At 45.2% G+C, this 71,383-nt stretch overlaps 1 protein-coding gene across 4 annotated transcripts; it reads left to right on the top strand.

Annotated features, from left to right (window-relative positions):
• The first annotated feature begins 17,324 nt into the window (after positions 1-17,324).
• Positions 17,325-58,755, top strand: SP2 (Sp2 transcription factor). Of its 4 annotated transcripts, XM_060203632.1 has the most exons (9): positions 17,354-17,430; positions 33,865-33,969; positions 35,826-35,919; positions 36,011-36,087; positions 37,480-38,454; positions 52,259-52,571; positions 55,394-55,568; positions 55,826-56,019; positions 57,581-58,755. In XM_060203632.1, the coding sequence occupies exons 4-9, from the start codon at positions 36,025-36,027 to the stop codon at positions 57,679-57,681; spliced, it is 1,821 nt and encodes a 606-aa protein (XP_060059615.1). In that variant the 5' UTR covers positions 17,354-17,430; positions 33,865-33,969; positions 35,826-35,919; positions 36,011-36,024; the 3' UTR covers positions 57,682-58,755. The 4 variants fall into 4 exon arrangements, with proteins under 4 accessions (XP_007530066.1, XP_060059615.1, XP_060059614.1 ...); XM_060203631.1 differs by lacking the exon at positions 35,826-35,919; XM_060203633.1 differs by lacking the exon at positions 33,865-33,969 and having other exon boundaries at positions 17,370-17,430.
• Positions 58,756-71,383: the final 12,628 nt, after the last annotated feature.

Here is a 71,383-nt window from a genome sequence, read left to right on the forward strand (position 1 = left end):
TTTCCCTAGTGGGGTAGGGGACCAGTGGATTTATATTGTAGGCACTGAGCCCCAGTGATAAACCTGGTGGTAATGAAAAGGAGAGAAAAGAAAAGAATAGGAGAGAAAAGAAAAGAAGAAAAAGTAAGGAAGGGAAGGACAATGTGAGCCTCCCAATGTCCCATCTTCTAGCACCACAAGTTCCTGCAAGTCAGGGAGTGCAGTGAGATCCTGTGTGGGGTGGGGTGTGGAGGTGTTCTCTTCCCTCAGGAAGCATGGACTCCACTGGTGCCCACCTTTTGACACTTCCCCAGTCACACATTGCCAGGCCCAGTCCATGCCTCCTCTGTATATCCCAGCCCCAATACAACCTGCTGCCTGAGCCCCAGAATTTTCCTGTTTCCCTAGGGTGTGTGCCCTTCCTCTACCATCATACTGGGAAAGGAAAGAATGCATTTCGCTACCAAATCCACCATCCACCAGACCACACAAGTCATCTGCAACCCTCTCCAGGTCTCAGCAACTAGCACCCCCTTCTTTCCTTCTCACACTCCCCATCATGATCCAGGAAAAGCGGTATAGTCACTGGGCTGCCTGCCACCTCAGACTGCACCCGGGGGCTTGGCAGACAGACAGCCACCTGTCTCAAAAGAGACTCAGGTGGATATGAGCAGGCAGCGAGCCTCCCCCCCCCCCCCAGCCCTCTACAAAGAACCCCCAAGTCCCTTCCAGCTCTGGAAGCTGCCACAACGGACCATTCAGTCCCAGAGGCCCAACCCAGCCAGATGGTGACTGGTGCTAGAGGAGCAAGAGAACTAGGAGACCTGAGAGAGAGTCCTCCACCCAATGCTGCCCTTCTCAGAAATCCTTTTGCCTCCTTTCCTTGCCTGTTCGCTGTCAGCTGTTGGCCCTTGGGGGGTGACATGGCTATGAATGGGGGTGGTGGAGTGGGAGGAAAGCTGCTTGGCCCCTAGGAGGGGCAGTGAAGATTTATGAGACTGGATTTTTATAAGCTGGGGAGAAGCCCCAGGCAGGAGCTGTGGAGCCAGAGGAGCAAATGCATAAAACCTCCCTACATGAAAGTGGGAGCATCTGCCCCCCCCAGGTCTGTAGGTGGTGAGAGATTTACAACTATTGCACAAGGCCTGGAGGGGACCTGGGGGAGCTGCAAGGACACTTCAGAGCCAGAATAATTCCCCACCGAGGCCTTCACCTCTCTCCTCTAGGAAAAAAAAAAATTACTCACCAATAGAACAGGTTGGAGCTGCCAGAAAGATGGTTATCATGGTGGGGTCCCCACCCCATCTGGAAACTAGGTGACTCCCAACTTCCTCCCCCACCCTGGACTCTCCTCTCTGCCCCCAGGTCAAGGATTGGTGCCTGGGGCAACATGGGAGATTGGGGGAGGGGGAAGGAAGGAGCAGTTTCTGCAGGGGGGTCTCTCTGCAGATAGTAGGGCACATGCTCCCATGGTCCATTTTCCCAGGCAAGAAAAGGTGATAGTTTGGGAGTCAGGGCAGGAGGCTTGAATGGGTGCCAGCCAATTCTAGAAGAGTCCCAGTATTTAGGGAACACATTCAGAGTATGCATGTTGGGCAAGGAGCTTTGCTGAAGGGAGACAAGGAGGCCAGGACAAAGACATGAAACACACAGGGTTCTCTGTGGCCATCTCTCATTTCAGGGAACTATTGCAGTCATTGCACAAAGAGCTTCCATTCAAGGGTCCCAAGTTTGGTGCCTTGTACCACCAATAACCAGAACTAAGTGGTGCTCTGGTAAGAAAGGAAGGAAGAGGGAGTTGGGTGGTAGTGCCCCCGGTTAGCGCAGGTGGCCAAAGCACAAGGACCGGTGTAAGGATCCCAGTTCGAGCCCCCAGCTTCCCACCTGCAGGGGAGTCGCTTCACAGGCGGTGAAGCAGGTCTGCAGGTGTCTGTCTTTCTCTCCCCCTCTCTGTCTTCCCCTCCTCTCTCCATTTCTCTCTGTCCTATCCAACAGCAACAACATCAATAATAACTATGACAAAAAGGGAATAAATAAATATTAAAAAAAAGAAAGAACGAGAGGGTGGTAGTGGTGGAAGATAACATAATGGCTATGCAAAAAGACTTATACCTGAAACTCTGAGGTCCCAGGTTCAGTCCTCAGCACCACCAGAGCTGAACAATGCATTAGATGCATTAATTAAAAAAAAAAAAAAGCAAGAAGGGAGGGAGGGAGGGAAGAAGGAAGGAAAGGACAGGGCCACTGAAATAGTTCATGGCTTTGCCATGTGTGTGACCCAGGCTCAATTCTGGCCCCTCCAAATTGGAGGAATCTTTTCTTTGGAGAAAGCTTTGGTGCTGTGGTCTCTTTCACTGTTTTTCTGCCTCTCTGTCTCTATCTTAAAAGGAGGATGAAGGAGCTGGGGTAGATAGCATAATGGCTATGCAAAGAGACTCTAATGCCCGAGGTTCCAAAGTCCCAGGTTCAATCCCCCATAAGCTGGAGCTGAGCAGCTGAGCTCTGGTAAAATAAATGAATGTACTTTTTTTTTTTTAATGAGGAGGGAGGGAAAAAGAGTGGGGAAAGAGGTGTCACAGTGGCTAGAGCACTGGACATATAAGCATGAGCTCCCAGGTTCTACCCCCAGCATCTCATGGGCCAAAGTGATGCTCTGGTCCACCCCCTTCTCACAAATACGCACACACACACATACATACACACACACACACACACACACACACACACACATATATATATATATACATGCATCTTTAAAAAATTGATTCCTTTTCAAAAGGTTGAGCTGAGAGAAGGTGCCCTGGCCCCACACCCTCAGTTCCTGCCTAGCAAAGTCAGCAGCAGGTTTTCCCTTGGGCTGCCCCACCTGTAGAAGGATGACTTGGTGGCCAGTGGCCTGCATTTGGGACTTGACATCACTGGGAGCAGCTCAGCTGATACAGACCTCCTCTCAAACTCTGGGTTCAGCACTCCTGGCCCCCCACATTCCCTGCACCTGCATGAAGAAGGCCTGAATCTCAGCTAGCTAGGGGAGGGGTACACTGCTAACCACTTAAAAGGGGCAGGTAAGCACCCTGGGACAGGTGAGGAGCCTTTGAACTGGGCGGGGAGCAGGCTGCTGCTGGAAGATGGAAATCCTGGGCCAGAGTTGGCAACTCCACAGGGAGAGGGATGTCAAGGAAGCGCCATAAAAGGCTGACCCACCCTCTCTGTAGCCTGGCCTTCCCCTCCCCACCCTTTAGTCCAGCCTCTTAAGACCAGAGCTGGCATGAGACAGCCAACTGAGTAATGTCTCGGGTGCCTAGCTGGGTGGGCACAGACTTGCCCGTCACTAGTCCCCACCCTCAGTGGTCCGTTGGCACTCCCCAGAAACAGGTCTGGAAGGGGACTGCTCTAATTCAGCCCAGCTGACAAGATTGGGACAAGAAGCCTGGCCTGGAATTGGGGGAGCAGATATACAGACCTTTCTCTCTCTGACTATCAAGGGGAGGAAGACTAACTAGAGGTCCGTGATCCAACAGGAAGGGGAAAAAGGATGGCTTCAGCTTCACTGCTTTAGTTTCCACCCCCTCACCCCCCCACCAGCAGCTTTAGACTCCAGGCTCAAGGAGGAGTGGGCCGGGCTGGTCAGGACCTGCCTTCAGCCTGCCTTCCTCCCCAGCAGGTCGGGGGAAAATTACTCTCCTGGTACTGCTTTTTATTTTTTGAAGCCAGATCAAAGGTGGGACCCAGCTGGGAGCCCTAGTAAAATCTCAACAATGTGGAGCCTTGGAGTTTCAGCAGGAGAAACCAGGAGGGAGGGGGAACCATCCCAGGACCAGGTAGCGGAGAGAGGGACAGTGGAGAACAGATAAGAGTGGAGCTGGTAGGGGGTGGCTTGTCAGGAAGGATCAGTGATTTGAAGAATCCAGACAAGCCTGTGGTCACCTGGTTTCCATTGCTGTTCTTTCAAAGCAGGGAGCCATCCATGTATAAGTTCCCCAAGCCCAGCATCCAAGTCAACTGGAACCCAGGACTGAATTAACCAATGGCACCCACAATTCCTCTTCTATCACCTGTTCCAGGGCATCACTTTGTACAACCTGGAAACCTTTAGATTAGATAAACCTGTTATAAATGGAAACACATTCCTCACCTTCCACATTCAGAATAGAGAAAAACACTGCCTTGTTTTATTTATTTATTTTTGCCTTGTTTTATTTAAAAAGAAGATTTATTTCTGGGTGGAGGGGCATGGTATAATGGTTACACAAAAGAGTTTAATGACTGAGGCTTCAAAGTCTCAGGTTCAATCCCCAGAACCACCGTAAGCCAGAGCTGAGCAGTTCTGTAACACACACACAAATAAATATACATATGAAAGGAGAGGAGATATGTACTGTTGAATGTAAAATATTAATCCCATCCCCCAATAAAGAAATTAAAAAGAAAGAAAGAAACGAAGGAAGGAAGGAAGGAAGGAAGGAAGGAAGGAAAGAGAGGAGAGGAGAGGAGAGAAGAGAGGAAACCAGAGCACTACTCTGGTACATGTGATGCCAAGGATGAAACTTGGGACCTCTAGCTTGGGACTTTGATGCCTCATCTACTGTACCACCTCCTGAACCACTTCTCCCACTTTTTTTTTCCTTTAAGGTTATTGTTGGGGCTCAGTGCTGGCACTGCAAATCTGCTTCTGGTGGCCAGTTTTTCCTTTTTTTTTTTTTTTCTTTTCTTTCTCCATTTCATTTGATAGGACAGAGAGAAATTGAGAGGGGACTAGCAAGGGAGAGAGAAAGACAGATACCTGCAGACATGCTTCACCTGCTCATGAAGCAACCCCGCTACAGGTGGGGAGCAGGGGCTCAAACTCTGGATCCTTGTGTGGGGTGTGGGTCCTTTCACACTTAACTTTTTAAAAGCTTTTTAAGCTTTCCTACAGAAGACTGGAAGTTGAGGTCCAGTCACTTGCCCCAGCACCATCTCTCTCCTCCTGCTTTTTCTGTCTTGGTGTCTACTCATGTCCACCAAATAATTGCCCTTCTTGTTCTGGGTGGTCTTCTTCTTCCTCTGTAGGGCTCCCACATCTCTTCTCCTGCTGAAAATCATGTTGTCATCTCAAAGACTGTGGCTGAGTGGAATTAATGGGCTTCTTTGCTTACTCTGGCTTTTAGGATGCATGTGTACTTGGCACGATCAGGGGGTGACATGTTGTGTGGGAACCCCAGAAACTCCACATTTCCCTATCCTCCGAGTCTGAAGTCTGGAGAGACTTGGTCCTGATTGGTACTATGCCAGACAGAAGTTGTGTCCAACAGAACAGAGACAGAGTTCCCTAGAACCCTGGCTGGCCTTGGGAAGAAGCCCTCAGTTATAACTGGGGTGTTCCTTCGTGTTACTCCAAGCAACCATTCTTTCCTGTCAAAGATAGGGAGATGCCTGGGAAAGCAGAGTTGGGACAGTGAACATGAGAGTGTATGTAGGTATCTGGCTACAGAGTCCAGAAAGGAGAGAATGCTGCTCTACATGCTGCTGTCACTCACTAATGCACTGTGTGATCTCAGCCAGCTCCATCACCTTCTCAGAACCTTGGTTTCCTTTGGCCATAAAATATGGAGTTAATTGTCCCTCCTAGGGAAGCGAGGAGGGTTCATTGGGCAATGGCTCTGAAGTGTCTAGGAAGAGAAGGCGATCTATAAATGTGAGGGATCATTAGAAGGTATTTCACAGCTGTTTTGTGGGTCCCAATGTTGTTATTAATATTATTATTGTTATTGTTATCGCCACTATCGCCCACTTCCCGAGTCTCTGCCAGCTGGGTCAGTGCTGCCAGCTGAAGACATTAGGCTTCTGAGCTTAGCACCAATAGCCTCATTGAACCTGCAGCTTGGGCACTGAGGGTATCAGGGAACCCTCGGGAGACTAGTGAGGGTAATCAGGATGGGGCTTTGGCAGAAAAGAGCGAGATGTCCAAAAGAGGGTGTTGTATGCTTTACATTGGGTTGTTCAACAAGAGGGTGCTGGTGGAGGTGGGGAAGAGCGGCCTCCCTGGGGAAGTCTGTGTGGGTTCATGGAGCTGTGTGGCATCCAGGGTTAGGAGGCTGGAGAGGGCCTGCTTCTGGGCAGCAGGAAACAAATGCTTGAGGAGGCAAAGGGCTCTTTTCAAGGAGTCCCTTTGTAAAGAGACAAAATGTGCTCTCTGATCCAGGGGATCAGGACACAGGCCTGGCAAATAGCAGGCACTCAATAGTATGCATTTGTTGAGCTGAAATTTCCTTGCTTGTCTGTCGGTGTAAAGTTATAAACTGAAGTCTACTTTTGGAAATGCCTTGGGTGCCCCCTGCTGGTGATGTACAAGTACGCAGTGGGGGGGCACCCGACCCTTCCACTTGCCTCCATCTGCCTGTGCCCTTCTGTCATTTGGCTCCAGAGACCTCATCCCAAAGGAACTGAGGACAGGAAGGACCAGGGGAAAGAACCCAGCAAGGAAGGATGGGTGGAATGTTCTAGCTGGAAGGTTCCATGGCAGTTGGTGAGCAGCCATTGGTCTGGGCAGGCGCGCCAGCAGGCAGAGACAGTTGCTGAGCCAGAGGATACGTGGGTCAGGAGCGGCACTCCTGGATTGTATGCATATTGCAGGCTGTGGAGTGTTGTGAATGCTGGGCTATACTAAGAAGCTCAGTCTTTTTTTTTCTTCTTAGATTTCTTTTTTTAATTATTATTTTTAGGTAGAGAAATTAAGAGGGGAGGGGGAGACAGAGAAGGAAAGAGACACCTGCACCCCCACTTCACCACTCATGATGCTTCCACCCTGCAGGTGGGGACCAGGGGCTGGAACCTGGGTCCTTGCACACTGGAATGTGAGCATTTAACCAGGTGTGCCACCGCCTGGCCCCAGGAGCGCAGTCTTACAGTCTTTGACAATTTTCTCTTGTCCACAGAAGACTGGGAAAACGTGGATAACTGACATCATAGATGGATCTGGAGAAAAGTATCACCACAAATCATTTAAACTATGTGCTGTCAATTTTTCCTCTGGGCATGTAAGAGCATCAGGAATGGTTTTGGGGGAAAAAAACAACTTTGCTGTCTTCATAGGTGGGAAGAGAAAAGATGAGGATCTAAAAAAGCAGAGGGATGGGGGTAGGGGAAGAGGAGAGAATCAGAGGCTACTGGAAAATCCTCAAGGCAGAAGAACAAACAGCCTTTAGAAGGCTGTGTTAGCTGAGACTCTTCAAAAATAAGCTACAACAATAAAGCAGGTGCCGTGACAATGACATTTTTCTCATCTCTGGGCAGTCAGCACCAACTGCACCAGACAGGACCTTTCGTAGGAGGCTAACGAAGAATCCTGGAACTTCCAAAGCACAGAGACTGCGTTTCTATATACTACTATGCCCCCCCATCTCTCCCTCTGATGCCTTTAGGCATTCTCAGAGATAGATTTTTTAAAATATTTATTTTATTGATTTATTTTCCCTTTTGTTTCCCTTGTTTTTTTATTGTTGTTGTTATTGATGTCATTGTAGTTAGATAGGACAGAGAGAAATGGAGAGAGGAGGGGAAGACAGAGAGGGGGAGAGAAAGGTGGACATTCCCCTGCAGGTGGGGAGCCTGGGGGTTTGAACCGGGATCCTTACGCTGGCCCTTGCGCTTCGGGCCACATGCACTTAACCCACTGCGCTGCCACCCAACCCCTTTTTTTTTTTTTTTTTAACCAAAGCCCTGATCAGCTCTGGTTTACGGTGGTGCAGGGGATTGAACCTGGGACTTCGAAGCCTCAGGCATGACAGTCTGTTTGCATAACCATTATGCTATCTATCCCTGCCTGCCCCATTCTCAGGGATAGATACCCACTCTTTGGTACTAATGAGTCAGTCATGTAGGGAAGGTCAAGTAGAGGGGGGAAAAGGGAAAAGGATGTGTCAAGAGGCAAGGAATACATGGGAGAGTGAAGCAGAAAAGGGGTTGAGAAGCAGACAGAAAAGGAGTGAAATGGAGGTGGAGGAGGAAGCTGGGTTTGAAAGTGAAGGAACTAAGTCCATGAAAGTGTTAAAAAGATGCAACTGGTTAACATCTATGGTGTACCCAGTATACTTCAAGCACTGTAGTAGACAAGACAAATATGGGGCTCTGGAGGGTGGAAAGTGGACAGCTTTGTACCTTAGGAATGGAGAGAAAGTGGCAACAACTCAGAGTTGGAAGAGGCACTTGAAAAGAAAAGAAAGATCACCAGGAAAGAAGCTGCTTCCAGAAGCACAGGGAAAGAGATGCCTGTGGAAGCACTTGTAGGCCCTGACTCTGCAGACTGAAGCAGGTAAGATGGGCTGGGGAGAAATTCAGAGAGAGGAGGGTATGAGTGGTTAGGTTGAGGGGATACAGATCATTCCTAGTTTTTGATTCCTGCACCCCCAACTGGGAGATATCTTTGGGCTAAGGAGTGGCCCTCAACATTTGGCTGTTTGTTGGAATCACTGGAGGAAATTCTTTTATTTCTTAATGGGGAGGGGAGAGAGAATTAGAGCACCATTCTAGCATATGCGATGCCAGAGATTTAACTTTGGACTTCCTGCTTGCTAGTCTAGTGCTCTAGCCACTATATTACTTCCCAGGCTGCAACTGAAAATATCCTTTCTTCCTACTTCTTTCCTCCCTCTCTTCCTCCCTTCCTTCTTTCCATCCCCCCCCCACATCTCACCATTAGATTTTGATGCCTGCCTGCACTACAAATCCACTGATCCTAACCATATCATCCTTTTTTTAAAAAAAAAAATTCCTTTTTTTTGCCCTTGTTGTTTTTATTGTTGTTGTAGTTATTGTTATTGATGTCGTCATTGTTGGATAGGACAAAGAGAAATGGAGAGAGGAGGGGAAGACAGAGAGGGGGAGAGAAAGATAGACAGGGGGACCGGGTGGTGGTGCACCTGGTTGAGCGTACATATTACAGTGCTCAAGGACCCAGGTTTGAGCCCCCAGTCCCCACCTACAAGGGGAAAGCTTCACAAGGGGTGAAGCAGGTCTGCAGATGTCTCTCTTCCTCTCTCCCTCTCTATCTCCTCTACCTTCTCGATTTCTGGCTATCTCTATCCAATAAATAAAGATAATAAAAAAAATTTAAAAAAAGATAGACACCTGCAGACCTGCTTCACCACCTGTGAAGCGACTCCCCTGCAGGTGGGGAACCAGGGGCTCGAACCGGGATCCTCATGCTAGTCCTTACACTTTGTGCCACATGTGCTTAACCCACTGCACTACCGCCCGACCCTCCCTTTTTTTTTTACTTGATAGGACAGGGAGAAATTGACAAGGGAGCTAGAGAAGGAGAAAGAGAGATACCTGCAGCACTGCCTCATCCTCTTGAAACATTATCCCTGCAGATGGGGACCTGGGGCTTGAACTCAGGTCCTTGCTCATGGTAACATGTGCATTTAACTAGGTATGCCACTAGCCCCCACTTGAGGAATTTTTTTTTTCGCCTCCAGAGTTATTGCTGGGGCTTGGTGCCTGCACTATGAATCCACTGCTCCATCTCCTTTTCCATTGTTGTTGTTAGATAGGACAGACAGAAATTGAAATTGAGAGGGGGGAGAGAAAGATAGATGCTTGCAGACCTGTTTCACTGTGAAGTGACCCCCCCCTGCAATGTGGGGGGGGGCTGGAAGAGGGATCCTTAAGGAATCCTTGCACTTTGTTCTATGTGCGCTCAACTAGATGTGCCTGATGCTTGCAGACCTGTTTCACTGTGAAGTGACCCCCCCCTGCAATGTGGGGGGGGGGCTGGAAGAGGGACCCTTAAGGAATCCTTGCACTTTGTTCTATGTGCGCTCAACTAGATGTGCCTGATGCTTGCAGACCTGTTTCACTGTGAAGTGACCCCCCCTGCAATGTGGGGGGGGCTGGAAGAGGGACCCTTAAGGAATCCTTGCACTTTGTTCTATGTGCGCTCAACTAGATGTGCCTGATGCTTGCAGACCTGTTTCACTGTGAAGTGACCCCCCCTGCAATGTGGGGGGGGCTGGAAGAGGGACCCTTAAGGAATCCTTGCACTTTGTTCTATGTGCGCTCAACTAGATGTGCCTGGCTCCCTTGAGGACATTTTTAGAAAATGTTTTTTATTGTGGGGATTAAGGTTTACAGTAAATACAGTTGTTGGGACATGTGTAAAATTTCTGAGTGTTCTGTAAAACTCTCTCAGCCCTAGTCTAGGTTCTTCTCCATCATCATGCACTAGGACCTGAACATCCCCCCCGCCCCAGTCCTTTATTTGGTGCTATATACCAAGAAGAAATTCTTTTTATTTTTTTATCATCTTTATTTATTGGATAGAGATAGCCAGAAACAAGAGGGAAGGGGTGATAGGGACAGAGACAGAATGACACTTACAACACTGCTTCACCACTTGCAAAGCTTTCCCCCTGAAGGTAGGAACTGGGGCTAGAACTCAGATCCTTATACACTGTAACATGTGTGATCAACCAGATGTGCCACCACCTGGCCCCCCAAGAGGAAATTCTTAATACTACTGCCCAGCCCAATCCCCACAGATTCTGATATCCTTAGCCTAATAATGGATGCAGACTGTGGGATTGATTGAAAGCTCTCCAGCTGTTGGTGTATTGCACCAAAGTAAAAGACTCTGGGGTGGGTGGGGGGGAGAGTACAGGTCCAAAAAGGACCTAGTGGGGTTGTATTGTTATGTGGAAAACTAAGAAATATTATGCATGTACAAACTATTGTATTTACTGTTGAATGTAAAACATTAATCCCCAATAAAGAAATTTAAAAAGAGAGAGAAAGAAAGGAAGAAAGAGAGAAAGAAAGAAAGAGAAAGAAAGAAAGAAAGAAAGAAAGAAAGAGAAAGAAAGAAAGAAAGAAAGAAAGAAAGAAAGAAAGAAAGAAAGGAAGCTCTCCAGTGAGTCTAGTGAGCAACCCGGGAGAAAGTGGGCACTTGGAGGCTGGTTGCCTGTCCTCTCTCTCCTCAGCTGAGGACAGGAGGCATCTGGGAAGAAGTGAGGGAAATTGTGAGGTATGTTCATTTAGGGGGGGGGGTGGTTGTAAATGAGGTTCAAGGGCAGAGGATAGACAACATAGTGGTTATGCAAACAGACTCTCATGCCTGAAGCTCCAAAGTCCCAGGTTTAATACCCTGCACAACCATAGCCAGAGCTTAAGAGTGCTCTGGTTAAAAAAAAAAAAAAAAAAAAAATGCTATTCAAAATGACAAGAAAGTAAGGGCGTCCACTTCTTTCTCTCTTTTTATTTATTTATTTATTTATTTATTTTTTATTTCTCTTTTCCTTTTTTTAAAAATTTCTTTATTGGGGAATTAAGGTTTTACATTCGACAGTAAATGCAATAGTTTGTACATGCATAACATTTCTCAGCTTTCCATATAACAATACAACCCTCACTAGGTCCTCTGTCATCCTTCTTGGACCTGTATTCTCCCCCCACTACACACCCCAGAGTCTTTTACTTTGGTGCGATACGCCAAGTTTCTCTCTTTTTAGATAGAGGCAGAGAAGGCAAAGAAAGAGACTACAGCACCAGAGCTTCCTTCAGTCTGATGGGTGCCAGGCTAGAACCTGGGTTGTACATAAAACAAAGCAGCTTACTATCCAAGTGAGTTATTTCATTGACCCTCTCTCTTTCCTTTGGCATTGCTGGAGCCTTGTATTGTACATATGGCATTTCACTGTACCAGAATAGTTTATTTCAGATAGAGATAATAGGGAGTGAGAGACATCACAGCATTGGGGCTCTCCCAACGCCATTGTAGCAGTCCCCACCCATGTGGTACTGGGGCTTGAACTTGGACCGTCTACATAGCAAAGCACACACCTTACCCAGTGAACTATGCCTCTGGTCAAAGGGGTTCCTTTTCTTAGAAAGAGCCCGCTTCCCTGCGCACAACCCCCAATGCACTCAAGGAAGCTTTGGTACTGTGGTCTCTCTCACCTTTAAAGATTTTATTTATTTATTAATGAGAAAGATAGGAAGAGAAAGAGAAAGAATCAGACATCACTCCGGTACATGTGCTGCTGGGGACTGAACTTGGGACCTTAATCTTGAGAGTCAATGCTTTTTAAAAAATTTCCTTATTGGAAGACTAATGTTTTACAGTCAACAGTAAATACAATAGTTTGCACATGCATAACATTTCCCAGTTTTCCACATAACAATACAACCCCCACTAGGTCCTCAACCATCCTGTTCCAGGACTATGAACTCTCCCCTCCACCCACCCCAGAGTCTTTTACTTTGGTGCAATACACCAAGAGAGTCAGTGCTTTATCCACTGTGCCACTTCCTGAGCACTCTTTCACACACTCTCTCTGCCTCTTTGTTTCAAAAGGAATGCGGGGGTGAGGGTGGGGGGGGTGATGGACCTGCTTTCTCAGCTGTGCCTCTGAGAACAGAGGAGCACAACAGTCTAGAAACATGGAAATAGAAGAGCCATCCAATCAATTCCAAAATGCCGCCAAACTCTTCTAAGTTTCATGTCCTGCCCCCTTAGCCACACATACTTGGTTTGCACTTCCAGTGTTTTCATGAGGGAGCTTCTGGATGGGAGAAGCACAGTTGTCCCCAGATTTCATCCAACTAGAGGCTTGGCAGTGACCCAGCAGGATAGTCAACCCCACCTCCCCCCCAAATCCCTGCACTCTAACATAATTGAGCCACTGAACCTGGGTGGAGTCTGGGTTGAGAGTGAAGCAATCTTAAATTAAAAAAAAAATGTCCTGGGAACAAAATGTATGATTTATATAAACAAGTGTATTTGTTTAATTTTCCCTTTTGTTGCCCTTGTTTTTATTGTTGTTGTAGTTATTATTGTTGTTGTCGTTGCTGGATAGGACAGACAGAAATGGAGAGAGGAGGGGAAGACAGAGGGGGAGAGAAAGATAGATACCTGCAGACCTGCTTCACCTCCTGTAAAGTGACTTCTCTGCACGTGGGGAGCCCTGGGCTCGAACCAGGATCCTTACACTGGTCCCTTCGCTTTGCGCCATACGCGCTTAAACCACTACGCTACTGCCCGACTCCCCCCATAAACAAGTGTATTTGTATGCAGATATTCCTTACCTCAGCATATGCTTCCTGCCAATCACCTGTGTGTAGGTCTCCATCCTTCCACCACCAGTCCCAGTTAGCAGGAGTTAGAAATGAGAACAAAAGTTTGTAGTAAATAAAAGTTCGTATAAAGAGAAAGCAACTTTTTATTTTTGTTTATTTTTAAATTTTTATTTATTTATATTTTTAATGATCTTTATTTATTGGATAGAGACAGCCAGAAATCAAGAAGGAAGGGGGTGATAGAGACAGAGACACACCTGCAGCACTGCTACACCACTCACAAAGCTTTCCCCCTGCAGGTGTGGACTGGAGGCTCGAACCCAGGTCCTTGCGTCCAACTCCCTTTAATTCCTCTTAATATATATTTATTTTATGAGAGGAGGAGGAGAAAGAACCAGAGCATTACTCTGGCACATGTGATACTGGAGGTCCAACTAGGGTCCTCCTGTTTGAATGTCCAATATCCTGTTGTTTTTAAAAAATTTTTTTTATTCCCTTTTGTTGCCCTTGCTGTTTTATTGCTATAGTTATTACTGTTGTTGTTATTGATGTCGTCATTGTTGGATAGGACAGAGAGAAATGGAGAGAGGAGGGGAGGACAGAGAGGAGGAGAGAAAGATAGACACACCTGTAGACCTGCTTCACCACCTGTGAAGCGACTCCCCTGCAGGTGGGGAGCCGGGGCCTGGAACCGGGCGGGTCCTTGCACTTGTGCCACCTGCGCTTAACCCGCTGCGCTACCAATACCCTGTTTTTTTAAAAAAATATATTTTCAGGAGTCTTGAGGTAGCGCAGCGGGTTAAGCGCAGGTGGCGCAAAGCATAAGGACTGGTGTAAGGATACCGGTTCGAGCCCCCGACTCCCCACTTGCAGGGGAGTCGCTTCACAGGCAGTGAAGCAGGTCTGCAGGTGTCTATCTTTCTCTCCCACTCTCTGTCTTCCCCTCCTCTCTCCATTTCTCTCTGTCCTATCCAACAAAGACAACATCAGTAACAACAATAAAACAGTAAATAAAAAAAAATAACTACAACAATAAAATAACAAGTGCAACAAAAGGGAATAAATAAATATAAAATTAAAAAAATTATTATCATTACTTATTGGATAGAAACAGCCATAAATTGAGAGGGAAGGGGGGAGAGAAGGGGAGAGAAACAGAGAGACATATACAACCCTGCTTTACCACTTGTGAAGCCTTCCCCTGAAGGTGGGGACCGGGGGCTTGAACCCAGGTCCTTGCACACTGTAATACGTGCACTTAACTAGGTGCACCACCACCTGCCTCCCTCCCCGTTTTCAATAGTGAAAAAGTTGTGTAGAATTAGCCAGCTGGACTCAGTTTAGATGATCCCAATTTTGTTGGCCACATCAAAGTCACAGAGCTTCTTTATAGTCTGTTTTATCTGGTGTTTATGACTTTAACACCCACAGTGAACACAAGCATGATGCTGTCTATTTTATTTTTTGTTTTTTAAAATATTTTATTTTATTATTTTTAATATTGTATTTATTTATTAATGAGAAAGTTAGGAGAGAAAGAACCAGACATCACTCTGGACATGTGCTGCTGGGGATTGAACTCAGGACCTCATATTTGAGAGTCCAGTGCTTTATCTACTTCGGCATCTCCCGGACCACTTTATTTTATTTCAATGGGAGGGAGAAGTACAGAGGGAAAGAGAGACCAGAACACTGCTTAGCTCTGGCCTATGGTGGTGCTTGGCATTGAACCTGGGAGCTTGGAGCCTCAGTCATAAGTCTGTTTGCAGAACCATTATGTTGTCTCCCCAGCCCTATCTTCTATTTTCATTACTGATTTGGTGGTTATGGGAAATTTGGTGATGGCTTAAAGGTCGAGTCTGTTTCTCCTGGGGGCCCTCTTCCAAGAATATTTGTACTTGCAGTGCCTTGGTCTGATGGAAAGTAGGTGACATGTGGGCCTTTTTTTTTTTTTCTTTAAAGAAACTTTGATACTGTGAGAGAGTATCAAAGTTTCTGTACAAGAGTACAGAAGACCCTGACTTAAACTGAACAACTTTATGATGCTAGTGTGAAAGCAACACAGAAAAACTGTATTTCAAATGTTGATCTTTTCCCCAGGCTAGACTGAGTACTCTCATTCTAGCAGCAGCAGCAGCAGCAGCAACAGCAGCATTGAGTCACAATCACTCAAAAAAATCACTCAGTCACCTGCCACTAGGGTCAACAACTGATACTCTGGCAGGGTGTTGCGTTGCCAGTGGCTTTGGGAAGCTTGCCTTTTCACAGACCATTTGCAACTCCAGGTTCTGGTGAGACCACTGTTGAGATGAAACTCAAGATAGTTATCCAATATGTAGGCTCATGTAAGGGTTCTGAACATGTTTAAGACAGGCTAGACTAATGCTACGTTGAGCAGGTTAGGTATATTAAATGCACTTTCAACTTACAGGTTTACCAGAGTTGTAATCCTCCTCATAAATCAAGGAGCTTCTGTACTGGGGCAGGATGCAAATGTGTTTCTGTGGGTTATGGCTTAGTTTTAAAAGCCGTCAAACCTCTAAGGTGCAGGTGTGACTAGACTTATTTTACTGACAAGGACATAAGGCACAGGAAGGTTCAGCACCCTGTCTTTCTGTGAGATGCTTTCGTTTGATTTGAGGGGGTGATGGTGTTACACAGTATGGATAGTTTGAACTCACGCAGGTCTGATGCCAGAGTGGATTTCTACTCACTAACGTCAGACAGCTCTCCCGTTACATGTCCACAGAAAGACCTGGGCAAGCTACATCTACTTGGGGAGAGCCTGCCAAATGTTTTCCCTCTCCTCTTCAAAGAGGTAAGCAGGACAAAGACAAATTCTGTCTGCCGGAGACGCCAATTCGAAAACATATTTCAGACATAGAACAGGTTTACTGAAGTGTACTGGCCCTAGGAATCTACTTATTTTATTACCAGAGCACCGCTCAGCTCCTGTTTATGGTGGTACGGGGTGGGGGTGGTTGGGTGGTGGGGTCAGTGGAGGGGGGGGTCTGAACCTTTTAGAGCCTCAGGCATGAGAAGTCTCTTTGCATAACCATTATGGTATATCCCCTGGGTCCAGGAATCTACTTTTTTTTTTTTTTCCTCCTCCAGAGTTATTGCTGGGCTCGGTGCCTGCACCATGAATCCACCGCTCCTGGAGGCCATTTTTTTTTCCCCCTTTTGTTGCCCTTGTTGTAGCTTCGTTGTGGTTATTATTATTGCCCTTGTTGATGCAATTCGTTGTTGGATAGGACAGAGAGAAATGGAGAGGAGGGGAAGACAGAGAAGGGGAGAGAAAGATAGACACCTGCAGACCTGCTTCACCGCCCGTGAAGCGACTCCCCTGCAGGTGGGGAGCCGGGGGCTCGAACCGGGATCCTTACGCCGGTCCCTGCGCTTTGCGCCACATGCGCTTAACCCACTGCGCCACCGCCCGACCCCCAGGAATCTACTTTTAAGGGAGTTTCAGTTGATTCTGATGCCCATGTTTTGGGACCACCACTTAAAGATAATTAGTTGGATGGGGGTATAGCTTAATGGTTATGCAAAGAAACTTTCATGCCTGAGGCTCTCAAGTCTCAGGTTCAATCCCCCACACTTCCATGAGCCAGAGCGAGCAGTGCTCTGGTAAAAAAAAAAAAAAAAAAAATTAGTTGAGGACTAACAGGGACTGGAACTGAGTGTAAACAAACCCCCAATTCTCAGCAGTGTCCTGAAGCAGTCCCTATTTCCTGCGGCACACGTCGCCTGGAAGCTCACCTCACGCTCCCAAACGGTGGAGGAAAGAAGGACTAGATAAAAAGATTGGTGGTTTTCCCAACTCACCAGGAATGCTGAAAGTCCAAGAGCAGGAGAAACCTGCCAGGACAAGGCGACACTAGTTGGATAAGCAAAGCTTATGCTATTTATAGGGCATTTCTGGGCCTCACCCTCAAGACTTCTGATTGGATCTGGGAAAGATCTATCACTCATCCTTTGGGTTAGAGGTGGGTGGAAGGTCACCCACGACCAATACAAAACTAATCTTCAGTTAGGGCCCACCCCATTTAGCTTCCTGTTGCTGTCCATCAACCATGCAGCGGGCGGGACTTTGTTTCCCGTCGGTTGGTTGGCAAGCATGTCCTTCATTCTTCTGTAGGTTTCCGGTTGGCGCCTTCCTCTGTCCATCAGTGACATTTCATAGGCCTATTGGCCAAATCAACGTCGCTCTAGATGACTCTGCTTGGTTGGTTACGGGTGCTGTCGGTCCTCAGTGCGCCGAAGTGTTATTGGTGAACACTGCCGTCGCTCGGGCGGTGGCGGGCTCCGGGATTGGCGGGTACTAGGCGGGCGGTGTCAGGCTCTCGGTGGCGGCGGAGGCGGCGGAGGCCCGGGAGGAAGATGTCGTAATGAGCGGTGGGTCCCGGCCGCTGCCGGCTGGGTCTTTCCAGCCCTCAAGGGTCGGGAAGATGGGCAGAGGCCGCAGAGAGGGGGAGTCGGGAACGGGGGTCGCCCCCTGGGGCCGGGCCTGGCGTCGGGGCCCGGCTCCGGGAGGGGCGGGGGAGGGAGCATTCCCGCCCGGAGGAGGAGCGGGGCTGGCCAGCCGGGTGGAGGCACCCGGAAGGGGGCGTTCGACTCCCCGCCCCCTCGGAGCCCTCTGGGCGGGAGGGCGGCGCTTCCGGGGGCCGGGGAAGACGCGGGTGCCCGGGGTGGGCCTGGCAGCCCCTTCGGGCAGGTAGCGGACCCAGCTCATTGCTACCGGGCCGAGGGGCTTCGCCCGGGTCTGTTCTGAGGTGGCGGCGGACGCCCCTCGTGCTCGCCCTTGCACTTGGGGGACCCTGCTGCCCTCTAACTCTAGAGGTCCACTGCGGCCCAGCAGAGGGGCCGGGGGATGCTTGAAGTCAGTTGGCGCCAACCATGTGGGCGCTTCGGGCGCCTTCATCCAGATGATGTCGGCACGAGGGCACTTCCTAGGCACATGACTTCTTGCCTTCCACTGCAGAGAGGGAGAGAGGAAATAACCTTTAAATATTTCCACTGAATCCTCCAGCCTTCTGCGAAATGCTAGCAAATTCTTGACTGAATGATGGGCTAGATCTTTGAGCAGACCTCCTGGCCTGTTAACCCAACGGACGTCCTTTGGGATGGACTGGAATCCCAAAGGCTAGGTGCAGATAATCCTAAGGCATGACAGAGGAAACAAAACAGTGGATACCTACTTTCTCCCTCCCCCTCATCTCTATCCCTATTGCTGACTTGATTCACAGCCTCCTATCCTTGCTTCTTAGCTTTCTTTCCTGTGGCATTTGTAATTTCATTTCAAAAGGAATTGTTGCCTTTTCCTCTGGGCAACTGAGGAACTAGTCCTCACTACATTCCTTGGTTTTGATTCCAATATACTGTCATGTTATTATTTTTATTATTATTTTGCCTCTAGGGTTACTGCTGGAGCTCAGTGCCAGCACTATGAATCCACTGCTCCTGGAGGCCATTTTTCCCATTTGGTTGCCCTTGTTATTGTTGCCCTTGTTGTTACTGTTGTTAGGACAGAGAAAATGGAGAGAGGAGGGGAAGACAGAGTCAGGGAGAGAAAGACACCTGCAGACCTACCGCTTGTGAAGCGACTGCCCTGCAGGTGGGGAGCCGGGCCCTCAAACTGGGATCCTTAATGCTGGTCCTTCTCCTTCGTGCCATGTGTGCTTAACCCGCTGCGCTACAGCCCGGCCTCCCAGTTTAATTATTCTTACTTAACTACATCCAGGGAGACTGACTTTTTTCTCAGTGCACATACTTGTGAAGTTTGTTTCTCCTTGAGGTTACTACTTGGTCAGTTCTTGTTTCCTAGAAGCAGAGAGGAAGGAGCCCATAGATTAAGTAAAAAAAAAAAAAAAAAAAAAGATTTACTTTAAGTAATGAATTGGCATAGGTCCCCCTCTATACTGATGACTGCTTCAGTGTACACTGATATGCACTGTCTTAAATGTGTGTGCTGGATCCAAAAGGACCACAGTCGAGGGCTAGGTGCTGAGTTGGTATTTTGGATGGTGAGCTCTTTCAGGACTAGAAGATTTAGGGTGTTGGTTAGCTCACAAGACTGTGTGGGGAATGATGGTAGATTCTACCCTATAGCACTAATTTTGATGCAGAACACAGAGAAACTTGTTTGAAACGAATATAATGGTAGTGCTTTGTTTTACATTCTTGTGTGCAATGAAGGGAGCAGATCCGACGTCCTATCAATTGGGCTGATGTCAGTGTTTCTAACAGGCATTAGTACCTGTTGGAAATGGATTCTCATTAGTTGGAGCAATTAGTAGTTTTTCAAATTCTATTTCTTTCACAGGGTGGTACAAAGGTTTAATTTTTTATGTAAAAGCAGCAACAAGGAAAAGAAGTTGATGGTATATATTTAAGGACGCCTTGCCCCCTTGGGCAGGACTGCTAAAGGCACAAATTTTTTTGTCAAGAAGACCCATTATTGGATTAAATTTTTTTGTAATTATCTTTATTTATTTATTGGATAGAGACAGCCAGAAATTGAGAGGGTAGGGGAAATAGAGAGGGAGAGATACCTGCAGCTACTTCTTCACCACTTGCAAAGCTTTCCTCCTGCAGGTGGGAACTGGGGGCTTGAACCTGGGTCCTTGTACATTGTAACATGCGCTCAACCAGGTGTGCTTCCACACAGTAAAAACCCCCTCCCCCCCATTATTTTATTTTCATCAGACTGCTGGTAGGAAGAACTAGCTCCAGAATAAAGAGTTTGGCATCACTGTTGATAGCACTTAGACTGGTCAGCTTTTTTTCATTCAGATTATATTCAAGTTTTAGTCTCTGGAGGCTGGTGAGAGGAGAAAGGAAGCTGTAAGAGTCGGGCACATGGCATAACAGTAGTTAGGTACTTTATTATGTCATCTTGATCTTGAACTTCTTAGTTCTTCTAGTGAGTAATAGCTCCTTCTGGAGAAGTTACATGATCCCTTGTCACCAGAACAGTCCTTGGGCATAGGTATATATAGTTCCCAAAGTTGATTTAAGTCAGGACCTTTATGAAGATATACTGAGCTTGTCACAGCCAATTAATATGACCTAGTATTGGCATGGGTTCAGCAAGCTTCTAGACCTTGCCCATTTTGCTGATGGAAATGTAGCGTGTTTTTCTTCTAAGATTTCATCTTTTCTATTCTCTGTGTATAGGCAAATTGGAAGCTATGCTTCCAATGATTAAAAAGTTTAGAAATTATTTTTGGAATGGATGAGCAGTGACCACAGAATGAAGGGGGGTTTAAAGGGTGTGTAGAGTATTAGAATGCTTACAGATAAAGTGGTAGAAACACTTCTGAGTTTAAAGAACTAACACAGGCCAATCTGAAACTTAGTGTCCTGAAGATTTGGAGTAAAATCTATTTGGAGATGCTTTGGTACTTTCTGCAAGTTTATTGGGTGATTGATGCATTTAGAGCCTTTGTAAGGCTTACTGGATTTGTGAACTTCTTCCCAGCAAGTCCTAAAACAGAAACATTGGCCTACATGCTGGACCAAGCCAGTACAAGCTGGATTGAGAAATGGACATCACTTGGAATGCATTTATTGGTATTTTTGCTTGTTTGTTTTTGCTTTGCTTTTGTTTTGGATACCTATGTGACTTTTAGGCCTGCTCCTGTAAGAGAAAGAAAACAAGCTTCTTTTTATTTCTGCCTTCATAGAGCCAGCACTTTGATCTTTATATTTCTGAAATATAGTGGAAAATCCCTCTCTTGATTATCAGGGACACACACCCCCCCCAGCAGCATTCTTTTGGGAGACTTTAGGGGTGGGGGAGGTCTCACTTTTCTTTTGGAGCTGGGTGGAAAGATTAATGGAGGTGTTAACCTACTAGGGCCATTATTAATTCAAGGGCATTGTCAGCCTAAGTAGGAGAGGGATTAGAGGTTGCCCTCAAGGAGGTGTTTCCAGGTGGTACTGGGAGATTTGTCTCAGTTGACAGGATTCGGAAATGGAAAACTGCTTTCTCTACTGTCTCACGAGTTACTAAAACAAGAGCCTAAGCTATGCTCAGAATCAATACTAGCAGCTTGGGGAAGCCACCGCTTCTAGTACATGCCAAGGAAGAGCTCTTTCTGGATGCTCTAAGGCTGCCACTGGCATCAAGATTACCATAGTTCTCATAGTTCTTTTTTTGTGTGTATTGTTTACCAGTGCACTGCTCAGCTCTGGTTTATGGTGGTACAAGGGATTGAACCTGGGACTATGGAGCCTTAGGCTGAGAGTCTGTTTGCATAACCATTATGCTATCTACCTCTGCCCCTAAATGCCAGGTTCAATCCCTCCTCTACCACCATAAACCCCATAAACCAGAGCTGAGCAGTGCTCTGGGAAAGAAAAAAAGAAAAAAGAACAAAGGGTTTTTTTTTTGCCTCCAGGGTTATTGCTGGGGCTTGATGCCTGCACTACAAATCCACTGCTCCTGGAGGCCATTTTTTCCATTTTTGTTGTTGTTATTGGATAGGACAGAAAGAGGGAGAGAAAGATCAACATCTGCAGTCCTGCTTCACTGCTGGTAAAGGGATCCCTCTGCAGGTGGGGAGCCAGGCGTCTGAACCAGGATCCTTGAGGCGGTCCTTGCACTTTGCACTACATGCGGTTTAACCTGGTGCATTACTGCCAGGCCCGCAAGAAAAAGTCTTCTCAGTCCACTTCAGCATGTAGCTCCCAGCAGTGCTGTCACAGAAAGAGCATTCCTGCAAACTAAGCTACTTGAATCCTTCTTTTGAATATTTCATTCCCTTAGCTATAGTTTGTTTCTACCTCAAGATTGCATGCCGTACCTTGCCAGAAGCCCTAGCATAATGTAATGCAGATGTTTGGTTTAGGTGACAATCTGATGCTAATTGTTCTGATGTCTTGGAGGCTTGTTTTTATCTCAGCCACTGAGTGAAAATGGCTTAGGAACCAGCAGGCACTGCTCTGCATGTTTCCAGATGTCCTCTATCTAGAGTTATTCTTATAAGTGTTTGTTACCCTCTCCTCTGGGACTTGATGAAATCACAAAGCAGTCTCTCAGAAAATGTGAATAGGGAATAAGAGACTGCAGGCAGGGCCTGTGATAGAAAGTGGAATATTTCTGTCTTCAGTCAGTGTCTAATTGGAAGTCTCAGATAAAAACAGATTTAAAAAAATCTTCCCAGCCTTCAAAAAAGTATGTAGTAAACCAGCACTTTCTCAGGGGAAATGAAGTCACCACTCATTTCAGAAGCTATTCAATAAATGTGTCAAAGCAGAGAAAGTGTGTATTTGCTTATAATACTCTTTAGGAGGAAAAATTATTGTGTGTGGTTTCCTTTTTTGTTCTCCAGGACAGATTTTCTGAGGCCCAGTATATATATATTTTTAACAAACTTCTATTCCCTGAATTCTTTTTTTTTTTTTTTTTTTGCTTCCACTTCCAGGGTTATTGCTGGGGCTCGGTGCCTCCACTACAAATCCATTGCTCTCAGAGGCTATTTTTTTTTCCCTTTTTGTTGCCCTTGTTGTTTTTATCGTTGTTGTTATTATTGTTGTTGCTGGATAGGATGGAGAAAGACAGACACCTGCAAACCTGCTTCACTACTTGTGAAGTGATTCCCCTGCAGGTGGGGAGCCAGGGGCTCAACCTGGGATCCTAAGACCGATCCTTGCGCTTTGCTCCATGTTTGCTTAACCCACTGCGCTACTGCCCAGCCCCCTATTTCTCATTTACTTATTTATTACAGGATAGAGACAGAAAAATTGAGAGGGGAGTGGGAGTAGAGAGGGAAAGAGACAGAGACACCTGTAGCCATGCTTCACCACTTGTGAAACTTTCCTCCTGCAGGTGGGGACCAGGGGCTTGAACTCTAGTCTTTGTGCACCATAATACATGCACTCAACCAGGTTTGCCACCACCCAGCCCCAGGCTTAATGTTCTTTGCACCATTTTCAGGGAGTGGTTCTGTGAGAGAAGTTCTCACTACTCCCTCCTTCCCTCTGTCCCCACTCACTTTTCTTATTTTATTTTATTTTATTTATTTATTTTTTGCCTCCAGGGTTATTGTTGGGGCTTGGTGCCTGCACTACGGAATCCACTACTCCTGAAGGCCACTTTTCCCATTTTTATTGCCCTTGTTATGGTTATCTTTATAGCTGTTATTGTTGTTGGATAGGACCGAGAGAAATTGAGAGAGGAAGGGAAAACAGAGAGGAGGAGAGAAAAATAGACACCTGCAGATCTACTTGTGAAGCAACCCCCACCCTGCAGGTGGGGAGCCGGGGTCTCGAACCGGGATCCCGAATCGGGATCCTTATGCTGGTCCTTGCACTTTGCGCCATATGCACTTAACCTGCTGCGCTACCAGCCCCCTCACTTTTCTTTCTTTTTAACCAGAGCACTATTCAGCTTTGGCTTATGGTGGTGTGGGAGATCACTCTTCTTTTTAAAAGATTTATTTACTTATTTTATTTTTATTTTTTTGCTTCCAGGGTTATTGCTGGGACTCGGTGCCTGCACCAGGAAGCCACTGCTCCTGGAGGCTATTTTTTTCCCTTTTGTTGCCCTTGTTTTTTTTAATCATTGTTGTGGTTATTATTATTGTTATTGATGTCTTTGTTGTTGGATGGAACAGAAATTGAGAGAGATGGGGAAAGATAAGACGCCTGCAGACCTATTTAACCCCTTATGAAGGGACCTCCCTGCAAGTGGAGGGGCAGGGCCTCGAACCAGGATCCTCATGCTGGTCCTTGCACTTTGCGCCATGTGTGCTTAACCTTCTGTGCTACTGCTGACTCCCCTATTTATTTATTATTTATTTATTTTATTTTATTTTTACCAGAGCACTGATCAGCTCTGGTTTATGGTGGTGTAGGGGTTTGAACCTGGGACTTCAAAGCCTCAGGCATGAAAGTCTGTTTGCATAACCATTATGCTATCTACCTCTGCCCTATTTATTATTATTATTATTTTTAAAGATTTTAATTATTTGTTAATGAGAAACATAGAGAGAGAGAGAGAGAGCCAGACATCACTCTGGTACAAGTGCTGCCGGGGGATTGAACTCAGAACCTCATGCTTGAGAGTCCCGTGCTTTATCCACTGTGCCACCTCCCGGACCACTACTTATTATTATTTTTTATAAGGTGTTATTTAGACTTGGGAACTAGTTCATCTGATAGAGCCAGGACTTGTATGCCTGAGGCTTTCAACTTGAGCTGGTGTTTGGCTTTTCTCTCTTGTTCTATAATGTGACACTGTATCTCATATCAGTAAGATTTATTTATCAAAGAGAGAGAACCATCACATCACTCAGGCACATGTGACACCAGGGATGGAACTCAGAACTTCATGCTTGAGAGTTCTGTGCTTCTAGTGTGCCATCTCCTGCCTGGCAGCCAAAATCCCTTTCAATACGGTGTGGTATGGTATGACCCAGTCAGGATGCAAACTAGAAAAAAAAAAGTTGTGTTTTGGAAAAGGAGTTTAGACACAGAGAAGAGTATTGATAGAGCAGATACCCTCATCTTAAATCACTCAGAAAAGAACTTTCCCGCACTACCTGTGAGTTGAAGGCAGCACCGAAGTCTAGAGCCTGGTGTGTGGTGATAGGTGTGTTCTGTCTGGGACCAGATTGGCTGAGCTGACCTGGTGAGTGGATTCCAGCCTAATACTAGGATATACAAATCTCCAGGCTTTCCCCTTTGGTTATTAAACTTAATATAACTGTCTTAAACTGTTTCCTACTTTATTACCTCTGTGAGTTATTTTTTCATTTATTCAACAAGTATCTAACAAGCACCTAAGTTCTAGGGGTGGATACATCATAGGTAAGGCAGATAGAAGACCTTACTTCTTAGTGAAGACTACAAATAAGTAGTAAACATTAGTGAGACATGTTAAGGAGAAAAAAAACAAAGGACAGGAAGAATGTGAATGGGGTGCAGTTTATAAAAGGGTGGTTCTCAATGAGAAGATAACGTTTTGGGTTAAACCTTGAGGGAGGTTGTGAGTGGAGAGCTAGAACTCAAGCAGAGAATAGCAAGTACACGGGCCTTGAGGAGGGGCCACACTCGGCATGTTCAGAGAGAGCAGGGAGGTCACAGTAGCTGAAGGAGGGTGAGTGATAGGGAAGAAGTAGGTCAGAGAAGTCATGGGAGCCTGGTCATGTAGGGCTTTCTGTGTGTCATGGTGAGAGGACTTTAGTACTTTGAGTGGAAGGTGAGACTCTGAGCAGAGGAGTGACAATTTCATTTTAGCTTGACGGGTCTTACTCTGGATGCATGTTGAGAAGAGATCAGGAAACCAACTAGCAGGCTTTCACAGTTACTTAGGCAGGGGATACTGGGAACCTGAACCTGAGTGGTGGGTAACAAGATGGTGGTGAAAGCCAGCTGATTCTGAGTATATTTTGAAGATAGAACCTGAAGTGTTCCTTTCATATGTAGTCATATGGAAAAAAAAAAAGGTGAAAGATGACTCCCAAAATTTAGGACAGAGGTGCAAGGGTGGAGTTCCACTTCATGCAATGAAAAGTTTGAGGAAAGCACAGAACTAGGGAGATAATAAGTGCTCTGTTGGGGGCTAGTAAGATTTGAGATGCCTATAAATACATCCAAGTGGAGATATCTGTAGGGAGTTTGATATACTAGTCAGGAGATACAAATTTAGGAGTCACATAGAGTCTATGTTTTACTGATTTATAAACCGCAAGAATGATTAGATGAAACACCCTGAAATAGGTGCAAACAGGAACAGTAGGTCCTGAAATTGAGCCCTGGGGCAGCTCAGCCATTTTAGATTTGAGGGGAAAGGGTTCTTAGATTAGAGGGGACTGGGCGGTAGCGCAGCGGGTTAAGTGCACATGGTGCAAAGTACAAGGATCCTGGTTCAAGCCCCTGGCTCCCCACTTACAGGGGAGTGACTTCACAGACGGTGAAGCAGGTCTGCTGCAGGTGTCTATCTTTCTCTCCTCCTGTCTTCCTGTCTTTCAATTTCTCTCTGTCCTATCCAATGACAGCAATAACAACAAGGGCAACAAAAGGGAAAAAATAGCCTCCAGGAGCAGTAGATTGGTAGAGCCCCAGCAATAACCCTGGAGGCAAAAAAAAAAAAAAAAAAAAACGTAGTTAGAGTGGCCTGGGAAGGGAGGTGGCTCAGCAGATAAAGTGTTAGTATTCTTAAATGTGAGATCCTGAGTTCAGTCCCTGGCATTGCATGTGTCAGAGTTATGCTTTGGTTTTATTTTATTTTATTTTTTTAAATTTCTTTATTGGGGAATTAATGTTTTACGTTCAATAGTAAATACAGTAGTTTGTATGCTTTGGTTTTATGTGTCTCTCACTAGTAAACAAATAATAAAACGCAAGTGCGCACACACACACACACACACACACACACACACACACACGCCTGGCCAGTGTGTTTTGGAAACCAAGTGAAGAAACTGTTTACACACACAAACACACGTCTGGCCAGTGTATCTTGGAAACCAAGCAAAGAAACTGTTTAAAGAGGAATAGAGGTCCATTGCCTGATCCACACAGATGATGTTTAAGAATTTTTTTTTCTAAAAAAAACTTTTTTGAAGACTATTTAAGAGAAGAGGATTCAACTCAGGACCTTATGCTTGAGAGTCTAATGCTTTATCCATGGTGCCACCTCCTAGACCACCAGGCCTAAGAATTAACTATTAGAGGCCAGGTGGTGGCAGCACACTCAGTAGAGTGTGTGTGCTATTGTGTGCAAGGACCCTGGCTCAAAAGTCCCAGGTCTCCATGAGCAGTGGAGCAGTGCTACAGGTGTCTCTCCTCTATCCCCTACCTCTCTTCCTCTCTGTTCGTCTTTTCTCTATCAGAAAAAGAAAGAAAAAAAAAGGGGGGGGGTGGCTAGGGTAAAAAGTGGCCTCTGGGAGTAGTGGAATCATACAGACACCAGTGATAATCCTGGTGACGAAAAAAAAAAACCAGTGAAGTTGGTTTTAGTATTATTGAGCTATCTTGAATGATTTTGAAAATGGTTTTGCTTCTCAGAAATGTTCAGTGCAGGGGTGGGGGGTAGATAGCATAATGCAATAAAGACTTTCATGCCTGAGGCCTCAAAGTCCCAGGTTCAATCTACCATAAACCAGAGCTGAGTAGTGCTCTGGTAAAAAAAAAAAAAAAAAGTTCAGTGCAATTTGTAGTCTTTCACAACATTGTGCTGCCACTTCCTCTGTGACTCAAGTCTATTTGTTAATTCGTTTTGAGGCCCAACTTTATTCTCTAAAACTTAAGACTCATGAATTGCTTTTCACTTACAGTGCTAAATTTTTCCTTGCTAGGCAACTGGGAAAGACTGGACTTTAGAAACTGGTTTGTTGGCTTCAGGCCCAGCTCAGCTGACCAAAATAACCAGCATAGTGACTGTTTGCACAGTGACATTACTCCAGGGGAAATACCATAGCAGTTGGCCAAGAAAGCCATAGCCAGGATGGCAAGAACCCATAAGCGACCCCCTTCCCCCCTCCCCCACCAGCTGTGAAGCTCTAGCCAAGCTCTCTCCCACAGGGAAGAGAGCACCCTAAAGCCTATTGTGGTGTTTCTTTGGGCCACTTCTCTTATTAGTTGGGTCTTAAGAATAGTTTTCTCAAATAAAATACTAGTACAGCCATCCCTAGTCTGAGGGTTAGGATTATAATTGTAGTCTTGGAGGCTTGCTTCTTCATGTTACATTGTCCTCCTCAGCATACCAAAAGACCCCTGGGACAGAGATGTACCCCCAGTCCTGTGTTGGGGGAAAGTGCCCTGATGGGGTATTGTAGAGCAGTTGTAGGGATCAGTTGCCTTAGATTGGGTGGGCAGGGAGACTGCATTTATTTTTATGAGAGAGAGAAGAGAAAAGAGATATCAGAGCACTGACTGCTCAGTTCTGCTATATGTTGATATTGGGGATTGAACCTGGGCCCTCAGGCATGCAAGTTGTATGTTTCAATGTGCTGTAGTGTCACCCTAGCCCTGGGATTTGCATTTTTAAAATCTCTTTATCTGATCTTCAAACTGTGAAGCCTTCCCCCCCCCCCCAGAGATTTGTTTTTCCCTACTAAAACCATATGAGAGCAAGGTGCAATTTCACATGAGAGAAAGAGAAGCGAGAAGAGCACGCAGGCAGTCCAGCCTGTGCTCCACCAGCTGAGCTATCTTCCTCTTGAGCACTGTGAAGCCTTCTGAAACTTTAGGCTGAACCGAAGGTACTGAATCACAATGGAAGAGTATGACAATGGGAATAGAAAGCTGTGAGTAGACTACAGAGAGGTTTATATTTAGTAGGTAGAGTCTTGAGGATTGATAGGTAAAGAGGATGGTCAGATTTCTTTGTGTTTAGAAACACCAGGAGACGTGTTCTGGGAGGTGGCACAGTGGATAAAGCATTGGACTCTCAAGCATGAGGTCCTGAGTTCAATCCCCGGCAGCACATGTATAGAGTGATGCCTGGTTCTTTCTCTCCTCCTTTCTCATTAATAAATGAAATATTAAAAAAAGAAACACCAGGAGAGGCTAGAGTAACCAAGAGATTCATGATTCCTTTAGCCCTCAGGCACTGAAAACTTATATGCTGTGTGTACTGACTGGGCTTCAGTAGTGAACATAGACTGACCCACCCTGGGGAGGTCCCCCTTGAGTAAGGGAAAGAACCATTCGACTTATGACTAGTTAGTAGGTGGTGAGTAGCCAGAGGAGTTAATCTCAACTCAGGAAGGCCACTGTGAGGAAATGATGCTTACTAGTCATAGTGACTGCCAATAAAATTTGCTGGTTACAGACTAGGCTGAGACCTGAAGTGTGACTAAGTGTAAACTTAGAATAAAGAGAAGAGATTGCTGTAAGCAAGGGAAGGGCAACAGACCAGATGAAGGCACTGCAGATATCTGGAAGAAGTTCTGTGGTGCCTGGGGATGAGAAAGTTGGGGGAGGATGGCAGTTCAGTATAGGAAGCTCTGTGGTCAGCCCAAGTGGAAGGCCTTATTGGTTGGTCCCTGAGAACAGACCTGGGCTACAGATGCACCTGGGGGTCTTCTGTCTGTGGGAGGTACCTGAAGCCATGTGAGTGGGCTCATGGACTGGTTATTGGGTGAGAAAAACAGGTGTGAGGAATTTAAAGTATTTAAAGCTAGCAAAAGGGAAAACAGTTGTCTGGGGGAAAGGTGATCTGACACAAAACCCATGGTGATTTTGAGAGGGGAATAGCTGTCGGCTCACAAACTGCTGAGGAGACTCGCAATCTAGCAACAAGGAGGTTCTTTTAGACCTGGGCGAGAGCAGTGTTAGCAGAACTGGGACAGAACTTTTTTTTTTTTTTGCCTCCAGGTTATCACTGCACTATGAATCCACTGCTCCTGGAGGCTGCTATTTTTTTCCCATTTTGTTGCCCTTATTGTTGTGCTTGTTGTAGTTGCTATTGTTGTCATAGCTGTTGTTGTTGTTGGATAGGACAGAGAGAAATGGAGAGAGGAGGGGAAGACAGGAGAGAAAGATAGACAAAAGAAAAGATAGAAAGATAGACACCTGCAGACCTGTGTCACCACTTGTGACCTCCTACAGGTGGGGAGCCAGGGTGAGGGGGACAGAACTTCTAATGCCAGTGCAAAAGTGCTGGCAGCTTTTCCACTAGGTTTGGTCAAGGAGAGAGGAAGAGAAAGCTACAGTTGGGGTAGGGTAGAGACAGATGGCATGTACATCAAGAGCCAAGAAGACTCGTAACTTTTTTTAAGAATTTATTTTTTATTCATGAGAGAGAGGGAAAGAACTAGATATCACTGGTACATGTGCTGCCAGGGATTGAACTTGGGACCTCACGGTTGAAATTCCAGTGCTTTATCCACTGTGCCACCTCCTGGACAACAGGACGTTTTTTTCTTGATCTTGTAATTACACTAACTTCAAAGATGGGGTGAAGGAAATCAGGTGTGGTCCCATGAAGCACTGAAGCCTACCCCCAACTATCTGGAAGTCTGTTGTATATTCTTTTCTTTTTTTCCTTTCTTTCTTTTTTTACCAGAACACTGCTCAGATTTGGCTTATGGTGGTGTGGGAGATTGAACCGGGGAGTTTGGAGCCTCGAGCAAGAGAGTCTCGTTGCATAACCATTATGCTATCTACCCCCACCCTATTGTATATTCTTAGAAGTTTTTGTTCAAGCATACAAGTTACTGTTGATTGTGTCACTATAAAAACCACCACTTCACCAGCTGCTAGTAGACTGTTGGGAAAATGTTAGCCAACCCAAATTAATAAAAGGTCTGAGTAATAGAACTCTGAGAGAAATGCAATCTTTTCTATCAAGACTACCCAGTAACCCCACTTACCAGTGTTAAATGTAGGTTTCAGTGACTGGATGTAAATTGCTGTTAAAAGCAAATAGTATGATTAAAATGGTGGAAGTGGTATAAAACAATTACATAACTATGCCTAAGAGTCCCTCTTGTATAGTATGAAGAAAATTAAGCACAAATTATGTCCAAATTACATGTTTTAAATACAAGGTTCCAAATTAATAAGGTTCTAAAGTACCTTTGATCATAGTCTTACAGTTAGGTATCTACGCTACTTCTGAGGCACTTTTCATTTCCAAACACCAAGTGGAAGTGCTCCTCTTTTCCCTTTCATGGTTAATCCCAGGATATAATTCTGCAGTGTTAGGAAAATCAGTCTCTGTTTTGGTTGCCCAGGTTTGTAGCCCAGGGGCCACAACACTGAGTGACACTCCAAGGAGAGATACTTCACAGACACTGGTTTGAGAGCCAGATGAGGAGGAAAACGAAACCAAACTAAAATGGTGCAAAGTTGAGCTGCAGCGCTCTTGCAGCTTGCTTCAATAGGTTCTACTTTAACTTCTTTGTTTGCTTTCCCTTCTCTAACTTCAACTTCCTTTATGAAGAATCACTTAGAGAGCCCAGCTGGGTCACCCAACAAAGTTTTGAGTCCAAGGTAATAATGGCTGTGGAGGGAACTGGGAAAGAGAGATGATTAAGAAGCAGTAGTCCAGCTTTCATTTTGTTTGCTCTTGGCCCTGTTCTCATGTCCTGTTTCATAACACATGATGTCTTAAAGGGAGAGTCATTTACCAATTTTAGCAGAGAACCTGAGCCCAGGGAGCCTCCAGGGAAAGTTCCCTGCATTCCCTCCCTAACTCTGCCAGCAACTAACTCATCTTGTGTTTTTTATCAGCAACATGGTCTGAGAACTAGAAAAACCTTAAAGGTCATTTAGTCCAATTTATCATCTCATCTAGACATTCCATCTCCTACAGAGATAATAAACATCGTGCCTCTGGCTAAATGAGTCCAGAGAAGGAGGAGCATTTTTTCCAAGAAGCAACCAATTCCATTTTTGCAGGTGTCTATCTTTCTCCTTCTGTCTTCCCCCTCTCTTGTTTCTCTGTCCTATCCAACAACAACGAAAGCAATAATAAGGGCAACAAAAATGGCCTCCAGAGTAGGGGATTCATAGTACAGGCACAGAGAGCCCTAGCAATAACCCTGGAGGCAAAAGTAAAAAGCAAGAAATGCAATCCAAGATTGCAGTAACTGTTTTGCAACCTATCTATGATCTGTTGCCTCTCATTAAGCTTTGAGTCAAAACCACTGGTACTTTTTTTTTTTTTTTTTTAATGAGAAACACTATTCACCCCTGTCTTCCTCTCTTACATGCATGGGTTTGTTTTTTCCCAGCCCAGGATTTACTCAGCCTCAAAATAGGTAACTATTTGATTACCTACTCAGTACTAGCTGCTTATCTTATAAGTTTTTTTTTTTTTAAACCAGAGCACTGCTCAACTCTTGTTTATGATGGTGTAGGGGATTGAACCTGAGACTTCCGAGCCTCAGGCATGAGAGTCTCTTTGCATAACTGTTATGCTATCTGCCTCTACCCATCTTATGAATTATCACCTCCCAGGATCACATGAGGACCACAGGACCTCTGTTTTACAGATGTGTAGTAAAACTGCATGAGATAAGCCTAGCCACCCCCTGATGACTGTTACAATCAAAATTCACACTTAGGACTGAAGCCCCTTGCTCTAAAGTACCTGACATACCAGTTCTTCTAAAGATGTCTTTGAGCTTCAGACGTGAGTGTGTTTGTAGTCCTTGGTTTTGTAGCCTCCACACGTTTAACACGTTTAGTTTGCAAACTCAGACGGTGTATAGACTACTCTAATGTCATGTTTTCTAGCCTCTAGGGCACAAAAGCAATTTAGTGAGTCACAACCAGTATTGTAAGAAATGAAATTGGGTAGAAAATGTCAGCATCTACCATGTACAGTAAGTGCTTATTTTGTTTCAGGAAACTTGCATGAACACAGAATGGCAGTGGGTGTGTGGGTGTGCAGGCACTAGGTAATGATGGGAATTGTTTTCATATTTATGGTGCATGGTCTGTATAGTTTGAGCATCACTGCTCTAGAGGAAAAGTGTTTTTGAGTCAACAAATTGTTTTCATTATAACAGTGCAAACCTAATTATGTTCACACTTGTCTGTGTGTTAACTCATTAGTCTAGTTCTTATAAAATTAATTACATAGCTACCAAAAAGCCAGTAAGAGTCAAATCATCTTCACCATTCTGGAAGGACAGTGCCTACCTGCCTGCATGGCACAGCACAGGCTTCACACCCTGGGCTCCTTGCATTCTGCAAGCCCACCCTGCAGCGTCTAGTACAGAACCATGCAGTCCTCCCACACATCAGAGGACGGCATCACTCCTTACATGGCCATGTACCATGAATTAGATGTGCTGAATTAAGCTGTATTAGTTAGACCATACAATTAGAATGGTGCTGCTTGGCACCAATATAGTTAAAGCACACACATAGGCCCTAAAATATTGAGATTTTGGTTAAGCAGTAGTCACCCAGTGATGTAGTAGTACGTGCCTGTTTTCAAGAGATAACTGCTGCAGTGAAAACACAGGAAACGTTCTGGGTATAAAAACCATGCGACTCTTTTTGGAAGTCTGAAGACCCTGGACCCTGGTCCTTATACCTAGTTAGAAACCTCTTTAAGTTTCTACTCACTGCAAAGTCCTCAGTAAGTGGATTTAACTACTTACCTGGAGGCATGTTCAGCTTAACTCAGGACCATCATCCTGCCTGTGTGTGTGTGTGTTTTGTTTTGTTTGCTTCCTGGTTCATAAGAGTATTATGGAATTTTTAGTTAGCTGCCTTGTTAAAATTTGCAGAGTATACCATTTTCCTGACCTAGTCATCTAAAACACCTTAAAACAGAATTGCTCAGCATGACTTTTTTTGTAGCCCTACTCCTTGTGAACAGTTTCCTTATCTCAGTAGTGATAGTTATATATCACTTTGTCTCAGTAGTTATATGTCGTTGGTCTAGGACTTTGCAAGAATCACTGTCTGTAATATTTTAGGATATAACTATTCAGCTCTTCGCAGAGTCACCCTCTAACTCACCCAGTTTTCAATTGCGCGTATAGTCTCAATTCTGAAGTAGAGCTTATGTGGCCTTGGGGCCTTTCAAGGCACTGGAGTGTCTTCCTACCATCACTGTCTCAGGCTTCACTTGCCCCCTTCACCTTTTCATTGCCTTTTCCCATTTAAGAATTGATTTCCCAAAGAAAGAAGCCAGAGGCCAGTCAAAAGTGAATGATTCACTTGGCTTTGCTTTTCCCTCTGCTTACCAGATGCCCTGTATGGCTTAGTACCGAACCATTCTACCTTTTTGAGTTTCTAAAGTAATAATCTTCTCTCTGATAAGATCAGGTATGTTCAGGGTGGTATGACCATAGACTTTATTGCTATACTCTCTTTAGAAAATGTTTTAAGTTATCTTTACTTATTCGATAGAGACAGCCAGAAATTGAAAGGAAAGGGGAGACAGAGAGGGAAAGATACAGAGAGACGCCAGCCAGCAGCACTGCTTTACCACTTGTGAAGCCTCCTCCCCTGCAGGTGAGCACTAGGAGCTTGAACTCGGGTCCTTGTGCATTATAACGTGTGCTCAGTCAGGTGCATCACCGCCCGGCCATTATGTCTGTACTCTTTAAAATCTGCTTTGCAGAGCTGTAGGGTACAAGTCAAATTCTTCCCAGTGTCCTCTTCCTTAGTGATTTATGAATTTTAAGAGAGTATAGAGTCTTTCTCTCCATCCTCATGATTTCCATTGTACATTTCTTAGGAGCTGGGAGATAGCTCACCTCATAGAGTGCACACTTTATTTGTTCTATTTGTTTTGTATTTCTCATGCTTGAGAGTTCAGTGCTTTATCCACTAAGCAATCTCCCAGACCACTTTTGTATTTCTCTTAGATCAGACTTAAAGTAGAGTTTCGCTATATTATTCCCTTAACATTCTTCTTGCTTATTTGATTTCTTTCCTTCTTTCTTCCTTTCTTCCTTTTTTATATTTAAAAATATTTTTATTAATATTTATTTATTTATTCATTCCCTTTTGTTGCCCTTGTTGTTGTTTTATTGTTGTGGTTATTATTGTGGTTATTACTGATGTCGTTGGACAGGACAGAAAGAAATGGAAAAAGGAGGGGAAGACAGGGGGAGAGAAAGACAGACACCTGCACCTGCAGACCTGCTTCATCACCTGTGAAGCAACTCCCCAGCAGGTGGGGAGCCGGGGCGGGGGGGGGGGGGGGGGGCTGCAACTGGGATCCTTAGGCCAGTCCTTGTGCTTTGTGCCACATGCGTTTAACCTGCTGTGCTACCGCCCGACTTCCTTTTGTATATTTTTTTAACTGCAAGAGTATATTCACTGTGAGGGAAATGAGAAAATCCAGAACAAGAACAGAAATAATTCTTTAAGTCAAGGAAAATTCTCCTACCAAGAGGTACAACTTGACATTTTTTGGCATTTTTAAGAGCTTTTTCTGCTGTATTCACACACACTTATTCAGTCATTGTAGACTTATTTTTATTATTTCTTGCCACAGGATTATCTCTGGGGCTCAGTCTTGCACTACAAATCCACTGTTCCTGGAGGCCATTTTCCCCATTTTGTTGCCCTTATTGTTATTGCTGTTCTTGTTGGATAAGACAGAGAAAAATCGAGAGAGGAAGGGAAGACGGGAGAGAAAGATACCTGCAGACCTGCTAACCACTTGTGAAGTGACCCCCCCCACCCCCCCGCAGGTGGGGAGCCAAGGGCTTGGACCGGGATCCTTATGCTGGTCCTTGTGCTTTATGCCATGTGTGCTTAACCTGCTGAGCTACCGCACAGCTCCCTTTTTTTTTTTTTTTTTTTTTTTAACGAAAGCACTGCTCAGCTCTGGCTTATGATGGTGTGGGGGGATTGAATCTAGGACTTTGGATACTCAGGCATGAGAATCTCTTTGCATAACCATTATGCTGTCTATCCCTGCTGGACTACTTATGTTTTCACTCTATTCAGTTACTAGATTTCCTAATCTTGCTAACTTCTCTTGAGCCATACCTACTGTCCTCTATAAATTTATTTAAAGTGATTACCCAAAAGCTACAGAGTTATATACCTGAAACACTGTGCCTTTGCAGTGAATGTTGAGCCTTTGCTGAAATGGAGTACCGAGATGGAGCTAGTGCATCCTCCTGTTCCAACAGTGCTTCTGTCAAGCTGATTTGGCATCTGACTACAAAGGAGTGAACAGGAAACTTGTATTAGAGTAAAGGAGTAGCTGGAGGAGACTCTTCTGCCCATCATACAGGGGTTCTAATTTAGCCTAGGAAAGTCAGCAGTATTTAACAGAGAGGGCTCCCTTACCACAGCTTAGTTACTAAAACTGGTCTTGGTATACTCTCAGTATCTTTGTGCTGTCCTAGGCTTGATGAAGGCAGAGATTGAGAAGACAAGGGTTGCTGAGCTTGAGTAGGGACATGTGAGGAGAGATTATTAGCCTCTCTTGGAAAAGCAGCAGTAAGTAGAGACAAAAAAGAGAATCTGAGGCAAGTGGGTTGGGCTCCTTTAAGGCATTTTATGCCTTACTCTGTCTTGTTTTTCCTAACAGATTCACAGACCAGCATGGCTGCCACTGCCGCTGTTAGTCCCAGTGACTACTTGCAGCCTGCTGCCTCCACCACCCAGGTGAGTGGGCAGTGGGCTTAAGAGGTTGGGGCTACATCAACCTGGAAGGATTCACTGAAGTGGACATTAAGCCACAACTACAGAGTCAAGTCTGGTCCCTACCAGATTGGAGGGGGCTTCAGTGTTATGGGGGATAGCGCCCTCTCTTCTCTACACACACACACACACACACACACACACACACCTGAAAGCTTCTTATAGTGACTCTATAAATATCCTAGGTTATGTCCTTTTTCTTTCATTTTTTTCTTTTTTAAGAATTTATTCATGAGAAAGACGAGAGGGAGAGGGAGAGAGAAAGAGAAAGAGAACACCAGAACCAGACAGCACTCTGGTACATGTGCTGCCGAGGATTGAACTCCGGACCTCATGGTTGAGAGTCCAATGCTTTAGGGACTGGCTGGTGGCACACCTGCTTGAGTACATGTTACAGGGCACAAGGACCCAGGTTCAAACCCCCCCCCCCCGTCCCCATCTGCAGGGGGAAAGCTTTTCGAGTGGTGAAGCAATGTTGCAGACATCTCTCTGCCTCTCTCCCTCCCTACCTCCCCCACCCCTTCACTCTCAATTTCTGGCTGTCTCTATCCAATAATAAAGATAAAAATAATAATAAAAAAATCCAGTGCTTTATCCACTGTGCCACCTCCGGACCACATTATGTACTTTTTCTTTTTTAATTTTTTATTATCTTTATTTATTTGATAGAGACAGCCAGAAAAGGAGAGGAAAGGAAGATAGAGAGGGAGAGAAACAGAGACACCTGCAGCCCTGCTTCACCACTTGCGAAGCTTTCCTCCTGCAGGTGGGGACTGGGGGCTTGAACCCAGGTCCTTGCACATTATAACATGCACTCAACCAGGTGTGCCACCACCCGTCCCCCATTATGCACTTTTTCTTACTTAACTTGTCACCACTGGATCAGGAGGAAAAGCAGGTCTGAACTTAAGGCCTCTTCCACGACACTCCACTGATCATAGAAGGAAAATAAAACTTATCTTCCCATATCCCAAAGACTCCCTTTCTCTTACTCCCTGTCTCTCTTCCTCAGTTGGGCAAATCAGAGAGCCCTTTATCCTGATGGCGTCTACTGGAACCCCCACCTGAGGATGATTCCGTGTTCCTTTGGAGATAAGACATGATCAGCTTATGCCTTTAGTGTTTAGTTCACACTGTTACGGGGCGCCATTACCTTTCCCATGCTTTCTCTCTTCCTTAGAGGAGAAACCAGCAGGGAGGAGGAGAGAGGAGCCACTGTAAGGAGAGGATACTGGCATCCTACCTGCCACAGAGGTGGGGAAGAACCTACCAGAAAGAGGACTGTAAAGGGCAGGGAGGCAACTAGATCAGCAGGCATTCAGATCTCACTATTTTTCTCTTCTTGGTGTTTTGCAGGACTCCCAACCATCTCCCTTAGCTTTGCTTGCTGCAACATGTAGCAAAATTGGCCCTCCAGCTGTTGAAGCTGCTGTGACTCCTCCTGCTCCTCCTCAGCCCACACCACGGAAACTCGTACCCATCAAGCCAGCCCCTCTCCCTCTCAGTCCTGGCAAGAACAGCTTTGGAATCTTGTCTTCCAAAGGAAATATACTTCAGATTCAGGGGTCACAACTGAGCACTTCCTATCCTGGAGGGCAGCTGGTGTTTGCTATACAGAATCCCACCGTGCTCAACAAAGGGACCCGGTCAAATGCCAACTTCCAGTACCAGGCTGTCCCTCAGATTCAGGCAAGCAATTCGCAGACCATCCAAGTACAGCCCAATCTTACCAACCAGATTCAGATCATCCCTAACACCAACCAAGCCATCATCAGCCCCTCAACATCAGGTCACAAGCCTGTGCCTATCAAGCCAGCTCCCGCCCAGAAGTTGAGTACCACCACCACCCCTGTGCAGAGTGGGGCCAGTGTGGTAAAGCTGACAAGTGGGGGTGGCAATGTGACACTCACTCTGCCTGTCAACAACCTCATGAACACCAGCGACACTGGGGCCACCACTCAGCTTCTCACAGAGAGCCCTCTCACCCCTCTGTCTAAGACTAATAAGAAAGCCAGGAAGAAGAGTCTTCCTGCCTCCCAGCCTGCCGTGGCTATGGCCGAGCAGGTGGAGACAGTACTGATTGAAACCACTGCAGACAACATCATCCAGGCAGGAAACAACCTGCTCATTGTTCAGAGCCCTGGCGGGGGCCAGCCAGCTGTGGTCCAGCAAGTCCAGGTGGTGCCCCCCAAAGCTGAGCAGCAGCAGGTGGTACAGATCCCCCAGCAGGCCCTGCGGGTGGTGCAGGCGGCATCTGCCACCCTCCCTACGGTTCCCCAGAAGCCCTCCCAGAACTTTCAGATCCAGGCAGCTGAGCCAACGCCTACCCAGGTAACATGCATGCCCTCTGTGTCTGCTTCCACCCTTCTTCCTTATCTCTGAGCTGCAAACACTTCATTTCTACTCAGCTTTCTTTCTTTTTTTTATATATATTTTTATTTTATTCCTTTTTGTTGCCTTTGTCATCGTTGTTGGATAGGACAGAGAGAAATGGAGAGAGATGGGGAAGACAGAGAGGGGGAGAGAAAGAGACACCTGCAGACCTGCTTCACCGCCTGTGAAGCGACTCCCCTGCAGGTGGGGAGCTGGGGGCTCGAACTGGGATCCTGAACCAGGATCCTTACGCCGGTCCTTACACTTTGCGCCACGTGCGCTTAACCCACTGCGCTACTGCCTGATTCCCTCAGCTTGCTTTCAAAGATGATGATGCATCATCTCCTGATGTTGTCTGAGTGTGAGGAATCAGTGACCATGTTTACTTGACAAATGGGATTTCTTCAGTTCATAGAATCATATTTCCTCTTTTTTCTTTCTTCCTTTCTTTCTTTTTTAATATTTTATTTATTAATGAGAAAGATAGGAGGAGGAGAGAGAGAAAGAACCAGACATCACTCTGGTACATGTGATGCCGGGGATTGAATTCAGGACCTCCTGCTTCAGAGTCCAATGCTTTATCTACTGTGCCACCTCGTGGACACCATAGGATCATATTTTCACCATCTTTTTCTTTATGTGAGTCTGTTTTGGGTATGAATGAGAAGATCTTTTTTTAAAAAATAAAATTTCTATTTTAATATAGTTATATAGGATGGTAGCAAGAATGAAAACATTCTAACTAAGCATAGAATTGGATGTAAAGTGGAGCCGGTAGCGTGTCCACCTTAGCATGCGTAAATCCCCAAGCACCACATAGCCTTATGGTACCAAGGGAAACCCCACAGGTGAAGCAGTGATGCTGTAATATCTCCACCCCCCCCGTGTGTGTGTTTTTTATTTAATTTCTTTATTGGGGGATTAACATTTTACATTTGACAGTAAATACAGTAGTTTGTACATGCATAACATTTTCCCACATAACAATATAACCCCACTAGCTCCTCTGCCATCCTTTTTGGACCTGTACTCCTCCCCCCACCCCCACCCCCACCCCAGAGTCTCTTATTTTGGTGCGATACACCAACTCGACTGGAAATAGAATGAAAAGGAAAGAAAAGAAAGAAGGAAGGAAAAAGTTGCACCAAGAGCAGTAGAATTACACAGGTGCAAGGCCCTGGCACTCCAAAGAATTTTTTAATGTAAGAAAATAAATGAGAAAAAATGCAGTTGTTAATGATAAAAAGAAAAAATAGAGGGGTTCAAGAGATAGCTTATGGGATAGGATGTGTGCCTTGCCATGTGCATGACCCAAGTTCAAGCCCCTGGCCAGCCTCTCTCTCACATCTAGGCTAGGTTCATTGGGCATGTTCATTTAAACTAAAATGTTATTCTTGACATTTTGGTGGTATAGTACTTTGGAATCTATTTGGCTCTGTGAAGCAGGTTTCCTTCTTTGTGTCTGTCTACCAAATGCCAGAAATTATGTCTGTGGTGCAGATGGAGAACCTGAAAGTCAGAGATGTTGTAAAGTCTTTGGGCATAAATGACAGAAGCCAAGAACAACTCAAATTTATGTATTCAGTCTCCACACTTTTCCATTCTCTACCTTGATTCATTGTGTCTAATGTGTAGCAGGGACAGCTGAAATTATACATATAAACAGTTCCTGCCATTGAGTCAATAATTTGTTGTCTATACAGTGAGAACCAAAGCCTCACAATGAGTGACAGTAAGAAGTTAGTCCATCTCCTGAAGGAATTTGAGCTATGCACATGGATATACCACAAGAAGAAATCTGAGGCCTGCTTTAGAATGCCTCCTTCCTTCTGGTATATTATGTGTTTGCAAGTGACTTTCTAGAAAGTGATTTACTTATTACAGTATGTGTGACGTTTCTTTACCAGCCCTACCTTAAAGGTGAAGAAGTGAAGTGCTACCCCCCAGTGATTTCTCAGGAGCACATGTCCTTGGCAGTGCCTCTCATCTCTTCCTTGTGGTCCCATAGCTTGAGAATGATGGGGGCAGGGTTTCAACTCAGGTCTTCCTAAGGAAATAATCACATATATGCAAAAAGATTTAGCTACAACATTGTCTCATAAGGACAACATAGTTTTCCATTATCCTTAGGCGCTATTATACAACTGTATATGGGACAGGCAGTGGCGCACCTGGTTAAGTGCATATACTACAACTGTATATCTAGGCTATATCCAGCCCTGTAGCTAAATAAATTCCTAAAAGTGGGTCAAAGGATATGCATATAGTTTTTTTTTTTTAATGTGTTACGGTCTTTTTTTAAGACTTTTTTTTTTTTTTTTTGTGGCTAATAGTGGTTTACAAAACTATAAGATTACAGAGTATAGTTGCAACTATACCCACCACAGATATGTTCTATTCTGTATCAGGGATTGGCAGTCCTTATCCCTCAAGTTAAATCTGGTCCATTTCTATGCTTTAATAAATAAATTTATTTATTTATTAAACTTGTTTATTTGGCTAGACACAGAGAAATTAAGAGGGAAGGAGGTGAGAGACAGACACCTATAGCGTTGCTTCACCATTCATGAAGTTTCTACCCTGTAGGGCTTGAACCCAGGTCTTTGTGCACTGTAACATGGGTGCTCTATTTGATGTGTTACAAACCAGCCTACCCATTAATAAATAAGATTTAGTGGGAGCACAGACCCCATTATGTTACATTTGCAGTACAAGGCAGAAAGATAATGACCCAGGGGGGAGGGTAGATAGTATAATGGTTATGCAAACAGAGTTTCATGCCTGAGGCTCCAGGTTCAGTCCCTCACACCACCATAAACCAGAGCGGTAGTGCAGCGGGTTAAGCACCTGTGGCGAAGCACAAAGACCGGCAAGACCAGTGTAAGGATCCCAGTTTGAGCCCCCGGCTCCCCACCTGCAGGGGAGTCGAGTCACAGGCAGTGAAGCAGGTCTGCAAGTGTCTGTCTCTCCCCCTCTCTGTCTTTCCCTCCTCTTTCCATTTCTCCCTGTCCTATCTAACAACAATGACATCAGTAACAACAACAATAATAACTACAACAGTAATAAAAAAACAAGGGCAACAAAAAGGAAAATAAATAAATAAATAAAATTTTTGGGAAAAATAAGATAATGACCCACAAAGCTGATCTATCTTACCACAAAGCTGATCTGTCTTATAAACAGACAAACAAAATCCTAGTAACAGAAATTTCAGATACACAGAAAATAACAATCTTTCATATAAGGAATATACCAGAAAACTGGGAATATTTTTTTTTGTATTTATTAAATGATAACATGAGGTTTTTACATTTCCTTTTAACTGAGAAATACAGTCCTAAGTATGTAATCCAGAAATTTAAAATAACCCCAGTCACAAAGACTTTTGGAAGCAGAGCCATGGTATAATAGTCACCAACTATGTTCCCCTAAAACAACTATATTTAAAGAGCAGCAAGTCACAGAAATACCTTCCCAGAGCAAAGTCAGATGTGCCTGAAGGCACAGGAATCCTCTGAAGGTGAGTAAACACATGGATAGCAGACAGTGGCGGGAGAATGACCAGACATACTGGACATATGTGAACGAGCAGCACAGCAGCTTGGTGTGGCACAGCAGCAGAGGAAACAAAGGCTGCGAGCTCAGGGAACTTCCTAAGTGGGGGCAAGGTACTGAATTGTCCATAAGAACTCATCTCTAAGGCACAAAAGGAAACCGTCTAAAGTTAGCAACTGGACTCAGCATTACCTGCCTTCCCAGATCTCTTTCCAACAGAGAATCATTTGGCCAAAGGCAGCTGCTGTCAGAACAGAATGTTGCCTGCTCACGCGGGTCAAGAAACTGAGATATTGTCCTATTGAGTTCCTGGATGAGAACTGTGTTGCATCAGCTGCCCTGAGGGTCTAGGAAAGCCAAAGTACAGCAAGGAACCCTCCAGCTGTGCTGTGCACCTACCTTTTCTCCTTGGGCAATGCCTAGAACCGGTCAGTTTATCATTTCTCTTGCTGTCTCTGCCATACCTTGTAAATAGAGAATTCCATCATTGTAGCCACACTGCCACCTGCAGGTAAACAAAATCTAACCTACATGCACAAGTAGAAAAGTAGCAGGCAACCCATGTAAAAATATGAATTGTCCAAAAGATGTGTCTGTAGCAGAAGCCTATATATACACAGAACTGAAGGACTTAACAGAGAAGATTCATCATATGGACATTTAAAGATACTACAAACTTTCAACACACACAAAGTTTTCAAGGAACAATTCCAACACAGATACAAGGTGTGAAGAGCACTTTGATTAAAATCCTGGCTAACTTGGAAAGATTAAGTAGACTCAGAAGTAGGCAAAGAGATAGCATAGTGGTTATGCAAAAACCACTATGACTATAACTGAGGTTTCAAGGTCCGAGGTTTAAAATCTCTGGCACCATAAACCAAAGCACTATTCAGTTCTGGTTTAAAAAAATGGACTCTGTCATGCAAAGGAGAGAGTTAAGGGATAAACTGATTATAATCTCTCCAATATATGAGGGAGAAACAGACCTAGGAAATCGATACAACTCTTATGAGAAATATCAGACTCCATTAGAAAAGTAAATACAAGGGGGGTTGGGCGTTAGCACAGTGGGTTAAGGGCACAGGGCACAAAGCGCAAGGACAGGCATAAGGATCCCCACCTGCAGGGAGGTTGCTTCACAAGTTGTGTTGCTTCACAAGCTGTCTGCAGGTGTCTTTCTCTCCCCCTCCTCTCGATTTCTCTGTCCTATCCAACAACAACAACATCAGTAACAACAATAATAATAACCACAACAACAAAACAGGGGCAACAAAAGGGGAAAAGAAATAGCCTCATGGTCCAGGAGGTGGCGCAGTGGTAAAGCTTTGGACTCTCAAGCATGAAGTTCCGAGTTCAATCCCTGGCAGTACATGATGTGCCAGAGTGATGTCTGGTTCTTTCTCTCTCCTCCTATCTTTCTCATAAATAAATAAAATCTTTAAAAAAAAAAAAAAAAAGCCTCCAGGAGCAGTGAATTCGTGGTGCAGGCACCAAGCCCCAACAATAATTCGGGAAGAAAAAAAAAAGTAACTATAGGGTAGTAGGAACTCCCAAGGGAGAAAGGAAAGAAGGGAGCTTTAAAGACCAAATTCAAGGGAATAATAGTTGAAAATCATCCAAATCTGGGAAATAGCCAGGTCATAAGATGTTCAGGAGAAACACCCCCCCCAAAATTCTCATCTTCAAAAAAATTTACACCAAGGCATATATCATTGCAAAAGTATCAAACTTAAAGGACAAAGAAGAAATATTGCAGAGTGCCAAAGAAAGAAAAGGTTTTTTTTTTAATATATATATTTTTTATTGGATATAGACAGAAATTGAGACAGGAGAGGGAAAGAAACAGTTGAAACTGTTTCACTGCTCATGAAGCTTCCCCCCTACACTACAGGTGGGGGCCAGAGCCTTAACTCTGAGTGTTTGCGTTCTGTAATGTGAGTGCTTAACCAGGTACTCCACCGCCTAGCCCGCTTGTTTTGTTTTTGTTTTGCTATCTATCCAGCCTGGCGGCAGCGAGGGAAAAAGGAACTAACAAGAGGCTATCATCTGAAACTCTGTACAGGCAAGAAGAGAATAAAACTACATACTCATTATGCTAGGGAAATAGCTTAACTGGTAGAGCATAGGGCTTGTCGCCGGAGGTTCTAAGTTTGACCTTTTTCATCACATGTGCTGGATTAGTAATATGTGCGCTCAACCAGGTGCGCCACTGTCTGGCCCCATGTGCCCATGGATTAGTGCTCTGTCATCTTGCTCATATGCAACTCTCTCATATGATTAACTGATTATTTTTTACCAGAGCACTGCTCAGCTCTGGCTTATGGTGGTATGGGGGATTCAACCTGGGACTTTGGAGGCTCAGGCATGGGAGTCTTTGCATAACCATCAAGCCATTACCTAAACCCTCTCCTATGATTTAAATAATATATATTTTAGGGGGAAAGAGAGAGGTAGAAGCAATAGAAATATAAAATAAGGGAGTTGGGTGGTAGCGTAGCAGGTTAAGCGCATGTGACGCAAAGCGCAAGAATTGGTGTAAGGATCCCAGTTTGAGCCCCTGGCTCCCCACTTGCAGGAGAGTCGCTTCACAAGTGGTGAAACAGGTCTGCAGGTGTCTATCTTTCTCTTCCCCTCGCTTTCTTCCTCATCTCTGTCCATTTCTCTCTGTCCTATCTAACAGCGACAACAATAATAACTACAACAACAAAACAAGGGCAACAAAAGGGAAAATAAATAAAATTAAAATAAATATATATATATATATATATAAATAAGCAGAAAACAAACAAATAGGATGACAGTATGTAAGCCACATAGATTAATAGTCACCCTAAATGTGAATGGCCTAAACTCAGCAATTGAAACAAATAGTAGATGGATGGATTTAAAGATTTAAAAACAAAAACTAAACCAAACTAACAAACACAGGATCCACCTATACATAGAGCAAACTCACATCTGATAAAAATGAAAAGCTGGTGCAAAGTGTTACCTGCTAATAAGACAGAGACGGATGCTTTAGGGATCAACCCAACAGGAAAGACATAACTATTGTCACTATATATGCACCCATTATGCATATACCCAGTTCTTGCTCTTGCACAGATTTTTGTATCACAAAGTACTTTTTTCTTCTCTGTAAAGAGTTAGTAATTGTGGTGAGTCGGGAGGTAGCGCAGCGGGTTAAGCATAGGTGGCACAAAGCGCAAGGACCTGGTTCGAGCCCCCAGCTCCCCACTTGCAGGGTAGTCGCTTACAGTGAGGCAGGTCTTCAGGTGTCGATATCTTTCACTCCCCCTCTCTGTCTACCCTTCCTCTTTCCATTTCTCTCTGTCCTATCCAACGATAATAATAACAACAATAAAAAGGTTAGTAATTGTAGTAAAATACTTTGAGACTAATATAAAAATTCCATTCCTCCAGACTTCTGCCCACTTGTTTTAATATTTTTTATTTTATTTTTTTAAGATAGTAAGAAACTGAGATAGATTATTTATTCCCTTTTGTTGCCCTTGTTTTATTGTTGTAGTTATTATTGTTATTGATGTCATTGTTAATTGGATAGAACAGAGAGAAATGGAGAGAGGAGGGGAAGACAGAGAGGGGGAGAGAAAGACAGACACCTGCAGACCTGCTTCACCACTTGTGAAGCGAAGCAACTTCCCTTCAGGTGGGGAGCCGGGGGCTCGAACCAGGATCTTTACACTGGTCCTTGCACTTTGCGCCACCTGCGCTTAACCCGCTGCACTACTGCCTGACTTCCTCTTTTATTTTATTTTAAAAACACTGACAAAACCATAGGGTAAGAGGGGTACAACTCCACACAATTCCCACTACCAGAATTCCGCATCCCATTCTCTCCCTTGATAGCTTTCCTATTCTTTAACCCTCTGGGAATATGGACCCAAGGTCATTGTGGGTTGCAGAAGGTGGAAGGTCTGGCTTCTGTAATTGCTTCCCCGCTGAACATGGGCATAGACAGGTCAATCCATACTCCCAGCCTGCCTCTCTCTTTCCCTAGTGGGGCAGGGTTCTAGGGATCGGAGCTCCAGGACACATTGGTGGGGTTTCTGTCCAGGGAAGTCTGGTTGACATCATGTTAGCATCTGGAACCTGGTGGCTGAAAAGAGAGTTAACATATAAAGCCAAACAAATTGTTGACTAATCATGAGCCTAGAGGCTGGAATAGTGCAGATGAAGAGTTGGGGGTCTCCATTTAGTAGGTAGCTAGTAGGTATATTTTAGTTATATTGCAAAGGGCCTGTGGCTATACTAGTTTTTTTTTTCCCTGAGCCTGAAATCTGATATGCAGGCGGATCCAAGTTATTGTCTGGGGAGATGATGTCATGGCTGGAAAAAGGACCAGAAAGCTGGATCAGGGAAGAGCTCCCAAATATGGGAAAGGTGTATAAATATTGACTGTAATGTTTATTATTTTTTAGTATTTTCCCTTTTTTTATTATTGCTGTAGTTATTGTTGTTATTGATGTCGTCGTTGGATAGGACAGAAAGAAATGGAAAGAGGAGGGGAAGACAGAGAAGGGGAGAGAAAGATTGACACCTGCAGATCTGCTTCATCACCTGTGAAGGAACCCCCAACACACACCTGCAGGTGGGGAGCCGGGGGCTCAAACCGGGATCCTTAGGCTGGTCCCTGTGCTTCATGCCATGTGCGCTTAACCCGCTGCGCCACCGCCTGGTGCCCTAAAATTTATACTTTTTTTTTTTTTTGCCTCCAGGGTTATTACTAGGTCTGGGTGCCTGCACCATAAATCCACTGCTCCTGGAGGCCTTCCCCTCCCTTTTGTTGTCCTTGTTGTAGCCTTGTTTTTATTGTTGTTGATGTCGTTTGTTGTTGGATAGGACAGAAAGACATGGAGAGAGGAGGGGAAGACAGAGAAGGGGAGAGAAAGATAGACACCTGCAGACCTGCTTCACCAGCTGTGAAGCGACTCTCCTGCAAGTGGGGAGCCGGGGGCTCAAACCCGGATCCTTACGCCGGTCCTTCTGCTTTGCGCCACGTGCGCTAAACCCACTGCGCTACCGCCTGACTCTATTATTATTTTTAAAGAATTTATTTACTTATTTATTTCCCCCCTTTTGTTGCCTTTTTAAAAATTATTGTTGTGGTTATTGTTGTTATTGATGTCATCGTTGTTGGATAGGACAGAGAGAAATCGAGAGAGGAGAGGAAGACAGAGAGGGGGAGAGAAAGACAGACACCTGCAGACCTGCTTCACTGCTTGTGAAGTGACCCCCCTTCAGGTGGGGAGCTGGGGGCTCGAACCAGGATCCTTACACTGGTCCTTGCACTTTGCATCATATGCGCTTAACCCACTGCATTACCGCTTTGTTTATTTATTTATTTATTTATTTATTCATTCTTTCATGAGAAAGAGAAGAGAGAGAGAAAGAACCAGACATCATTCTGGTGAATGTGCTGCTGGGGATTGATTGGGGCCTCATAGTTGAGACTCCAGGGTTTTGTTCACTGCGCCATCTCCTGGACCACTCTACTTTTAATTTAATTGCGGGGGGGCTCTTCTACATTTTTTTCTTTGTTGGAAAGATTAATGCTTATAGTCGACAGTAAAATACAGTAGTTTGTACATGTGTAAGAATTCTCAGTTTTCCACCTAACAATTCAACCCCCTGAAGGTCCTCTTGCCATAATGTTCCAGGACCTGAACCTTCCCTCCCACCCCAGAGTCTTTTACTTTGGTGTAATACAACAATTCCAGTCTAAGCTCTGCTTTGTATTTTTCCTTTGTTCTTTTTCAGCTTCTATGTGTGGGATCATCCTTCTCTTTCTGGCTTATCTCACTTAATAGGATTCTTTTAAGAAACCCTGTACTTTTTTTTTTGCCTCCAGGGTTATTACTGGGGCTCAGTGCCTGTACCACTAATCCACTGCTCCTGGAGGCTTTTTGTTTCCCCTTTTGTTGCCCTTGTTGTTTTTTCTTGTTGTGGTTATTATTGTTGTTATTGATGTCATTGTTGGATAGGACAGAGAGAAATGGAGAGGGGAGGGGAAGACAGAGAAGGGGAGAGAAAGATAAGACACCTGCAGACCTGCTTCACCGCCTGTAAAGCGACTCCCCTCAGGTGGGGAGCCAGAGGCTCAAACTGGGATCCTTATGCCAGTCCTTGCGCTTCGTGCCATGTGCGCTTAACTCGCTGTGCTACCGCCTGACCCCCAACTTATACATTTAAAAAATTTTTATTTAAAAAAAAATTTTATACTTATTTATTTCCCCTTTTGTTGCCCTTGTTTTTTATTGTTGTTGTAGTTATTATTGTTAGGACAGAGAGAAATGGAAAGAGGAGGGGAAGATAGGGGTGTGGGGGTGAGAAAGATACTTGGAGACTTGCTTCACTGCCTGTGAAGCGACGCCCCTGCAGGTGGGGAGCCGGTGGCTTGAACCTGAATCCTTAATGCCGTCCTTGCACTTCGCGCCTAATGCACTTAATCCGCTAAGCTACCGCCAGACTCCCACCCTGTACATTTTTTTAAAAAATACTCTTTTTTTAAATGTTTATTTTATTTATTCCCTTTTGTTGCCCTTGTTTTATTGTTGTAGTTATTGTTGTTGTTGTTATTGATGTTGTCATTGGATAACAGAGAAATGGAGAGAGGACGGGAAGACAGAGATGGGGAGAGAAAGATAGACACCTGCAGACCTGCTTCACGGCTTGTGAAGCGACTCCCCTGCAAGTGGGGATCCAGGGGTTGGAACCAGGATCCAGACGCCAGTCCTTGAGCCACCTGCACTTAACCCGGTGCACTACCCACCCTGTACATTTTTAAAAAAATATTTACTCCTTTTTGTTGCCCTTGTTGTTTCTTTTTATTGTTGTAGTTAACTATTGTTGTCATTGTTGGATAGGACAGAGAGGAGGGGAAGACAGGGAGAGAGAAAGATAGACACCTGCAGACCTGCATCACCACCTGTGAAGTGAATCCCCTGCAGGTGGGGAGCCGGGGACTTGAACCGGGATTCTTACGCCAGACCTTGTGCTTTGCATCACCTGAGCTTAACCCACTGTGCTACCTCCCAACTACCCACCCTGTATATTTTAAGGGTGTCTCCACATAAACCTCTGCTTCCACCCCACTAGCCTATTTCCTATCTCTCTGGATTTGCCTGTCCTGAATATTTCACATAAAAGGAATAATACAATGAAGTGACTTGCTTCTTTCACTTAGTACAGTGGATCCTTGAAGAATATGGATTTGAACTGCTCACGTCTATTTGATCAGGCTTTTATCAATAAATACCTTTGGTTCATCCTCTTCAATGTCCATATTCAGTGATTCAACCAATTGCAGATACCCTTGGTTGAATTTGAGTACCCTAGGTTATCGGGCCAGTGATACTTTCAAGGTTCACTCGTATTCTGGCATGTATCAGCATATTTCTTGTGTTTCTCCAGAGCTAGTCTAGGGATCAATCATTTCTCCTATAATTCCTGGTTCATCTTGCTGGAATATGTGGTAGCATTATTTGGATAAAGACAGAAATAGAGAGGGGAGGTAGGTGGAGAGGGCATGAGAAAGATACCTACAGCATTGCTTTACTGCTTTATGAAGTTTCTCCTCTGTAGGTAGGGACCAGGGGCTTGAACCTGGGCTCTTATGCACTGTAACATGTGTGCTTAAGCAAGTACACCACCACACAGCCCCTATGACAGCACTGTTTTAAATTGTATTATTCTGTTCTTCATTTGTTTATTCTTTTCAACATTGACCCATGGATTCCTATTTTATCCATTAGTATTATATCTTGATGTTGAGATTATAACATATTTAACCAGTGGAAGCCCCTTCAAAGCTGGCTTTTGTGTTCTTTTCACATCAGCCCTTGAGCACTTTCTTACTTCCTGGTATGACAGGTATTCCAAGCTCCCCTTACATTTTTCTTGCCTCCAATTTTGGAACTAGTTATTTCTGCAAGGAACCTTAGTTCCTTTTAGTGGAATGTAGGATTTGGAAACTAAGACCTGGGTGCCTGTTATTGGAATGTTGCTGTTCCCAGATCTTTTCTGTCTCACAGCTAAAAAGTGTGCATACATACAGATGTCTGTCTTGAGTTTCTACCAGTGCTTCTAATTTGCATCTAATACCACATGGGTTCATTTTTATTTTCTTCTTTTTTTTGCCTCCAGGGTTATGGCTGGGGTTTGGTGCCTGCACTATAAATCCACTGCTCCTGGAGGTCATTTTTCCCATTTTGTTGCCCTTTTTGTTGTGCTTGTTGTAATTGTTATTGTTGTCATAGCTGTTGTTGTTGGATAGGACAGAGAGAAATCAAGAGAGGAGGAGAGAAAGATAGACACCTGCAGACCTGCTTCACTGCTTGCAAAGCAACCCCCTGCAGGTGGGGAGCTGGGGGCTCAAACTGGGATCCTTATGCTGGCCCTTGCGCTTAGCATCATGTGCACTTAACCCACTATGCTACTGCCCAGCTCCCCGCCCCCCTTTTTTTTTTTAACCTGAGTACTGCTCAGCTTTGGTTTATAGTGGTGTTAGGGATTGAACCTAGGACTTGGGAGCATCAGGCAAAGTCTTTTTGCATAGCTATTATGCTGGCTCTCTTTCTTTGCATAATTCGTATCTCCCTTCTCTGACAGTGAGAAGTCTCATACTCATTATTACCTGTTTTTAAAAAAAGATACTGGCTGGGGAAGTAGTATAATGGTCACTAGCACCACTATAAGCCAGATCTGAACAGTGTTCAGGGTTGGAAAAAAAAAAAAAGTACTATTCAGCTCTGGCTCATGGTAGTGCTAGGGATTGAACCTGGAACCTCAGAGCTTCAGGCATGAAGGTCTTTTGCATAATCACTTTGCTATCTCCTGGCCCTGTTTATTAATGAGAGAGAGAGAGCTCGAGTATGCAAGCAAACAAGAGCATCACTTTGGCACACTCAGAATCTCATGCTTGAGAGTCCTGCATTTATCACCTGCTGGGTCACATGCCCATTATCTTTAACAAATATATTTCCTTCCTGAACTAGCCCGCCTGTGTATGAAACCAGTCTCCCACAGCCATCTCACTTCTCTCTCATGAACATCTCAGCTTGTTGGGACTGATACCCACATGGAGGCACCATTCCACCTCCAGACACTCACTCTCCTCGTCCTACTCAGGCTCCAACTTGCATATTTCCCTCCGGCAAGCCTACACACTTTACACACCCACTACTAACAAGAGTGAATTCCCCTCTCCCTGCTGTCTCACCAACAATAAGTTCTCTATTTTATTTTTCCATCTATACCAATTTAAATTGAAAATAAAAGGAAAAGAAAAACCAACCAGTTTTGCATTGGTTGTGCCTCTAAGATCTGTCATTCACCCTGCAACTTTTGTGACAGCATTTAGTTTCTAACTCTCCAATTTTAACATTTGGCAGTTGTGTTTTTCCATGCTAAGTAAAATAAAATGTTTGGTTCCAAATCAACGGTCATCACCTCAGCTTAGTATAGAGTTGCCATTGGTTCTTTGCTGAACGTTAGCAGCGTACAAATGTAGGTTTGCGCTAATTGAAGAGCCTTAAGCTTGACCACGTGGCAGCCCCCATTCTCTTGATTGGGCAGGGAAATGAGGCTGCATTTAAAGGTGCTGGGAGGAGCCAGGTGGTGGTGGTGCACCTGTTGGAGCCCTCAGGCCCGCCTGCAGGGGAAAAGCTTCACAAGTGGTGAAGCCAGGCTGCAGGTCTCTCTCTGTCTCTTTTCCTCCCTGACTCCCCCACCCCTCTTGATTTCTGCCTATCCAATAAATAAATAAAGATAAAAATTATCTTTTTATTATAGATAGCAGGAGGTAGCACAGTGGGTTAAGCACAGCGCAAGAACCTGCATAAGGATCCCAGTTTGAGTCCCCCCCCCGGCTCCCTACCTGCAGGGGAGTCGCTTCACAAGTGGTGAAGCAGGTCTGCAGGTGTCTATCTTTCTCTCCCCCTCTGTCTTCCTCTCCTCTCTCTGTCCAACAACAATGACAGCAACAGCAAAATAATAATGACAACAACAAGGACAACAAAATGGAAAAAACTGCCTCCAGGAGCAGAAGATTCATGGTGCAGGCAACAAGCCCCAGCAGTAACCCTGGAGGCAAAAAAAAAAAAAAAAAGTTTTAAAGGTGCTGGGACTCCATCTCTCCTGGAACACTGACTCTGGAACACTGACTCTCTCTGGTCCTGCCTAGGTCTACATTCGCACTCCTTCCGGTGAGGTGCAGACAGTCCTTGTCCAGGACAGCCCTCCAGCAACAGCTGTAACCACCTCTACCACCACTTGTAGTAGCCCTGCATCCCGTGTTCCTCACCTGAGTGGGACCAGCAAAAAGCACTCAGCCGCAATTCTCCGGAAAGAGCGTCCCTTGCCAAAGATCGCCCCTGCTGGGAGCATCATCAGCCTGAATGCAGCTCAGCTGGCGGCAGCAGCTCAGGCCATGCAGACCATCAACATCAATGGTGTCCAGGTCCAGGGTGTGCCTGTCACCATCACCAACACAGGAGGTAAGGGGAGGCCAGGGCCAGGCACCATCCACAGGTTCCCAGTAACAATAGTGTGGATAATTGTCCAAAGCTGGTCTTCCAGCTTAAAAACATGTACTTAGTGGTCCGGGAGGTGGCGCAGTGGTAAAGCTTTGGACACTCAAGCATGAGGTCCTGAGCTCAATCCCCGGCAGCACAAGTGCCAGAGTGATGTCTGGTTCTTTCTCTCTCCTCCTATCTGTCTCATAAATAAAATTTAAAAAACAAAACAAAACAAAAACAGGAGTTGGGCAGTAGCACATCGGGTTAAGAGCAGGTGGCACAAAGCACAAGGACCAGTATAAGGATCCCGGTTCAAGCCCCCAGCTCCCCACCTGCAGGGGAGTCACTTCACAGGCAGTGAAGCAGGTCTGCAGGTGTCTATCTTTCTCTCCCCCTCTGTCTTCCCCTCCTCTCTCCATTTCTCTCTGTCCTATCCAACAACAATGACAACAAGAATAATAACTACAACAATAAAACAACAAAGGCAACAAAAGGGAATAAATAAAAATAAATTAAAAATAAAACATGTACTTAGCACCTGGTAAGTACATTCAAGCTACAAACCTTGAATTTGATGGGAAAGGATGCTTTGAGCTAGAGAAAAAGAATATAATGATTATGCAGAGAGATTTTCATGTCTGAGGCTCTGCTCCCACGTTCACTCCCCAGCACCACCATAAGCCACAGCTGAGCACTGCTCTGGTCTAGCATATGTGTTCTCTTTCTCTCTCTCTCTCTCAAACAGAATGTTAATTTTTTTCTTATTTGAGAAAAGATATATTTAGGAAACTTACCAACTCACTTATAAATGCAAATTAGTTTGGTGCAAACCAAAGATACATGTTTTACGAAGACTCCTGGACTTGAAGGCTTCTCAAAAGAGAATTTTGAGTTAAAGTTGGAATGGCTTGTGCTACATTTTTCATAGCTGGGCCTTGCAGGAGACACTGGCTACCAAGCAAAAATGGTTCCATGCATTCTTTAACTTAATGGAGGGTACTTTTTAGGGTGGTGGAAACTTTATTCTTCTTTTTTAATTATCTTTACTTATTAGATAGAGACAGCCAGAAACTGACAGTGAAGGGGTTTGGGTGATAGAGAGACATGTGTAGCCGCTTGTGAAGCTTTCCCTCTGCAGGTGGGGACCAGGCGCTCGAACCTGGGTCCTTGCACACTGTAATGTGTGTGCACTCAACCAGGTGTACCACCACCCAGCCTGTGGAAGCTTTTTAATCTCTTCACCCTTAATGAGCTGGAGGGACTTTGTGCCTTTAGCTTAGTGGGGTGAGAGAAGTCTACCTAGAAGGACATTGACATTAGATCAGTGCTGCTCCCCCTGCTTTGAATGTGCAAGTTCTAGAGGACTTGGCTTTTCTTTAAACCCATAGAATTGTTTTTTCTCTCTCTCTTTTTTTTTTTTTTTTTGCCTCTAGGGTTATTGCAGAGGCTCAGTGCCTGCACTACGAATCCACTGCTCCTGGAGCAGTTGTTTTGTTGTTATTGTTGTTGGATAGGACAGAAAGAAATTGAGGGGCCAGGGGAACACATGTGTTAGTGTGCAAGGACCCATGTTTGAGCCCCTGGTTCTCACCTCCAGAGGGAAAGCTTCACGGGTGATGAAGCAGTGCTGCAGGTGTCTCTCTCCATGTCTCCTGTTTCCTTTCAATTTCTGGCTGTCTCTATCAGATAAAGATAATTTTAAAAAATAATTTAAAGAAAAGGGAATTGGGGCAGGGAAGATGGGGGAGAGAAAGATAGACACCTGCAGACCTGCTCTACCACTTGTGAAGCGATCCCCCTGCAGGTGGGGACTCTGGGTCTCAAACCAGGATTCCTGCGCTGGTCCTTGCACTTTGTACTACATGCACTTAACCCATTGCACTACTACTCAGCCCCATTTTCTCTTTATATATATATATATATATATATTTTTTTTTTTAATTGTTTTATTTTTTTTTTTTTCCCAGAGCACTGATCAGTTCTGGTTTATGGTGGGGTGGGGGATTGAACCTAGGACTTCGGAGCCTCAGGCATGAGAGTCTCTTTGCATAACCATTATGGTATCTACCTTCATACCTCCCATTTTCTCATTTTTAATAACAAAAACCATCCCTGAAATGTTTAAAAACATAAATTCCTAAAAGCAGAGTTAGTATCTCTCACATACTTAAGGCCAGAACAAATTCCAGAAGACAGGGAGTTGGGCGGTAGCGCAGCGGGCTAAGCACGTGTGGTGCAAAGTGCAAGGACCAGCGTAAGGATCCCGGTTTGAGCCCCCAGCTTCCTACCTGCAAGGGGAGTCGATTCACAGGCAGTTCTGCAGGTGTCTTATCTTTCCCCCCCTCTGTCTTCCCCTCCTCTTTCGATTTCTCTCTGTCCTATCCAACAATGACAACATTGATAACTACAACAATAAAACAACAAGGGCAACAAAAGGAAATAAATAAATAAGAAAAAAATACCAAAAAATGTTCATTAAAAAACATTCCAGAAGACAGTCAACTACAAGACTCTTGCCAACTATGATCTAGGAGTTGGTGCAGTGGATAAAACATTAGACTTTCAAGCATGAGGTCCTGAGTTCAATCCCTGGCGGCACATGTACCAGAGTGATGGCTGGTTCTTTCTCTCTCTGCCTATCTTCTTCATGTATGACTAAATAAGCTAATACATTTAAGGTCTCTTAACATGGTTCCTGACACATAGCTGGCTCTCAAAGATACTGGCTTATGTATAGATGGAAGAAGGGTGTTGAGCTCCCTCTGCCCCTTCAGGCTTTCACTCTGAATGTGTCCTCACAGGACAGCAACAGCTGACGGTGCAGAATGTTTCTGGGAACAACCTGACCATCAGTGGGCTGAGCCCCACACAGATCCAGCTGCAAATGGAGCAGGCCTTGGCTGGAGAGGCGCAGCCTGGGGAGAAGCGGCGCCGCATGGCCTGTACTTGTCCCAACTGCAAGGATGGAGACAAGAGGTAATTAATTCATGGAGGGGGCCAGACTGCCGTTCTAAGATGTACCCTGTTCCTGGAGTTTCACCCTCCTTCGGACAGCTGTCCCATGTAAGAGCCAGAACACATAAAGAAGGGACAAGGTAGTGGTTCCTTGCCACCTGGACGTCTCCCTTTTCCTGTGCTCTCTGACGTGACCCTACCCACCCCCCTACCCTGTCCTGCCCCACATCTTCACTATCTTACTCTCTCCTCTGCCCATTCCTCACCCCAACTGCCAGGTCTGGAGAGCAGGGCAAGAAGAAGCACGTGTGCCATATCCCAGACTGTGGCAAGACTTTCCGGAAGACGTCCCTGCTGAGGGCCCATGTGCGCCTGCACACCGGGGAGCGGCCCTTTGTCTGTAACTGGTTCTTCTGTGGAAAGAGGTTCACACGGAGTGACGAACTGCAGCGGCATGCACGTACCCACACAGGTCTGCCCCCGCCCTGCCACATAGGGCTGCTCTTTACAACAACTGCACCCACTCCTCCACTGTCCTCACACAGAGATTCGTGGTCCTGCCAAGGAATTGCCACACTGAACCAGAGCTGCAGACTATCTTCTCAGGGGCTCTAGGACCACCCAGGAAATTCTATCTTGCTAAGTCATAGTGTTTACCAAAGTAATGCCATTTGCATTACACTGCCTTGGCAACGTCTGCATTTCACTATACAGTTACTCTTTCACAAACACTCTAATGTGCCAGGGACTACACTACCCTCTATAGATTAGCTAATTTAGTCCTGCCCATAACTCTGTGGGGTGGGTTTGATTCTGCCCATTGTACTGAGGCATGGAAAGATGACCAAGTCATACAGCCAGTAATGAGTATAGTCAGTTTCAAACCTAAGCCTTCTGGCTCCCTAGTCTACATTTCTCCCCACAACCCCATAATGCATTCTCTGCTGTTTATCAACAAATGTTTTTTTTCCTCAGTCATTTCAGTAATTTCATTCACTGAAGTCCATCAGATTACAGGCTTGGTTTATCATAGTTATATGTTTTATACTTACAAAATGAGAAATATGGGAAATGGCCACCTATATACCACTTAAAATTGTCCTAGTTTCTCCAGTGGGATATGACACATGCTCTGAGAACTGCTGCTATAGTGAATGCCCCCTATGAGTAGTCCTTTGTTCTGAGGATGGAGACATGTGACCCAGAACTCTGGCTCCTGGCCATTGTGATGGGGCAGGCCATGCCCTCCCATCTTCAGACTGAAGAGTCAGTATTTAGAACAACAGCAGACCTACCCTGGGTTGGTCTGCTTAGACTCTGTAAGTACTGAAGCCAGTGGATTAGAATGAAATCAGGTTTTGCTGCAAGGCGGAAGGCATTGAGCCATGGTTAGAGTGACAGATTAACATGAAGCAGCTTCATGTTAATAAGGATAGAGCACATGCCTTGGCTTCATGAGGCCCCAAGCTCAACCTCCTACACCATATATAGTGCTCAGGTCTCTCACTCTCATGTTCACTTTTTAAAAAAAGATCAGAAAGCGTGGTCCGGGAGGTGGCGCAGTGGATAAAGGAGTGGATTCTCAGCCATGAGGTCCCAAGTTTGGTCCCCTGTGGCACATGTACCAGAATGATGTCTGGTTCTTTCTCTCCTCCTGTCTTTCTCATGAATAAACAAAGAAATAAACAAACAAATTCTTTAAAATAAAATAAAAAAAGATCAGAAAGCAGGCAGCAGTGCTACATGGGAAGAGTCCTGGCTGCAAGGCACAGTACAGCATCATGAGCAAGAAGTAAGGAATGGTAGACTAGGGAGTAGTATCAAGTGGGTCAAGAGAAATGAGCACTGACAAAGGGTTTAGGTCAGTAGGACATAGGGAGCAAATGTGTTAAGCCAGAAACAGGCAGGATGAAGACAAGACAATATCAGCTCTAGATCATGCCACTCAAAAGCATTCCTATTTTTCCCCAGGGCTAGGACAGTTTCTGCACATGAGCTTTATGAGTAACAGGCATTTCTTGTTTTATCCCCAGGGGACAAACGCTTTGAGTGTGCCCAGTGTCAGAAGCGCTTCATGAGAAGTGATCACCTCACCAAGCATTACAAGACACACCTGGTCACGAAGAACTTGTAAGGCCAACTGAGGGGGGCGCCCAGAAGATGTCATGGGCCCACCTCATCCTCTCCCTCCTATTCTGCAACTGTCCCCACCAGAAGGGACTCTGCTGCCCCATACTCGCCTCGTTCTGAAGCCCCTTGGCTCCACACTGGTCCTTCCTTCTCACCACACGCTCCCGGCCTGCCCCGACTGTGGACACTGGCCGTGCCCAATGAGACGTTCTAAATCAGAACGAGTGGGAACCCTTATTTCCAAAGGAAAAACATGAATTTCACTCCGTCGAGGAGCAAAGTGAGCCCCTTCCCTTCCCCCCAACACTGCCAGAGTTGCATCGTGCCATGCCCCTCCCTCACCCCCCAGGCCCTGCCCCCAGGGCCTTGCTGGCATCCACCTCTGGAGAAGCTCAAGAAGCTGCTTCCACTCCACATGCCCTGGCCCTGCCACCACTCTTCTCCAGCACATTCCAACTTTCTATTTAAAAAGTCAAGCTATCCACAGACTCCTCAGCTCCCTTCTTTTTCTACGGAGAACGTTGCCTTATACTCTACTTCAGATGATGAACACTGTGTATTGTGTGTGCTTTAAAGAAGTTTTATTTAATTGCTCCCTTTTTCCTGTCCTTGTTACTCACTTCCTCCATGCCTGCTTTCAGTTTAGGGTTTGGGGGGGGCAATAATGAGTATATGAATTTTTTTCTCATTCTAGCAATTCCCTTTTCTAAATGACACTGCATTTCAATTTAAATCTGGATCCAGATTAAAACTCCTTCACATACTAAACCTCATCTCTGTCCCCTCATCTCACCCACCCCAACTACCCCAAGCTCTACTTGTGTACAGTGTATATTGTAAAATAGACAATTGTGTCTACTACATGTTTAAAAAAAAAAACATATTGCTTGTTATTTTTGAGGCTTTTAAATTAAACAAAAATCCAACTTTATTTTTAGTTGTAACTGCTCGAGGTATGTTTTATGAATTAAGTGACAGATTTGTTATCCTTTATTAACAATGTACTTTGTTGGTCAGTACTGGGCTGACAAAAAATATTTCTTGCTAATAAACTTAGTTGCCTGAGGCAAAATCTGCAGCTGAGCAGTGTAGCTTCCTTTGTCTCTCACCTCAGAGCTCTGGTAGGAGCCTTTAGGGGAGGAAGCCATGGACTCTTAGAGTGGTCCACACTGGACCAAGATAGGACCCAGCCTCTCCTGACAAACCCAGGCTACACAGCTTATAAACAGTCTGTGGTGTTGGCACCAACAAGACCACCTAACAGAAGAGTCTTGCTTTGTTCTCCTACTGGCCAATTTCTCCTGGATCAAAGCATGACTCAGCCCACAGAGTCATGTCATAGCAATGCCTTCCTCAACAGCAAAAATTCCTTCACACAACCTCCAACCCCTGGAGACTTTGGTCACAGAGCCCATTTGTAATAACCCTGTAGAATACCAAAGGGATGCTGGCTTAGTACTTCTAGAAGGCTAAACAATCGGGATTTACCAACGGCCAAGATCTCTTTCAGGACAGGGAGCCAGACCCAGAGATTAACTCTGTCCAAAAAGGGAACCCTAGCTAGATTCTGTTTTCCTTCTGCCACGCTTCCCAGGAGGGCATTAGGCTGATTTTCTTTTAAATGTTTTATTTATTTATTATTGTATAGAGACAGAGAGAAATTGAGAGGGGAAGATAGGGAAAGAGACAGACACCTGCAGCCCTGCTTCACCACTCGTGAAGCTTTCCCCCTGCAGGTGGGGACAAGGAACTTGAACCTGGGTCCTTGTACACTGTAATGTGCACGCTTAACCAAGTGCGCCACCACCTGAATTAGTAAATGCTGCAAACCTGAAATTTGGGTGGAAGAGGTCACAAGTATTATTAGATAGACAGGGCTTGTGATGTCATGCGGATTGAGACTGGCACCAGTTTAATGTGTGCTTAAACCTAGCAGGGCCAGAATGCAGGGGTGGCAAGAGTGGGAGGGCACATTTCCAGACACCAAGAGAAGAGGTTATGCATTCCTTACAGTAGTTGACTGTAGCCACCCTCCAAAAGGCACAGCCAGGGAGTCGGATGGTAGCGCAGAGGGTTAAGTGCATGTGGCACAAAGCGCAAGGACTGGAGTAAGGATCCCGGTTCAAGCCCCGGCTCCCCACCTGATGCTGGAGAGCCACCTCACAATTAGTGAAGCAGGTCTACAGGTGTCTTTCTTTCCCCCTCTGTCTTCCCCTTCTCTCTGTCCTATCTAACAATGGCATAAATAACAACAACAATAATAATTACAACAACAATAAAAAAAATAAACAAGGGCAAAAGACACAGCTATACTCCTTGTTCTCTGTAGGAATGCCAAGGGCTCCTTCAGAGATTTTCACTTCTTTTTTACTTTTTCTTTTGTTAACAGCCTGCATTTGCAGGAAAAAAAAGGAAAAAGTTAATTGCTTTCTCTCAGAGCCAATCCACCCTCTCATCAATTGGGGAATAAAAAGGACGTCTCTGAGCTCAGGTTCTCTGCCTGTGGTCTTTTTTTTTTTTTAATCTTGATTTATTTATTGGATAGACAAAATTGAGAGGGAAGGGGGTGATGGAGAGGGAGAGAGAGACAGACACTTGCAGCACTGCTTCACCACTTGTGAAGCTTTCCCCCTGCAGGTGGGGACCAAGGAGTTGAGCCTAGGTCCTTGCACACTGTAAGATGTATGCTCAACCAGGTGTGCCACCACCTGGCCCTTCCATGGTCTTTGTTAGTGGTTAGGAAGACCACCCTACATAGAAGCCATTTGGATGCTATCTGATTAACAGTTGGATCTGTCTTGGCATAGAAGCCTTTTTTTTTTTCAAAAATATATTTTTTAATTTTTATTTTTAAAGGTTTATTAGTAATGAGGAAGAAAAAGAGCAAGAGAATCATTTTAGTCCATTTGATGCCGGAGATCAAAGTACCTCTTGCTTTAGAGTCCAATGTCCTGTTCACTGTACCACCTCCTGGACCGCAAATGTATTTACTAATGAGAGAGAACCAGAGCATCACTCTGGCATATTCAATTTCAAGGAATTAAACTTGGGACCTCATGCATGAAAGTCTGACACTCTGCCTACTGCGAGATCTCCTAGGCCACAGCATAAAGTTTTTTTTTCTTTCTCTCTCTCTCTCTCTTTTTTTTTTTTTTTTTTTTGCCTCCAGGGTTATCATTGGGGCTCGGTGCCTGTACTACAAATCCACTGCTCCTGGAGGCTATTTTTCCCCTTTTGTTGCCCTTGTTTATCATAGTCATCATTGCTGTCGTTGTTGGATAGGACAGAGAGAAATCAAGAGACGAGGAAGATAGAGGGGGAGAGAAAGATAGATACCTGCAGACTTGCATCACTGCAGGTGGGGAGCTTGGGGCTTGAACTGGGATCCTGGAGCCTGTCCTTGTGCTTTGTGCCATGTGTGCTTAACCTGCTGTGCCACCACCCGACACCCAACATAAAGTCTCTTTTTTAAAATTCTATTTATTCTCTTTTGTTGCCCTTGTTGTTTTATTGTTGTAGTTATTGTTGTTGATGCCATCGTTGTTGGATAGGACAGAGAAATGGAGAGAGGAGGGGAAGACAGAGGGGGAGAGAAAGACACCTGCAGACCTGCTTCACCGTCTGTGAAGTGACTCCCCTGCACGTGGGGAACCGAGGGCTCGAACTGGGATCCTCAGGCCGGGCCTTCCACTTTGCACCACCTGAGGTTAACCTGCTGTGCTACCGCCCCACTCCCCATAAAGTAGTCTCTTAGCCAGTTAACCATCCCCATGTCTCATCACTGCTCTCACAGGAAGATATGAAATGTTTTCTTCTTCTTCAGGTATGGATTACATGACCAGAAAACTATTCTGCTGTGTTCTAAATCAGGATTGGTGGGGCTGAGGGGACTACTGACTGATCGACCTCTTTCTGTAGCCAGAGAGGTAGCAGTGACACAAGCACAGAACTTTCAAGGTGATGTGTTGAGACCAGAGCGTTGCTCTGGTCTCTCTCATTAAATATATATTTAAAAAAAAATGTTGCCTCTTTCTGCCACATTCTCATTTGGTTTTGCTCTCAGGTGTGAAGAATTATCCTTTCCTGGGTAATAAATCCAAGACGTGCTTTATACTTCCAGTGTGGAAACTGATTGGATTTCCTGGCATTCTTTGGGATAAGGCTGCCAGCCCCCTGTAGACATGACAGCGTGTTGGCACTCAGGACTTCTTCACCAGGGTTTGTGATAATCTCTGCTTCCCCTGGGATGCCTGAGTTAGAAGAGAAGGGGAGGGGCATGGTGGAGGTGCACCCAGTAGAGGGTACGCGACCGCGTATGAGGACCTGAGTTTAAGCCCCCACCTCCCTACCTGCAGAGGGGAAGAGCTTCACAAGTGGTGAAGCAATGTTGCAGGTGTCTTTCTATCTCCCCCTTCTTTTTTTTTTTTTTTTGGGGGGGGGCTTGTGCTGGGTGCTGGCATTATGAATCCTCTGTTCCTGACAGCCATTTTTTCCCTCCATTTTATTGGATAGGACAGAGAGAAATAGAGAAGGGGGAGATAGAGAAAGAAAGGGAAAGGAAAAGAGGCTTCAAAGTCCCAGGTTCAGTTCCCCATGCCACTATAAGCCAGAGCTGATCAGTGCTCTGGTATTTAAAAAAAAAAAAGAGGGGGTGGAGTAGGCTAGGTGGTGGCACACCTGGTTGAGTGTACATATTAGCATGCGCATGGGCCTGGGTTCTAGCCCTTGATCCCCAGCTGCAAGGGGGATGCTTCATGAGCAGTAAAGCAGGTCTGCAGTTGCCTGTCTTTCTCTTATTTATTTATTTATTTATTTATTGGATAAAGACAGCCATAAATTGAGGGAGGGGGTGATAGAGGAGAGAGACAGAGAGACACCTGCAGCCCTACTTCACCACTCATGAAACTCCCTCTGCAGGTGGGGACCAGAGGCTTGAACCCGGGTCCTTGCACACTGTAACATGTGTGCTCAACCTGGTGTGCCACTACCCGGTCCCTCTTTTTTCCCTCTCTCCTCTGACTCTCTCCCTGTCCTATCCAATTAAACAGAAAAAAAAGGGGGGGGACTGCAGTGGATTTGCAGTGCCGGCACTGAGCCCTGGTGGCAATAAGAAATAAATAAGGAGGGAGTCGGGGCGGTAGCACAGTGGGTTAAGCGCAGGTGGCGCAAAGCGCAAGGACCGGCGTAAGGATCCCGGTTGGAGCCCCCGGCTCCCTACCTGCAGGGGAGTCGCTTCACGGGCGGTGAAGCAGGTCTGCAGGTGTCTGTCTTTCTCTCCCCCTCCTCTCTCCATTTCTCTCTGTCCTATCCAACAACAACATCAACAACAATAGTAACTACAACAAGGGCAACAAAATGGAATAAATAAACATTTTAAAAATAAAAAAAATAATAAAAAGAAGAAATAAGGAAGGATTCTTTCTCAAAAAGAGAATGAAAAGACCTGGTGGTAAATTAGCCTCATCTGCTTTAATTCATCCTTACTTGTGAGTTGTAGGCTACTGACAGTGTGATGAAGTCCAAGTTCATCCCAGGAAATAGGCCTCCCCTGAATGAGGATCTGGGGACAGTTCTGCCCCAGCAGCTTAAAACTGGGATAACACAGACCCGGCTCCTTCCTCTGTGCCTTCCCTGCCACGGTCATCTGCACCAAGGCCAGATCACTGCCCCTCCTGTCAGTTCAGTGATGCTCAATGCCATAGCTTACTGACACCAGTTACTAGGCTTATAAACCTGAAAGAAAACAGCTGAGGAAGTACTCCTTCCTACAGAAAAGCTGGGAGAGAAGGGGGGAATGAGGAGGTGTGTGGAGAAACCTGCAGCACTGCTTTGAAGCTCATGAAGCTTTCCCCCCTACAGATGGGGACAGAGGGCTTAAGCCAGGGTCCTTGAATGTTGTAACATGTGCAGCCAACCAGGGGCACCACTGCCTACCCGCCCCCTAGCTAGAGTTTAAAACCAGTTAAGAGGGCTTCAAGTTCTCTTCAAACTTCAGACCATCTTTACGATCATCTTGTTGCCTTTGTTTTTGGTTTTTTTTTTTAAATTGATGTTGTTGTAGTTATTGTCATTGTTATTGATGTCGTTGTTGTTGGATAGGACAGAGAAATGGAGAGAGGAGGGGAAGACATAGAGGGGGAGAAAGATAGACACCTGCAGACCTCTTCACCCTGTGAAGCAGTCCTTGCGCTTCGTGCCACATACACTTAACCCGCTGTGTTACTGCGTTACCAACTCACAATCTTTACCATCATCTTTTGAGGGCGCTTTGACTAAGGTGCATTGAGGAATGGTACTGAAATTATAACCAACCACATGGTGAGGAAGGTGGGATGGGGCAAGAGAAGGGTTCAGACCTCATTCCAACCAGCATGGTTCCAGGGGAACCCCTAACTGGAGGAAGCTATTCTGCTGTGATTAACAAGCAGGCATTCTGATGTTAATGTGACTGCAACACTGGGACACACAGCTTCCACCAAAGGGGGTGACCCTATTTGGCTTTGGCCAGCTGTGTGAGAATATCAGATCTTGCGTTTTTTGTATGAGGAGCCAGAAGTTGGAAATTTCATGTGAAATCACCTAGTCTTTCATATACTATACTGCCTAAAATATATGTATATTTTAAAATATATGCATACAGTTGCAGTCTTTGAGCTAAAGGTTTATGATTATTAACCATCCCTTTTCCTATCCAGTAGCATTTTTCCTGACCTCCAGATAATCAGTTCCCTATCCCTACCCCTCCTTAAGATATGAGATCACAGGAGTCTGGCGGTAGTGCAGCGGGTTAAGCGCAAATGGTGCAAAGTGCAAGGACCGGTGTAGGGAATAGCGTAAGGATCCCAGTTTGAGCCCCCAGGTCCCTACCTGCAGGGGGTTCACTTCACAGGCGGTGAAGCAGGTCTGCAGGTGTCTTTCTCTCCCACCTCTGTTTTCCCCATCTCTCTCCATTTTTCTCTGTCCTATCCAACAACAACATTAATAACAACAACAATAACTACAATAAAACAACAAGGGCAACAAAAGGGAATAAATAAATAAATATTTTTTAAAAACCTTAAAAATAAAGAAGGGAGTCGGGCGGAAGCTCAGCAGTTAAGCACAGGTGGTGCTAAGCGCAAGGAACTGCATTAAGGATCCTGGTTCAAGCCCCCGGCTCCCCAACTGCAGGAGAATGGCTTCACAGGTGGTGAAGCAGGTCTGCAGGTGTCTATCTTTCTCTCTTCCTCTCTATCTTCCCCTCCTCTCTCCATTTCTTTGTCCTATCCAACAATTATGACATCAATAACAACAACAATAATAACTACAACAATAAACAAGGGCAACAAATAATAAAAAAAAGATATGGTGGTCCAGGAGGTGGCGCAATGGATAAAGCATTGGATTCTCAACCATGAGGTCCTGTGTTCGATCCCCGGCAGCACATGTACCGGAGTGATGTCTGTTTTTTTGTCTCCTCCTATCTTTCTCATGAATAAAAAAAATATATATATATAGATATATATATATATATCTATATATATAATCACAAGTTACCCAAACAAACTTTTATGTGCTGCCTCCAAATATTAGAAAAATGGAAGGGACAACTGTCCAAAGCTTGTGGAACAGCCTCATGGAAGATCACAGGCTATGTCAAAGACTCAAGCTCCCCTGTTTGCTCCTTCTTCTGCCTATGACTTTTTGAGTTTTCAGCTCCCCCTGCAACTCCTGAAGCTACTAACCCCAAAAGAAGTCTACCTGCACCTTTGATGGCACTTATCACTGTGCTGTCAAAAGATGTGGTGGCCAATTGTAGAACAGGCCAAGGACTCCCTGGAGAAGTCGAGTATCCCTTGTGTCAGCTTGGGCTTCTCAGGTGACCGCTATGACAGTTCATCAGGCTAGTATTGTGTAATGCAGGCTTCTGAGGAATTAATTCTCAAAGGGAAAAAAGCTTTTGGGACTGTTGAGAACCTGCTAGCAGGCCCCTTCCCTTGCTGGCCTGTGTGTGGTCTGCACTCTATTCCCAAGGCAGCCAGTGCAGGACCTGAGACTGATGCCCTAATGCCTCACCCAGCCTTGCAGAGCTGAATACCCCTCCACCCAACAATGACACTTGGCCCTGTTCCCACCAATTACACAGATACCCCAACCCCCACTCACCATATCTAGCTCCCAAGGAAGAAGCTTAACAAATGTGGTTTGTGTGCGTAAACATCACTAACATGACTAACATTTCCTCAGCACTCTTGTCTATGCCTCTGAGACAGAGACATGGCCCCTCTTAAGAAAGCCATTCTATAGGGAACATATATGATAACACCAGGACATGTCTGAGAAGTCTTTCGTGAACAAATGCAAGGATCGTATGAAGGGTAAACAACATAACCAAGGGCAGGACACCTCGATAAGGGTTTACCACCTCTGCAGCCTCCTTTCAGCCCCCTGATAAACACACACATCTGTTGGCAGAGCACCAAGTACCCATCCTCTTGTGTCCTCAGTCTTCAAGCTGATTCCACCCCAGACTGAGTCCAAGAAACTCTGTGTACCCTCAACATACCCTTTCCTGGTCTGCCTGCCACCAGCTTCCTGGAAAGCTGGGGACTGTATTTTACCAGTGTGACTACCCCCCTCCCAGGCTCTCTTTACTTCTCAGACATTCTCACTATCGCCTAAGGCTTTAAGTGCTGTACCCTCGATACTGTACCAGTTATCAGCCTAGCCTTCTCCCCTAAGCTCCCACCTTGATGATCCAACTTGACCACACATGGGTGTGCCATAAACTCGCTCTCGGAGGGTCTGATAGTAACTTTATCCTCTGAACCTCCTCCTCCAGCATATCCGGTGGCACCACCCAGGTTGCCTAGTCATTGTGATGAGTCAGGTCCCTCTTAGTGGTTTGCAATGCTCAGGCTCCCAGCTTCCACTCATTGCTCCTAACATCTCCCTGCCACCTGCTTGCCCTCCATTTGATCACTGGAGCCAGGTCCCAAAACACAATTACTCATACGACATCACTGAAATACATACTCCAACAAAGCAATTAGATTTCACAATGATTTGAGAACATACATAAAAAAAAACCACCAAAAGGAAACAGGCAAGTACTTCCCAAACCCAAATGCAGTCTTTTGGTCTCATCCTAGAAACCAGTGTGTGTCTCTGTACAATGAAATATTGAAATACATTATCTGTTTCTTTTTTTTTTATTTTTAAAAATTTTTTATATTTATTTTCCCTTTTGTTGCCCTTGTTGTTGTTCATTGTTGTTGTAGTTATTATTGTTGATGATGATGTCGTTGTTGGATAGGACAGAGAGAAATGGAGAGAGGAGGGGAAGACAGAGAGGGGGAGAGAAAGATAGACACCTGCAGACCTGTCCCTATGAAGCGACTCCCCTGCAGGTGGGGAGCCGGGGGCTCCAACCGGGATCCTTATGTGGGTCCTTGCGCTTTGCGCCACGTGCGCTTAACCTGCTGCGCTACCGCCAGACTCTCCATTTTCTGTTTCTTTAAGGCATTCTTGGAGAAATGATTTTACAAAGTTGAGTTGGGGAGGGTGGCAAGATTTACCAAAAAACAAGAAAAAAAAAAGCAGTAACAATATACCACTCATTTCTCCCATGAAGACAAATCCCTGGCTGGAGTTACAGAAGCAGCAATTGCCACTGTAGGCACAATCACTCCTCTGGCTTATATCGCAAAGCTGCTTAGTGATCAAGATACTAGATTCCACTACTCTAGGCAGAAAAGCACAATACAAGTCTGTTATCTTTAAGACAAAGGGGAAATGTAAAATACAACCAGCTGCAAACTTCCTTACTCACCAGTAAGGATAGGAGACTATCAGAACCTAATCTTTTTTTCTCCCCCACTTGGTCTGAAGAGGTATCTGGCACTCTGATTCAACAGGACAGGGAAAAAAAGGTGGGTTTTTTTGTTTGTTTGTTTCTTTCTTTTTTTTTTTTTTGCCGCCAGGGTTATTGCTGGGGCTCGGTGCCTGCACTACCAATCCACTGCTCCTAGAGGCTATCTCCCTCCCCCCATTTGTTGCCCTTGTTGTTTATCATTGTTGTTATTGTTGTTGTTGGATAGGACAGAGAGAAATCAAGAGAGGAGGGGAAGACAGGGGGAGAGAAAGACACCTGCAGACCTGCTTCAATGCCCGTGAAGCAACGCCCCCTGCAGATGGGGAACCAGGGACTCGAACCGAGGTCTTTAAACCGGTCCTTGAGCTTCACACCATGTGCATTTAGCCCACTGCGCCACTGCCCGGCCCCCTTTTATCAGTTTTTTCTTTAATGTTATTTATTATTGGATAAAGGCAGGTGCACCACCTGGACGCCCCCTCCCCTTTTATTGTAGAAAAGTCTGGTTCCTACCACTTGGCTGGGGGTGGGGCGGTAGGCACAGTGGGTTAAGCGTATGTGGCACCAAGTGCAAGGACTGGCGTAAGGACCCCAGTTCGAACCCCCGACTCCCCACCAGCAGGGGGGGTCACTTCACAAGCAGTAAAACAGGTATCTCTCTTTCCCCCTCTCTGTCCTATACAACAACGACATCATCAACAACAATAAGTACAACAACAATAAAAAACAAGGGCAACAAAAGGGAAAATAAATAATAATAAAAAATTTAAAAGAAGACTCTGCCTACTTGTTCAGCCTGATTTCTCACTCTTGATTTAGTATCACGCTACTCCAGATTTTCCCATCATGCCACACCTTTACTCACATTGGTTCCTTTTCCTGACATGCCCAGTCCATTTGTTCATCTGACAAACACTTAACTCATTAAAACAATCAGATGTCTTCTCTCTTACTTTGCTGTTCATTTAACCCTTGGAACCCACTTCCTATAAGCTCCCTTTCAATGCAATGAAACATCTATTTAAGCACAAATAACTCTTCAGCTTACAGACTTTCTAGACTAAAAGCCTCCTGTGAGCAGGAACCATGTCATTTTAGTTTATTTTCAAATCTATCTCTGTACCTGATCCAAAAGAATTCTTTTTTTTTTTTTTTGTTTACCAGAGCACTGCTCAACTCTGGCATATGGTGGTGCAGGGGATCGAACCTGAGACTTTGGAGCCTCTGGTTCGAGAATTATTTGCATAACCATTATGCTATCTACCCCTGCCCCCAAAATAATTCTTTAACAAATGTCTAACAAATGAGTAAATATTTATCCTATCACATCTCAGCAAGTTCGTTTTTTATCACTGGGGCTTGGTGCCTGCACTACAAATCCACTGCTCCTGGCGGCCATTCTTTCCATTTTGTTGTTGTTGGATAGGACAGAAAGAAATCGAGAGAGGAGGAGGAGGGAAGATAAGACACCTGCAGACCTGTTCCACCGCTTGTGAAACAACCCCCCTTGGTGGGGAGCCGGAGGCTCCAAGCAGCCCTTGTGCTTAGTGCCATATGCGCTTAACCTGGTGCGCTACTTCCCAGCCACTTGATTTTTAATTATTTATTACCAGGGAGGGGGAAGAGAACCAGAGCTGTACTCTGGCACATTGCTGTGCAAGGAATCAAACTCCAGACATCATGCTTGAGAGTTCAACACTATCCACTGTACCATTTCCCCAGCCTCAAGTTCTTAGTTTTTCAACAAAACATCCCAATGACACCACTCTTGCTGTCCTAGAATCCTAGGTCCAGTATAGCATAGCTCATGAATGCTAAGCATATGGCCCCATATGTACCCTGGAATGAGGTGTAGTGGATAAGGAGTTAGATTTTTTTTAAATATTTATTTATTCCCTTTTGCTGCCCTTGTTGCTTTTTTATTGCTGTAGTTATTATTGTTGTTATTGATGTCGTCATTGTTGGATAGGACAGAAAGAAATGGAGAGAGGAGGGGAAGACAGGGGGAGAGACAGATAGACACCTACAGACCTGCTTCACCACTTGTGAATCGACGTCCCTGCAGGTGGGGAGCTGGGGCTCGAACCAGGATCCTTATTCCTGTCCTTGCACTTTACACCACCTGCACTTAACCCACTGCGCTACCGTCCGACTCCCTGTTGGTAGGTTTTTAAACATGAGGTCCTGAGTTCAATTCCCAACACTGCATATACAAGAGTGATGTTCTAGTTTTCTCACTCTTTCACTAATAAAGTATTTTTTTAAAAGTATGCCCCATAAACAAAATCATTTGAATTGAAAGGCACTAATTACTGCTTACACAGGCTAAAGTGCAGGGGCTTGGGAAGAGGGTGGACAGCAAAGTTTTTTTTTCAAATCGTATTTATTTATTTATTTATTGTTGGATAGAGACAGAGAGAAACTGAGAGGAAAATGGGCAGATAGAGAGGAAGCGAGACACAGAGACACCTGCAGCCCTGCTTCACCACTAATGAAGCTTTCCCCCTGCAGGTGGGGGGGGACTGGAGGCTTGAACTTGGGTCCTTGTGCACTGTAATGTGTGCACTTATCCAGGTGTACAACTGCATGGCCCCAATGTTTTTTGTTTAATTTTTTATTTATCTATTGGATATATACAGCCAGAAATCAAGAGAGAAGGAAGAGAGAGACAGAGAGACAGAGAGATACCTACAGCACTGCTTTATCACTTGCAAAGCTTTCCCCCTGTAGGTGGGGACGGGGGCTTGAACCCTGGCCCTTGTGCATTGTAACATGTGCACTTAACCAGGTGTGCCACCACCTGCCCCCCTTTTTATTATTGACACCAGCAGATCTGCTTCAGCACTTATGAAACTTCCCTCTTGGAGGTGGGGAGCAGGGAGCTTAAACCTGGATCCTTGCACAGGTCCGTGAACTTCATACTAGGTGCGTTTAACCCGGTGCGCAACTGCCTGGTCTGACAGCAATGTTCATATGTGGAAAGACAACCTCAACAAGAAAGTTCAGTCAACTCTGTCAATCATGTTGGTGGAAGAAACTGATGACAACATACACATACACACAAGATTCTAGCCAATGGAGAATCCCTAAGTCACTAAGCCTTGAGGAGATTGTAGGAGATTGTCCTTCAGATTCTACTGGGTTCAAGCTATGAACACATGATAAAAGATAATAGGCATCTCACATAGGGCTTTATGAAGCTTAGTGGCAATGCAGACATCTGTGCAGGGCAGGAAGTTCCCCTTACCTGGCTGTCAGTCCTGGGGTGCCTGCCTAGATGGCACTTGCAGCTCCCCTTCCTGATGTTGGTGGCAAGCAGGACTACTCAAGAGTCCTTGACCCAAGGCTGCTCCAGCCAGGTCAGAGTTGAAATGGTCACTGGCAGTTTTCCCATTTCTCAGTCCTGTGTCCACAGCCTGGAAGCAGCTTTGCACAGCCACCTGCTCTTCTATGCCCTCAGCTGTGGCTGGTATTAATCTAGGAACTAGATTCCCACTACCTAGAATGGGCAAAATGTAAGAGGGACAAAGAAGGAGGCCCAGGAGAGTGCGGCAGTGAAAACCTTTCCACCTATCAAAATTCTGGAACTCTGAACTCTACTGCATTACCCAGGAGGACAGAAACTATGAGCAAATGTGCTCCGACATGAGTTAAAGGAATGAGGCTGGGGAGCAGGGTTCAGGGCTGAAGAGAAAGGTGGCTGTGGTCTGCTATGTCTAATTCCAAATTTGCCTCTCCCCCTTTCCCAGTCACGGTCTTCCTCCTGCCCCAGTCTCCTTCCTGCCCCATGGTAGCTCAATAGACTCCAGAGTACCTCTCATCACAGACAAACACTGCACAGCAACAACTCCTT

Source organism: Erinaceus europaeus, chromosome 12 (assembly GCF_950295315.1).
Source record: "Erinaceus europaeus chromosome 12, mEriEur2.1, whole genome shotgun sequence".
Taxonomy (NCBI): domain Eukaryota; kingdom Metazoa; phylum Chordata; class Mammalia; order Eulipotyphla; family Erinaceidae; genus Erinaceus; species Erinaceus europaeus.

Coding starts and splice junctions, on each gene's coding strand:
- SP2 (XM_007530004.3), top strand. Junction 36,088..37,479: donor CTGCTGCCTCCACCACCCAG/GTGAGTGGGCAG, acceptor GGTGTTTTGCAG/GACTCCCAACCATCTCCCTT. Junction 55,569..55,825: donor TGCAAGGATGGAGACAAGAG/GTAATTAATTCA, acceptor CCCAACTGCCAG/GTCTGGAGAGCAGGGCAAGA.